Raw genomic sequence first — 71,772 nt, 5'->3', positions numbered from 1 at the left:
AAGGACAGCATCTATTTTTAGCTTCTTTTGTATCTCCCTGCCTTATAGCACCTGCTCTACAAATAAATTCTCAGAAAACAATCACTTCTTACCCCATCTGGAAGACTGATAATCCATAAGTGTACAGTTCTAAGTAATGGAAATGGAAAGCTCTAGATTTGAGTGGTGGGCACCATTATTATAACTAACATTTTTAAACATCTATTAATCTAGCATTTCACTTCATCGTCATGGAACAATCCTATGAAGTAGGTACTGTTATTATCCCCAGTAACCAATGAAAAAATTGCAACACCATAAAGTTCAGTAATTTGTCCAAGGTCATGGCGGAGCCCTAACTGAGGGGAGTCCCAAACACTGCAAAATGATCTGGTAGAAGAAGGGGAAGAGTTGTATGGGGGCGCGGGTTTGCTTCTCAGCAAGACTATCAAGTAAGGCCTCTTAGCTATTTTGGTAGTTCAAACATATATTCACAAATTCTTTGATAATTCTCCCTTCAAGAAGTGAAGTGAAGCCAAATTACCTCCCCTTGAGTGTGGGCTGGCTTGCTTATAGGATAGCATGTGGCAGGAGTAACAATGTTTGACTCCTGAGACTAAGTTATAAAAGGCACTGTGGCTTCCTCCTTGCTTTCTATCCTGGTCACTCACTCAGGGCGAAGCCAACTGCCATGTTGTGAGGATACTCACTCAAGCAGCCCAGTGGAGCGGTCCATGTAGCAAGGAATGGAGGCCTCCTGCCAACAGCCAAGAAGGAGCTGAGGCCTTCTGCCAACAGCCATGTGAGCAAACCATCTTGGAAGCAGATTCTCCAGCCCTAGTCGACCCTTCGGATGATAGCAACCCCAGCTGACTTCTTTTTTTTTTTAGCTGGAGTTTAAAATTTATTTACAGGCTTTTCTCTTTTTTTTTTTTTTTTTACATCTTTATTGGAGTATAATTGCTTTACAATGGTGTGTTAGTTTCTGCTTTATAACAAAGTCAATCAGTTATACATATACATATGTTCCCATATCTCTTCCCTCTTGCGTCTCCCTCCCTATCCCACCCCTCTAGGTGGTCACAAAGCACCGAGCTGATCTCCCTGTGTTATGCGGCTGCTTCCCACTAGCTATCTGTTTTACATTTGGTAGTGTATATATGTCCATGACACTCTCTCACTTTGTCACAGCTTACCCTTCCCCCTCCCCATATCCTCAAGTCCATTCTCTAGTAGGTCTGAGTCTTTATTCCTGTCTTACCCCTAGGTTCTTCATGACATTTTTTTTTTCCTTCTTAAGTTCCATATATATGTGTTAGCATACAGTATTTGTCTTTCTCTTTCTGACTTACTTCACTCTGTATGACAGACTCTAGGTCCATCCACCTCATTACAAATAGCTCAATTTCGTTCCTTTTTATGGCTGAGTAATATTCCATTGTATATATGTGCCACATCTTCTTTATCCATTCATCCGATGATGGACACTTAGGTTGTTTACATCTCCTGGCTATTGTAAATAGAGCTGCAATGAACATTTTGGTACATGACTCTTTTTGAATTATGGTTTTCTCAGGGTATATGCCCAGTAGTGAGATTGCTGAGTCATATGGTAGTTCTATTTGTAGTTTTTTTGTTTTGTTTTTTTTGCGGTATGCAGGCCTCTCACTGTGTGGCCTCTCCCGTTGTGGAGCACAGGCTCCAGACACGCAGGCTCAGCAGCCATGGCTCACGGGCCTAGCCGCTCCGCAGCATGTGGGATCTTCCCAGACCGGGGCACGAACCCGTGTCCCCTGCATCAGCAGGTGGACTCTCAACCACTATGCCACAGGGAAGCCCTATTTGTAGTTTCTTAAGGATCCTCCATACTGTTCTCCATAGTGGCTGTACCAATTCACATTTCCACCAGCAGTGCAAGAGTGTTCCCTTTTCTCCACACCCTCTCCAGCATTTATTGTTTCTAAATTTTTTGATGATGGCTATTCTTACTGGTGTGAGATGATATCTCATTGTAGTTTTGATTTGTATTTCTCTAGTGATTAATGATGTTGAGCATTCTTTCATGTGTTTGTTGGCAGTCTGTATATATTCTTTGGAGACATGTCTATTTAGGTCTTCTGCCCAGTTTTGGATTGCGTTGTTTGTTTTTTTGTTATTGAGCTGCATGAGCTCTTGTAAATTTTGGAGATTAATCCTCTGTCAGTTGCTTCATTTGCAAATATTTTCTCCCATTCTGAGGGTTGTCTTTTAGTCTTGTTTATGGTTTCCTTTGCTGTGCAAAAGCTTTGAAGTTTCATTAGGTCCCATTTGTTTACTTTTGTTTTTATTTCCATTTCTCTAGGAGGTGGGTCAAAAAGGATCTTGCTGTGATTTATGTCATAGAGTGTTCTGCCTATGTTTTCCTCTAAGTGTTTGATAGTTTCTGGCCTTACATTTAGGTCTTTAATCCATTTTGAGCTTATTTTTGTGTATGGTGTTAGGGAGTGATCTAATCTCATGCTTTTACATGTACCTGTCCAGTTTTCCCAGCACCACTTATTGAAGAGGCTGTCCTTTCTCCACTGTACATTCCTGCCTCCTTTATCAAAGATAAGGTGACCATATGTGTGTGGGTTTAACTCTGGGCTTTCTATACTGTTCCATTGATCTATATTTCTGTTTTTGCACCAGTACCATACTGTCTTGATTACTGTAGCTTTGTAGTATAGTCTGAAGTCAGGGAGCCTGATTCGTCCAGCTCCATTTTTCGTTCTCAAGATTGCTTTGGCTATTCGGGGTCTTTTGTGTTTCCATACAAATTGTGAAATTTTTTGTTCTAGTTCTGTCAAAAATGCCAGTGGTAGTTTGATAGGGATTGCATTGAATCTGTAGATTGCTTTGGGTAGTAGAGTCATTCTCACAATGTTGATCCTTCCAATCCAAGAACATGGTATATCTCTCCATCTGTTTGTTTCATCTTTAATTTCTTTCATCAGTGTCTTATAATTTTCTGCATACAGGTCTTTTGTCTCCTTAGGTAGGTTGATTCCTAGATATTTTATTCTTTTTGTTGCAGTGGTAAATGGGAGTGTTTTCTTGATTTCACTTTCAGATTTTTCATCATTAGTGTACAGGAATGCCAGAGATTTCTGTGCATTAATTTTGTATCCTGCTACTTTACCAAATTCATTGATTAACTCTAGCAGTTTTCTGGTAGCATCTTTAGGATTCTCTATGTATAGTATCATGTCATCTGCAAACAGTGAGAGCTTTATTTCTTCTTTTCCGATTTGGATTCCTTTTATTTCCTTTTCTTCTCTGATTGCTGTGGCTAAAACTTCCAAAACTGTGTTGAATAAGAGTGGTGAGAGTAGGCAACCTTGTCTTGTTCCTGATCTTAGTGGAAATAGTTTCAGTTTTTCACCATTGAGGACGATGTTGGCTGTGGGTTTGTCATATATGGGCTTTATTATGTTGAGGAAAGTTCCCTGTATGCCTACTTTCTGGAGGGTTTTTATCATAAATGGGTGTTGAATTTTGTTGAAAGCTTTCTCTGCATCTATTGAGATGACCATATGGTTTTTCTCCTTCAATTTGTTAATATGCTCTATCACATTGATTGATTTGCATATATTGAAGAATCCTTGCATTCCCGGAATAAACCCCACTTGATCGTGATGTATGACCCTTTTAATGTGCTGTTGGATTCTGTTTGCTAGTATTTTGTTGAGGATTTTTGCATCTATGTTCATCAGTGATATTGGCCTGTAGTTTTCTTTTTTTTGTGACATCCTTGTCTGGTTTTGGTATCAGGGTGATGGTGACCTCATAGAATGAGTTTCCTCCCTCTGCCCAGCTGATTTCTTGACTGCAATGTCACAAGAGACCCTGAGCCAAGTCACTTGGCTAAACCACTGCTCAATTCCTTACCCATTCAACCTGTGAGATAATAAATGTCAGCTGTATTACACTGCTAAGTTTGGGGTAATTTGTTATACACCAATAGATAACCAATGCAACTAAGTTAAACTCTAAGCAGTTCTTCACATGTGGTGAAGTATCAGGAACCCCTTTAAGAATCCCATAAGAGCTATGAACCCTCTTAGAAAAATGCACGACACAAAAACATGTAGCTCACAGTTTCTCGAGGATCATGTATTCTGATAAAGCCCATTCATGGATCTCAGGTTTAAAATGCCTTCTCTAAAACTAGAATAGTCCAAGTATAAATTGTTTCCCACAGAATCCTTTTCCTGTGGATGACTAATTTAAAGCATTTAAAAAAAATTCTTTCCCTCAGTTTATTTTTCTTTGAGATAGAAGAATCTGTTAAAGAAGAACTCTCCCTGCCCCACACCTCTACCCCTCGCCCCCACCCAGTTCCCCCAGGCTCTTTCCACCCAGCACATTTCAAAGAGCAAAGGGGTCAAACTCACTTTTCTCATGGTTCTATTTTTGTGACTCCATTCTTTTGGAAGAGAGAGGGTAACTCGTGGGACTTCCAGAAAAGTCAAACAGTAATTACTAGAAATACAGGAAGGAAGTATGTTCTTGAAAGATTAAAGCTCCAGAGTTCAGAGCTAAATGAGTTGGCCTGGTTTGTATTCTCGGGAAACATTGGCGCTTTGGGGGAAATCCTACTGAGCTCGCTTTTCATCCACTTGAGCCCCCCAGACCATGTTTTCACATATACCCATCTCCAGGCTGACATCACTGGTGCAAAGGAGAAGCATAGTTATTCCTCTCCATTTTCTACTTGGGAAGATAAAGATGTCAAAAGGGACACAGACACAGGAGGAAAAGCAATGAAACTTCCTCTCTGAGGTCAGTATCTTCTGAATCCCTGGAGGCCATGATTTCTGATCAAACAGTAATTGCAGCTCTGAGTTACTTCTGCTTTAGGGACCCAGCATGGTTTTCAGTTCTATTCATGGGCACTCCCCAGTTTCTCTGGGCTGTAGAAATGTATGTAATGCAATGCAGGAAATGTAACCCGGGAAGAGAGAGAGAGAGAGAGCTTTGGGGGCACCATGTTGTGTTAATTTGGGGCAAATTAAGACATCCTATAGGGTTTGGATATATGTGACTGGAATTCTGGAGAGGTCTGGGTTGGGAGATTTTGGGTAGTTAAAACACGAGGATAAAAGAGCTTGCTCGCAGAGAATGGAACCCTGAAAGCTTGTGGGTAGAGGAGGAAGAGAAGCCCATTGAAGTGTGGGAGGAATGGTCGGGAAGCTGGTGAGAAGAACTAAGAGAGAGAAGGATGTGAGAGAAATCAATGGCCAAGGGAGTTTAAAGATGGAGAGAAAGTAGTTTCAAATGTGGGCAGATGGATTAGGGAAGTGACAGTTGAAGCATGTCGATTGTATTTAGCATGAGTAAGGTTCACTGATGGTCTTGGAAAGAGCATATATCAGTGGCATAGAGGAGACAGAAGCCAATTCGAGCAGGCTGAGGAGTGAATGAGCTGAGGAAGTGGCTTACAGGAATATGGCTAAACAGAGTCACCCAAGATTTGAAACCAGATGAGGTAGAGACTTCTCTCAACCATATCGTGGGCAGGAGTGTAAGAGGCAGCTGGAAGGCTGTGGCGAAAGGACCATACTCACTTTGCTGTTTGTTCATAACCTACTTTGGCTGAATGAATAAAATCATATCTTTAATAAACTGAGGGAGCTCTCTAGAGATATAAACTTTGGTATGGAGAAGATGCAGCTAAGTGAGCAAAAGCCATCCGCCCAAATTAGAACTATCAGAAGAAAAAAGTCTTGCCAGGCACAGTGACACATAAGAAGCTGATCAGGAATCAAAGAACTAAAGGGTAAAATGTGGTGAGGGAGGTGCAAGTAATCCAAAGGTCAGGGAGGGAGATAAGATGGTCTCTGCTGCCTTGTCTAAATGCAATAACCTCTGAGACACTTGGCCTCTGAATAATCAGCACCGGCCTTAGATGATCTAGAGAGCAAAGAGGAGATGAACAAATTGCAACAGACAATCCTAGGACTTAGATTCAGAACACAGAGAACATGGGACTTGTAGTATTATTTTATTTCAAATACATTGATTTTCTGTGTGCTTTAACAAATATCAATAATTTTATAATCTTTCTGTTTTAAAAATTGAGTACAGACAACATTTTCTAAGAAGTTTTCCCAGACCGCTGGTAGGGGCTGCTACCCTACACAGCAGAAACTCTTGCTGTGTTTCTCTGTGTTCCCTGAAGGCCTATCCCTCCCTCTGTGACAGTGTTACTATGACAACGTGTCCAGTGGTTCGTCCCTTGGAGACACTGGTTGCATGTGATCCCCAGCCCTTCGGCAGAGCCCAGTCTGCAGGTCCTCCGGGCCACACTCTCGGCCTGCGTTCAGGTTTAGGTAACAATCCTAGGGCCTCAGGCCCCACAGGACTTGCTGGCCTAGGTCGGGACCCTGTTCCTACTGCAGACACCCCTGCCGCTGCTCCCAAGCTTGTTCCTGCACCCACTGCTGCTCCTGAGCTGGTGTCTCCTGTTGGGACACCAGCTGTGTTATGCAGGCTAGAAAGATCGAATGTGAGGGCCAGCACCAACTTGCAGGAAGTAAGGCTGGAAGCCCACAACTTTTTTGTGATGTGCTCAGCCTCACAAAACCTCAGCTGACTGCCTGCTGTATCCACAGAAAGCTCCACCACCTCCATTAAAATACAAGAAGGGAAGTAATCAAAGAAAATTTTCCTGTCGAACATTTGGTGACGACGAGGTATAAGAAGAGGAACAATAAAATATGAAAATGATGACGACCGTTATGCTCCCAGATGCCCTTCCTGTCGAAAAAGTCCAGCTTGGAGGGTGGAGTGGGGAACTTGGTCACACAGCTGTGAGCGCAGGACAGTCCCAGGGGCAGCTCTCTTGCTTGGGGGTCCAGAAGAGCAGAGCCAGCCTCCGGGTTGATTTCTGGGAGCGTTGGCTTCTTTGATGTCACAATAAAGCAAATGTTGGACTTTGTCAAAAATTAGAAAGCAGGCCTGACTCACTTTGCTGAACTTAAAGCCATGTGGCTTCTTTGGGGACTGGGTCTGACTGTGGAAAGTCCTTAATGCCTGTAGTGGCATTTGCCGTTGAGGAGTTTTCTGCCACAGTGGCTGTGAAACCAGACCCCCAGTTGGGAAGGGGCCTCCTAACAACCCGGTCACCTTGTGTCGGCTGTCACAGGACCCTGAGATCCTATCTCCTGCCTTCTAGACCCACCACCTCCTGGGACCTGAAGTGGAGCCCCACCCCTAATGCCTACCAAGAAAGTTTTTGGGAAAATAATGTGAAACAATGATTGTATTGTTTTTGTTTAAAATAACATATTTATTATAAAAGTTCAAGTAATATAGAAAAGTACAGTAAAAAGAGTAAAAAAAACAACTCACTATGAATCCTACTGCCCAGAGACAAACATTCCCAACATTTATAAAGCATCATTAGAGACTCTGTTGGTATGTGAATAAATATAATGAAAAAATTTTATAAAAATAGGATTATACTCTGCACACCATTTTAGATGAAAAAAAATTTAATATTGTTTTACTTGAATTTAATGTCAGAAGAATTGAAGCAAAACTTAGAAATGACTAAATTGGTTGTTTCTTTCTTTCTTTTTTTTTTTTTTTTTTGCAGTACGCGGGCCTCTCACTGTTGTGTCCTCTCCCGTTGCGGAGCACAGGCTCCGGACGTGCAGGCTCAGCGGCCATGGCTCACGGGCCCAGCCGCTCTGCGGCATGTGGGATCTTCCCGGACCGGGGCACGAACCTGTGTCCGCTGCATCAGCAGGCAGACCCCCAACCACTGCGCCACCAGGAAAGCCCTAAATTGGTTGTTTCTTTACCACAAGTTCTTAAAAGAGTCTTTTAGAATTAAAAAAAAGAATGAAAAATATTAGAAGATTGAATTTTCTATGCTTTAAAAAAAAAGACAATTTTCAATTTTAAGTAATATTTATTGATCTTCTGCTGTAAATGATGAGGAATTACCCACTCTTACATTTTATCCCATGCCCAACTCTGTCTCTTGACTTTTATTATATTCCACTGTTACTGTTTCTCTCACTTCATTTTGTTCTCTGACTGTACTTCTTTCTGTTGTTTAGTTTTAGCTCTGTATTTAATGAACTCAATGCTCACCCCTTCATGTTACCTCAGTGTTACAGGTTCAATTGTATTCTCCCCCAAAAAAGTATGTTGGAGTTCTAACTCCCAAGTACCTCAGCATGGCCTTATTTGAAAATAGTGTGTTTACAAGGGTGATCAAGTTAAAATGACATCATTAGAGTGGGCCCTAATCCAGTATGACTGGTGTTCTTATAAAAGGGGAAATTTGGACACAGATATGCACAGAGGGAAGACCATATATAATAGAGACATAGGGAGACCACCAGGTGAAGATTGGAGTTATGCTGCCACAAACCAAAGAACGTCTGGGGCTACAAAAGCTGGAAGAGGCAAGGAAGGATCCTTCCTTAGCTCCTTCAGAGGGAGCATGGACTTGCCCTCACCTTGATTTCAGAATTCTAGACTCCAGAAACGTGATACAATATTTTTCTAAGCCATCCAATTTGTGGTGCTTTGTTATGGCAGCCCTAGGAAACTAATGCACCTAGGTTCTCTATTCTAGAAGTTATTTTGACTCCTTCCTTGGTTGGATAGATTTCATTCAAAAGTTGTTTTTTGATAAGGCTCCTGGATGCTTTATTCCCTAAGGCTGTGCATGCCTGAGAATGTTTGTCTTTATACTTGAAGGATAACTTGGCATGTACACAACCCTTGAATTTACTTTCCTTCAGACCTTTTTAGATGTTGGTCCTCTGTCTTTTGGCATTGAGAAGAAGCCTGAAGAAACTTGATTTTTCTCTCTTTATATGGTTTATTAACTATCTGACTATCCATGTGAGATTTTCTTTATCCTTGATGTTTTATAACTTCAGTAGGATATATTCTGACATTGAAGAGTCTATATCAGTTTTTCTTGGAATGTATATGTCCTTTGTGATTTGTAGGTTCAAGTCATCTTTGTTTGGTTTTTTTTTTTTTTTGCGGTACGCGAGCCTCTCTCCGTTGTGGCCTCTCCCGTTGCAGAGCACAGGCTCCGGACGCGCAGGCTCAGTGGCCACGGCTCACGGGCCCAGCTGCTCCGCGGCATGTGGGATCTTCCCAGACCGGGGCACGAACCCGTGTCCCCTGCATCGGCAGGCGGACTCTCAATCACTGCGCCACCAGGGAAGCCCTCAAGTCATCTTTGTTTTAAGAAAGTTCTCTTCAATTTTATTTTTGAAAATAATTTATACTTAATTCCTTGTATTCTCCTTCTTCAGAAATGCATATGCTCCTTCAGAAATGCCAAGGATCCCATTGGTCTTCTATAACAATGGCAGTTTTCTCTGGAAACATTAACAAATCTTGGTTTTGTTGTTGCTGTTCATTTTGTGTGATTTCCCAGATTCTTTCCACTATGGTTCAAACTACAGTCAGTTATTTGTATCCTATTTTCTGTTGCATCTAATGTAGATTCCATCTTTATCAAGGTTTGCTCTTCCATTTTTATCCTGAATATACTAGCTTGCTTTTTATCTTTTTCTTTCATTTTTAAAATCACTTCTTTGAATTCTTATGTCTTTTCTTTAGGGTCTTTTTCTAGAAAGATAGTGTTATCTGAAATTTCTTTGAGAATATAGAAAATTTATCTGAACATCTTTTCTGTTTCCTTGGGTAATTCTCCTTGTGATATTTATTTTTAAAGCAGCTTTTGTGTATATTCCCTTTCTCTACAATTTCTATGTGTAAATCCCATTATGGTTTCTTTTTGATTATTACTTATCATTGAATGAGGTCTACTACTGGCTGAATAATAGTATGGCAAGTAGAGAAGTTGGTGGAGGAATTAAAGTCCTTCAACTTTAACAGGTCTTATTGTCTCACACACCCTTTCAGTTATTTCCTTTTCCTTGGGGACCATCTCCTCTTAGCTCTTAGTGTTCTGGAAAGCCGTGTGACTTAGTCTCATAAGCTTCCTGTGGTGCAATCCAGTGGTCCCTGCCTCACTTGCGCCATCCCCTTGCATCACCCCACGCACTGTTGTCACACGTCTCTCTCTCTGGAGGCGAGGTCAGCAAGGTGATTCCTGCAGCCTACCTCCCCTGCCACTCTGCAGGATGAATCCCACTCTCTACAGGACATTCCCCAGTCTCTGGAGGCAGCCTGTGCTACCACATCTCAAAGATGGAATAAAGATGTCATCAGCCAACCTTCCACCGTGGACCTTTGGAAAGATATGGGTCCTGCCGTGGGTCCAAGGAGGCACCTGGCATCTCTCTTCCCTATTCCAATTCTGATCCCACAGTAATCAGCAGGTTTACTCATGGTTTTTCATTGACAGTTTTGGTCCTTCCTTGTCTCATTGAAAACAGAGGCCTCCTCCCTTTATTTTTCATTTCTTTTGCTTTGTTCATTTGGTTTCATAAGAGGAGAGTGGAATAAATATTTTACAGGAAGCTTCTGGTCTTGAAATGCTAATTGATAATAGAATCTATAGCTTGGGAAGATTTATCTGTATTATATCTATATGTGAATATATTATAAATAGGAACATGATCTATTTTTCCATTTGTTTATATTCTTCTGCTATCTTAGTTTTAAAAGTGTCCTTGTTTATATCATGAATAGCACTCCTTAGATTCTCTGTTTGTTTTCAAAATGAAGATATCTTTATGACTTTTTATTTAAAAAATAGCACATGCTCATTGTAAAAATATTAAACAATACTAAAAAGAAAAATCATCGCTTCTCGGCCTTTTGGCTAAGATCAAGTGTAAAAAGAAAAATCACAGTGAAAATCACCTAAAATCCCACCATCTATACATAACTACTGTAAAACTTGTGTAATCTTTTGGGACATTTTCTAAGTGTACATAAATGTTTCTTAATTTGACAAGATGAGGTCATAAATGCTGTTTTGTAAAGTTTTAAGATTTTAAAAGTTCTGTGTTAATACATTATCAATGGAAGAAATTCAAAGGAAGCAGAAAGCCCCTCCTTACTCTCTCCATCCTCTTCGCCTCTCTTGGGAAAAGCACTTGTCTTAGACTTCAGGCCTCTCTCTGTTATTCACTTACATACATTTATAAACACATGAAACATACATGATTTTTGAAAACATGAATTAGATTATACTGAATATGACTGAAATTCTAAATTCGGTATTTTCTTCTTTGTTATTATTGTGAATAGGATCTCATTTTTAATTAATATTTCTAATCAGTTCAAAGGAATTAAGCTGTGTTTTGAATATACACTGAATCTTATATTCATCCACTTTACTCAACTGTTTTATTCATATAAAGCCTCCGCATGGCTACAGTGGCCAGACGATCATTTTAGGTGGCTGGGGTGAAGGTGGGACTCATAGGGCTTCCGGTTTTGCTACTATTTTAAATAACAATGTCTGCTTTGCATTAAAGATAAAACAAGCTCTGTTTTAAATAGTTCTGTATTATGTTATTGTAATATATTTCTATTCCTCTTTTTTAAAATGAAAAGTGACTATTGAATTTTATCAAGTGCTGTTTCAGCATCTGTTGAAATCATCACATTTTCATTATTTAATCCAGTGAATTGGATGATATTTTATTGTTATTATTAATAATAGTTGCCTTTGTGTCAAACCCTTCAGTCATTCTTGGGAGCCTCTTTGGCCATAAATAAATATTAATGAAATTTGTGTATATTTTAATGTGAGATTTGTGGGTGGCTTTGATCTATAGGTGAAGATTCCCTAGACTGTGCTTCTTCCTCTTTTTATCACTATTATCCCCCTAATAAGAATTTCTTTCCTTAATTGTCCCCCATGTAATTTCAATTCCACAGATACACTGTCTATCTGTATACTGTTTGTATATCTGCACTTCCTACATAAAAGAGAGTAAGATTCTTTAGCCCCTTCAAGAACCAAATTGCTCCATTGGAATGCATGGAGCTGTCACCCCATTGTGAATGCATGGCCTATAGTATTCTTTGTTTGTATATTACCTTTATTAGATTTCAGGATCAGGCCCTGTGTATCTTCCCATCTCGGAATGAACTATGCAATAGGTCACACTTTTCAAGGTTCAGAAACAATGTATGGAATAGTAAGAGCTGCTTTAAGTAAAGACCAAGTCTGTTCATCAGCTCCTCTCTGACATCCTAATAAAAACAGACCAAGAAATACATTTGACCTTTGTCATCACTAACAAAGTCAGCCCCAGGGCCTTCCAATTCCAGTTCAGTCCGTTCCTAGAGAGACTTTGCCAGGCAAGACTTTGTAAATTGTAGCCCACAAGCTCTTTTCTTCACAGCATCAATCTCAGGCCCTTCAGCATGTGGATCAGAGTATTTGCAATACTTAGTGGATAAGACAGGTTATAGGACAGGAGAGGAAACCAAGGGGTGAGGGCCTAGAATGTCATTAGACCCCTAAAGCTGTATGCATTGCTTAGCAGGAGAACATGGCAGCCATGGAGAACAAGACTCCATTGGGGCAGCTGCTTGTAAAGCCAAGAAGTGAAGCCAAGGATTGACAGTACAGTAGCTGGGTTTGAACCCAGAGAGAAGAAGTGGAGGGCAGAGGTTGGAGTCACCAGCTGAGCTGTAGATTGGGATGTTGCAATAGGTATTAAAGTACACAAGGGTGAGAGCCCCAGGCTCTGTTCTCAAAGGCTTATATTGCCTGTAGCACATGCCTCTTTTGGAGCTTCTGTCCTGTCTTAAAGGGCTAGAACTCCTTGATTTCCATTTTTCAAGGGAGGTAATTAGTCTGGGAAAGTTTGGGAGGATTTAGTATTCACCCATATTGTGGTGGACACACCCTAAGGTGACCTCCAATAAATAACACTCCTGTATAATAATCCCCTCCCGTTAGATGTAAGTGGAACCTTGTGACTTGCTTCTAACTAGTGTATCATGGTAAAGGTGATGGGGTGTCACTCCTTAATTACATATGATAGATACAGATATAGCTAGCTAGCTAGCTAGACAGACAGACAGACTGGAGAGATTCTCCTGTTGACCTTGAAGAAGCAAAATGCCATGTTGTGAACTGCCTATGGGGAGGGTCACATGGCAAGGAGCTGCAGGTGGCCTTAGGACCTGAGGATAGCCAACAGTTAGTAAGAAGCTGGGGCCTTAGGCAAACAGCCATAAGGAAATGGATTCTGCCAACAGCCAATAAGCTTGGAAGCAGATTTTTCCCATCAAGGCACCAGATAAGAACACTGTATAGTTAACACCTTGATTACCACCTGTGAAACTCTGAGCCAGGAATCCAGCTAAGCTGTACCTGGGACTTCTGAGCCAGCAAAACTGTAAGATAATAAATACGTATTATTTTAAGCTGCTGGATTTGTGGTAATTTGTTATACAGCAACAGAACACTGTTGCCATATATGTGTGTGTGTGTGTGTGTGTGTGTGTGTGTATATATATATATATATATATATATATGATCGATCTATATCTATATACCTGGACACTTCTGGTTGAGTAGCTTTCTAAATTTCTTTCTCCCTCCAAGTTATTGTTCTTTTCACTCATATGTTCAAATCTTATTAGCAAATGCTTTTGTGTTCTATTCTTATTTTTAAATTTTATATATTGGTTGGTATCTCCTTTCTCAATTCAGATTTTATTGAAATGCCTTTACTTTTCAAATACTTAGCTTTTGGTTTTATTTACTGCGTCCAGAGAAATTATTTTTTACTTTCAAAATGATTTCCTTCTGCTTTTATGGTTGTATTTTCTTCTTCCTCTTTAGTCTGGCTTGTCTTTTCCTTCCTTTTCTCATATTGTCAATTGAATTCTTTCTAAAATATTCCCTTTTATCAACCACCAAAAAAGAGAAAATTTTAAATCATAAAATTTCCTAAAAGTACTGCTTTGACTACATTCCACAGAGATTACTGTGGCATGTTTTAACGAGCATTGTTTTCTGAATAAACTCCTTTTGTGTTCTTTATTTCCTTTCCAATTCAACTGTTGACTCAGTAAGTATTTTTACATTTCCAAGTAGTTGGTTTATTTTTATTTGTTTTGGTTGTTACTTTATATTTCATTCTATTTTGGCCAGAGAACATAGCACATTTCATTTCTGTTCTTTTGGAACTAGTAGAGATTATGTCTGTGGTCTAGCATGTGGTGTATGACACCATATGGGCAATTGCCATGGACAGTTGGAAATTATACATAGTACAAGATATCCATTAATTCTGTCTCTAAGTGATTTTTTTCTCAAGGGCTGGGACAGTCTCAGGAACTAAAGCGAGAGTTGAGGAATATCTAAAACTGTATTAGCAGGGGGACTCTGGTTCCAGGCTGAGCTGGGAAGGGCACCACTCAAGGAGCCTAGGAGTGTGTTGCTGAAATAGAGGGGGAATAGTTAAGAGAATAGCTGGTGCGACAGGCCAGAGAGGTGGAGAAATAAGGTGTCACATGCACAGTGAGGCAGGTCCAACAGTAGACAAGCAAAGACGTCAAAGAGGAGATAAGGAGTGAGCGGTGGATCTCTCTGGCATATTTTGGGGTGGCATTTTCTGCTACCCTTCAAGGTCAAGAACAGCACACTGTAGGAGAGCCTGAAGTTAGGAGGAGCCGGAACACTTGTTAACTTCCACAACCTCTGCACTGGCCCTGGAGGCCTGCCAGACTTTACCTTACTTAGGAAAAATACTCCATTTGATTAATCTGCCATATTTGCATTTCTATTATTATGCAGTTGAATTCAAGCCTCACTGAGGATAGGACAGTAAAATCTCTTACTATAATTGTTTTTCTAAAATGAAATTTTCTTGTATTTATGCCCATTTTTGCTTTCTGCATTTTAGAACTATATTTTAGGGTCATATATATTCAATGTTCTTAATATTTTATTATTAAATATGTCTTTTCTATTATATGATGATCTTTTCATTCTTTTGAATACTTTTTCCTTTTATTTGGTAGGCAGTGAAAAGCAAAAAAAATTTTTCTCATAGAAGAGAGTTAAAAGTTCTGATTGTCGTTAGTTAGGACCAAATGTAGAAAAGGAAATGTTTATTGTTTGTTTTAAGTTAATTGCCCATTACTGCTAAAAAAAAAAAAGAAATATGACTTACCACACATACTTACTTGCAAGATACAAATAAGCAAAAGACATAATGGAAAAGAGATAAGGAAATATAAAAATTAAAATAAAATATGAACCCAGGAAATGACTAAACATGATAGTAAGTGAATACAGTCAAAATTCTTCTACTGTATACAAAGCACCCCAGTTCAGATCGAAAAACAAAATCCGTTAGTAAATTATGAGGTACACTCAAAGGTTTCTTAAAAGAAAATACCTGGAAAGTTAGATGACTATTTCTATCAAAATCAAACAGAAAGAAGGGAAAGGAGGATTTCTAGAATCATGAGTGGCCTCTGAGGGCCCCTCATCTCCTCAATCCGGTTCTCCCACGGAGAGGGGGCCACTGCCCCGAAATGCCTCGGCTCTAAGGTGTGCTGTCAGGGGTCCCTGGAGGCTCCCCTTGTAGTGCGTACAAACCTCAGTCCACCAACTCAGGTGAAGGAGAAACAGAAGCTTCTCTGTTTTCCTTGATGCAGCTGAACTTCTAGTATAGTCTCCCAGGCCATCAAGGTGTCCCGATTCATCCCAGCCATATACGGTCCACCCCCTTTTCCTCTGGGTGTCTAGTTCTGGTGGACTTCCTGTGGCATGAGGATTGCACAGCAGGTGCTCCTTGGTTGCTATGGGGACGCAGCGTCCCTGGGGACTGGGCGCCCCTCCACTGCTGTGCTGCTCTTGAGTGCATGCCAGGCTCTGTCTGCCTTGACACACTGCACACCCCTTCCCTTCTATGGGGTCTTGGCACCTCTCTGAATGGGATTCTATGTGGAAAATGAGGCACAGGCCCCCTGGTCTCAGATCCTACATGTTCATTCAGGATTTTGCTCTCTCCCTGGGGCTCTACTCAGGACACAGGTCCCCGAACCCTCTTGTCCATGATCCACTAACATCTAAGATGGGGGTAGCAAACAGTCTAGATCCAGTTCAGGAGGTTTTTATCTGGCTCAGACAGTATTTAAAGATTCTTTTGAAAAGATTATGAACATCTTTTAAAATGAGAGTTTTGGCTTTTAGATCCAGCTACCAATTACAGGAAATGCAGAAGACAGAGGAAGTATGTTAAATGACACCAACAAAATCCAGACTGTGGAACACTCTACATGATAAAGGACCTGGCTTCATTAACAGATACGTCGCAAGAGTCCAAAGGGTGGGGAGCAAACCTAGAGATGAAAGGAAACTTAAAAACATCAGTCACTTGCACTGTGTGGACTTTGGGTCCTATTTCAAACAAACTATAAAAATAAAATAATATAAAGTAAACACTTATGACCACCACGAGAAAACTGTAAATTTTAACACTGACAGGCTATTTGATTGGAAGTTATTGGAGTTTATTTAGTGATGATGTTGTGTTATGGTTTAAAAAAACATGAGTTCTTATCTTTACAGAGAAAATGATGAGTCTGGGATTTACTTCAAAATCATTCAGGACTGGGAAAGGGTGGGGTTATAGAAGAAACGAAATTAGCCATGAGTTGACAGTTGTTGAAACTCAGTCATGGGTACAAGGAAGTTCATTATACTAGTTTGCCTAATTTTACATATGTTTTGAGATTTGCCATAGTGACTTTCTTTTTTCTTTTTTTTGAAGGAGACCTTCCACATAAAAATTCTGATTTTGGATTCTTTTGGAAAAATGGAAATACCTGGTAACACTAGCCCAGACCTCCACCGTGTAACAACCAGCCAAATTGAGAAGTGTTACAGGAACATGCCGTCCAGGGAACCACAGACCCCACCACTCCCTGGTGCCCTTAAAGCCCACTTCCTGTATCTGTGCTTCCGCCTCAACATCAGCCTCTGGTTTGCAATCCATAAGAACTTTCCTTTCCTTCCTTCTGGGCCTTCACTCTCCTTCACTGGGCCCAGCCATCACGGGTCAGGTCGGGCTGGGCCAAAGTGGGTGCTTGACTTTCCCTTCCTTTTCATGATGTTTTTCTACCAAATCATTTTTCTGTGCTCTGAAACCTTTTTGGTCCCCCAAGAGTGGAGGATTTTGAAACTCAAAAGCCAGAAGGAGACACTTCTCCCTCCTCCATCCCCTCCGGGGCAGTGCTTCATATCACATCCCTTCCCTGAGGGAGTGCGAAAGAACAGCCTGAGGCTTTAAAAGGGGAAACAGCAGACCAGGATGGGAAGGAAACCAGGGGGGAAATTTGGTTAAGAAGGAGATATGGCTCTTAGACATATCAGATTTGCAAATATTAAAAAGTTGGATGATATCAAGTGCCACCAAAGGTGAAGGAAAGCAGAATATCTCATAGGAATGTTAACTAATCTTTCTGGGAAGCAGATTGAAAGTGTTAAGTGATGTGGAATATGGGCCACTCCTACAACCCAGTACTTGGGGACGCTGAGCCCAGAGACATTCTTGCCCGAGCCCCCAAAGAAACATGTGTGGATTTGTTCTTGTAGAATTGTTTGTAATAATGAAGATTTGGAAACACCTAGAAGTTTATTCATAGGAAAGTAGTTACATAAAAGGTTATATGAAAATGCTGAGTACCATTCAGCAGATGAAAGGAATGCTCTGGTCCATATTTACTTATATTAACTTGGAGCCATCTCAAAATCTCATAGTCTTGACTGGAAAAAAGTGAGAAAAGAATGACATGTTTACCAAAGACTACTTAAGCATATTTTTAAAAATATGCACAAAATAATACCAATATTGGGCCTAGATACACATAGAAATATAGATTGGCCAGACACAAAGAATCACAAGGACGTAAGAGGAGAAAAATGAGATTGGGGATGGGGTGAAGGGGTCAAGAAAATAAAGTAAAATAAAAGTGAGCCCTGCATATGCTAATAAAGATGGTATGCATGTGGCTAATTGATCCTGAGCAAAGGAGGTCTCGGCAAACAGAAAACTACAGCAAAACAAAACATCAGTTAATGTTTAAAATATTAACCTGATGCCTGTGGAAAGAGAACTCTGTGAATAACCGGAGGTCTGATGAGTGCCCAGAGGTGACCGAGCAGTCCTGCAGTCCCTGTGATTCCCTCCGACTGATCTCCTGCTGGGGTCACTCCATAGCTTGGCCTTGAGTTGCTTTTATCCACAGACTTTCAGCCTCCCAGCACCGCTGACTACTCTCAGGAAAACTGTTGGATCACGAGATTTTCCCACAGAGATCGTCACCATGGGGTATTTTCAACCTGTTATTAACCTCAAGTTCCTCCAGCAAAGTCAGGATATCCCGGGAACAAGTACTCCTCCAGCCCCTGAAGCCTCCTTTTTAATGCGCCTTCAGTACCCAAAACTTTCTCAGACAGAGTGTTATATGAGGTCCAGCTTTTTTTGCTTGGGGTGTGGAGGACAGAGGTGAGCGGTTCTGGCCAGCAGCTCTGTTTCCCCTTGAAGCCCCACTCTTGGGGAGCGAAAGGGAGAAAGAGAGACAAGGAGCTATTTGCTGTCTCCCTAATCCATCCTTCTCTCTCTTCCTCTTCCCCTCCCTCCTTTCCTTAGAAACATATATTCAGTGCTGAGTGTGCACAAGGCACGTGGCAGCCCCCATTGAATCTGGCATTGTCCCCTGCCCTCAAGGAGAGTCAAGTCCGGGGGGGGCAAGCGGTGAGTGTGGTCAAGCATGGTAGGGATTTGTGAGGGGCGAGGGAGCTATGAGACCACAGAGGCGGGCAGCTATATCACATGGGAGGCTTCTTGGAGGTGGTCCTCCTTGAGCTGAGTCTGAAAGGGTAAATAGAGGTAACAAGAAGGAGAATAATGGGGGAAAGGTATTCTATTGCAATGGCTGGGAGGCATGAAACAGCAGGACACAGAGGGAGCTGTCAGCAGTTCATCATGTCTGGATTTGGGGCTCTGGAAGAGCCTTGGGTGCTAGGACTTCGCTCATGTTCTATCTCCTCCCTGAAGCCTGCAGAACTGCCCCAGTCCTGCCAGATCCCCCTCCTCTGAAATCTTGGACCAACCTTTTATAATTGCATGTTCCCCTACTGTTGTGTGTGTGTGTGTGTGTGTGTGTGTGTGTGTGTGTGTGTGTGAGAGAGAGAGAGAGTGAGTGTGAAGGTTTTGTTTCCCAGTCTCAGCTTGGAGAGGGGCCCACAAGCCCAGGGTTTCTCCCACCCAGTGCCTTGCATCCAGCCTTCACCCCACCGAGAGGGTGGCTCACCCAGTTCCGAGTGGATGTACTGTTCAGTGGGGAAGCAGACTGAGGCGGTGGTAGCAGCACCAAATCCCACATCGTGCGTTGGGTTTTCAGCCTGAGCGGCTTCTGTAGGGATATGTCTGACCGGGCTGTCATCTGGGCCAATGCCCAGGTGAATGTTCTTCTCAGAGGGAGACCTGAAAGCCCTGGTGTTCAGCCTCTCAGATGGTGCCCAGTGAGCCCCACCTCCCGGTTTTCATGGTCTTGTGCAGTCTCCTCCCACATTGTGTCAGGATTGATCGGTATGACCAACAAAATACAGCAGATTGATGGCATATGCCTTTGAGGCTAGCTCAATAAAAGACACTATGACTTCTGTATTAGTTTCTGTCTTGGACTGCTCACTCTGGAAGAAGCCAGCTGCCATGTTGTCAGGACACACAAGCAGCCCTATCAAAGGTCCATGTGGTACAGAACCAAGGCCTCCTGCCAACAGCCATGAGAGGAGCCATCTTGCATGTGGACCCCCAGCTCCAATCAAGCCTTCAGATGACAGCAGCCCCGTTCAACATCTTGAGACCTTGAGCCAGAACAACCCAGCTCAGGTGCTTCCAAATTCCTGACTCTTAGACTGTTAGAGATGATAAGTGTTTATCATTTAAGTCATGAAATTTGGGGTAATTTGTTACATAGTGATAGATAACTAACACAAAGCACTCGGCAATACTGTGTGGCTTTTCCTGCTATGGGTTTGGGGGTTTCCTGGCTGGGGTTTTGCCTCCTCTGACAGCAGAAATATGAGGGCTCCCAAAGGTCACAGCCACTCACCCCATTCCTTCCTTCCACAGGTGCTTCCCTTGATGGGACCAATAGCCCAGCAGCAGATGCAGAAGAACTCTCCTCTGAACTTTCCTTATCTGCCTGGCACAGAACATGGAGAATCAGCAGCCACCACCCCACCTCCACCCTCCAGCTGGTCTCCAGTCAGGGAGGCACCGACCTTGGGCATCAGGACATTCCCAAAGAAATTGTGTAAACAAGCCTCGTCAGAGCCTTCCATCCTTTGAAGCCCTCCCCCTCCCCCACCCGCTTTTGTTAAGTTGGTATATGAACCTTTGCCTCTGGTTCCTCAGTGAGTTACTCATTACACAGTGCTCCTGCACTCAGTGTGTGCATAAACTTTGTCTTTTCTCCTGTTAATCTAGCCCCTACCCCCAACCCTCGAACCTAAATTGGTAGAGAAAAAAGTTTTTCCTCCCGATACTCTGTAATCAAAGGAATCCCCAGGGGAAGCTCTGGAGCCCTTTGCACTGAGTTTGCTCTCTGGTCACGTGAACTTTCCTTAAGAACAGCCACCTCTGCAGGGCAGCTGCCCCAGGGAGTCTCAACCCCACACCCCAGCACAGGTGGCCAGGGGCCCCCAGAAACACAACTGCTGGACCTGAGGTCACAGCAAGGGCAAACTCTGACTTACAGAAGCTGCATCTCCTGGTCTGTAGCAGCTTCTTTTCAGATTTTGGCTTATTTAGCAAACACTTAGTGCTTGCTCTGTGCTAGGCTCTGTTTTAAGTACATTAAGTCATTTAATCCTCATAACAACCCTATGAGGTCAATGCTATTGTCTTCATTTTACAGATAAGAATCCTAAGGCACAGAGACGTTAAGCAATTTGCTCAAGGTCACACAGCGAGTAGTAGCAGCATAGGAATTCACACATGGGCAGCCTGGCTGTGCACTCTGTCCTGAGGTAAGAATTGTCCATTCGGTGATCATTCTGTGCCACTGGGGCACTGTTTCTCGGCCAGGGCTCCTGGGGCTGGACAGGGTTATGTGTTTGAGTTCTGGCTATAGGGAATCCAGAGGTCCACCTCCCAGCTGGGCATGGCCTCCTGAGGAAGCCAGGCTACATCCTTACTAGGGAAAACCACAGGGGTTTACCTTCTGAGGTCAACCTCTGTACTCAGTCCTGAGGGTCTGCCTGAGGCCTGCCTGGGGCAGGAGGATATCCTCTCTGACCACGCTCATTCTTGCCTTCTCCCCTTAGCTCAGCCAGGCACCTGCGGAGAGACCCTCACACTTCCCCGTCTGCCTACACCAGTGGTTCTCAACCAAGAGCAATTTTGCCCCCCGAAGGACATGTGGTGATGTCTAGAGACGTTTTTGATTGTTGTGACCGGAAGGCTGCTACTGGCACCTAGTAAGTAGAGGCCAAAAATGGTGCTAAACGTTCTGAAATGCACAGGATGAGGCCTCACAACAAAGGGATTACCTGGTCCAAAAGGTCAGCAATGCCGAGGTTGAGAAACTGACCGGGGCCCATCTCACAGCCTCCTTGAGGCTGAGGACCCTCCACCACACACACATACACACACACGATCTGATTTCTGTTACAGTGGTGGTCCAGGGTCCTGGGGGTGGGGGCAACATGCATCCTCACCTCAGCATCTCTTAGAGGCCACCTCAGAACATGAAAGACTCAGTTTGCACTGCAGCTACAAGTTTTTGGAAATAAGAATTTTGAGGCACTGACAAATGTAGCTGATGTTCTTTTGTATCAGGCTCTGTGCTAAGTAAGCATTTCACATATTTTATCTTAGGAAATCTTCATAAACCAGTCTTAGATGCTATTATTATCCCTATTTCAAAGATTGGGAAACTGAGGCTGAAAAAGGTTAAGGAACTCACCCAAGGTCACACAGCTAATAGGTGACAGGGCCAGGTTTCCAGCTGACCCATGCAGACCGATGGCACAGATGTACATACCCAGGCAAAGTAAAGATAGCAAGTTTCCAGGGAGAGCCCACCTGATGCCCACCCTGGGCCTGCCGGAGGCCAGGGGTTTGGTGCCCTCCCCTGGGACGGAGGGATCCAGCACCACTCCACTGCACAGCTGCAACCAAGACTCTCCGAGCTGGGCAGAGAGCAGCTTGACCTGCCATGGTTCTTAAAGAGGGAGGAGTGGAGAGAAGGCAGAGGTGGGTTTGTTTTGTACAGGGACAGTAAAGACAGAAAACCCACAGGGAAGAGATGGGCGAAGAAGCCAGGCTTGGGAGCTCTTTATTATTTACTGTAGCAGGGGAAAGAATGGGAAGCTTCTTTCTAAGCCATAAATGCCGTCCTTTGATCCCTGTGCCTATCAGAGATAAATGAGTCACTTAGGCCTCAGAAATTAATGATTGTTCTAATTATTACCTTAAGTGACCTTCCAGCAGTAGTAATTCTCACCACTCCCTGCAAAGTAGCTGTGTCGGGGTTTGACCAGGGTTGGGGAAGAGGCTGGACCGAAGTGGGGAGAGTTCCTTTGGTGACTGGGCTCAGTTTGCAAAGAGGAAATCAGCCTCAGCTCTTCAGGCCAGAGAACAGTTCGACCCAGACCCCAGCTTCTGGGCTCTGCCTTCTTCTTTGCCTTCAGGGCCCTGTTGAACCCTGACCCCACTGAGAGGGTTGGACCAGAAGTGTGTGCAGAGCTCCAGGGCCACCTGAAAGCAAGAGGTCGTTTGGTGCAAAGTTAACACGACCTTCCGCAGGCCCCTTCCCATTCAGATTCAAGGAAGAGCTTTGAAGTTTCCTTTGTGTGCATGTTTTCATAGCCCTGATCCTGCTGTACTGGAATTAGCCTGCAGCCCTGCCCATCCCTGGAGATTTATTCCCCAGCTACAAAAATCTTAGAAAAATACTGCAAGCTCCACCCAGCATCCCCAAGCCACTGGCTGCTTTTTCCTCAGGCTAAAATACAAAGGAGACCTCAGAACCGCCACCAGGAGACATTTTGTACGTGTTTATAGTTTCTCTAGAGTCATTCCGATGACCCCCTAGAACCGGATCTCGGGGCAAAAGCTTCCAAGATGTGCGTGCTGGGAGGTGGGGCGAACGTGGTAAGAGGAAGGGTGAGAGAACAGATTGTCCCTGAAGCTGCCAAGGGCCAGGGCAGTACCAGCAGGGTCCAAAGAGAAGAAAAAGCAGGTGGACTGAGCCTTTCCAGTCGTACCCCATGAGCCAACCACCGCACTTTGTGTAGACAAACATCAGTCTCAGGAATCTGTGTTGCTCTGAGCGTCACAAAAGGGCCTCTGCTATCATATTGCCCAACCCCACCAGAAGGTCTGTAAGTTGGTATTGAAGAAGGGGGGTGGGGCAGAGGGAGGGGGAGTGGTGGAAGAAGAAAGACTGAAACAGATAGACGGACAGACAGGGAGGGAGGGAAGCCCGGAATCCCAAAGCAGCCTTAGATTTTGCTTACCTGATTTGCTTTTCAGAGTAAAGACTCTGAGCAATGGTGCCATCTTGTGGTCATGAGGAGGAATTACAACCAGTCTCTCCCTCCCCGCACATCCCTCCCTCCCTCCTTCCCGTCATCCCTTTATCCCCCCCCACCTCTGTCTCTCTCTACTGGGTACATAAATAGATCACATAATGGGAAGTACTAATAAGTGTAAGGAAGAGAAATCTGGCAGGCGAATTGTAAGGCCATTTCAGGTAGTAATTGACCAGGCACAACTATTATTAAGCGGCTGACATTTGCTCAGAGGCCTGAAGGGGGCGACGGAGCAGGCCGAGTGCATATCCGAGGGAAGAAGGAATCGCCAAGTGTAAAGGATGCAAAGGCCTGAAGCCTCTGTGTGGATCTCCTCAGGGCTGTGGTTCTAGCAGAAGCAGCTTTAGGAGATGACGCACGAAATGACCTAGGGGTCTAGAGTCTAGGGGCTAAGAATAGATCTGACATGTATCCCTTCTCTGGCCAGCCCTGTTGTCAGCATCCAAAGATACCTTTAGAGAAATCCACCTGCCCAGGGCCCACAGAGCACGTGGGGTGGCCATGCTCTAGGTCCACAGTCAGGATCTTTTCTGGCTCCCATCCTTCCAAATCCAGAAGCTGACTTTCTCCCGCCAGATGGAGAAGCTTAATTAACATACAACAAGAAAATTACAATTTCTAGAGCCTCAAATAAAAGATGCCCCTAAAACTCCATAAAAATGGAACTGACCCCATTTCTTAGGGCTTCAGTTCTGCTTCCTTTTTTTTTTTAGAAACATTTAATTTTTTAAAAACAAAGTAATATATATTCATAGTTTAAAAGTCAATAGTATTACGATGTTCATAATAAAAAAGAGCATCCTTTCTACCTCCCAGTCCCCTACTCCAGAGGCAAGCACGTCTAGTCTTCCCCTATTTGAGAAGCTGACTTTTGATGTGAGAAATCCAACACGCTTCACTGTCTGGGCCGGTGTTTTCTTTCCCCAAATTGTTGGACTCCCTTATGTGGCCAATGGTGATCCCACGACTCTGCCTTTGCTTATATCAAACAGTCCAGATCTCCAGCTGAATGACATGTCCACTAAGAACGCAAAGGTGAAATAAAAAAAGAGCAGCTCTTTCTGAGAGAGAGAACGCCCAAGTGTTCGAGACCTGCCTACTGGCCAGTTCATGTTCCGGGCTGGCCTGCTCTGCCCCTTGCTCATTTCACAAATGGTGCACAGTGTCCAGGTGTGTTTTGCTCCATTTCCAGGTTAATAGAGCACAGTTTGCAGCTGTGCTTACAAAATATCACCTGGAACATTATTTGGGGGTAGGGCGTGGGTTGCTAAGCTTTTTTCTTTATTTCTGTAGGTTTATATTCTCTGTAGGCAGGGAGCCAGCTGCTTACAAGTAAAACTGCTCCAAACTAGATTGCTATCAGAGCCCATTTGGTTTTGCTTTTCCAGCATATGAGTCAACAAGGATGAGTCAGATGCTTCCTGAGTGGCCTCTGGGTAGATGAGGTGACTGTTTCATCAGGTTACTAGACTCAGAAGGTCAGAAATGCCCACAACAAGAAACCCTAGGACTTGATAGCTTTTTTTCAGTGTTTGCATTCACAGTCCTGTGCAGGGGCCCCAGTCTTTTCCCTGAGAGCCTTCGGTAGCCTGGGTGGCCAGGTCAAATGACTGCTACCAAAATAAAAAAACAAAACAAAACAAGACCCACGGGAATGTTACAAAACAGTGAATTTAGTCTTTTCATTTTTGTGGTTTTGGTGACTGCTTTATTTGGGTATGTTCTTGATGGTTGATGGTTTCAGAGGATTCTATCCAAGTGGAAGTCCTCTGATGAGAAAGTGTAAGTTGTTCCTTGTAACATTCCCCATGTTAGGGAACTTGGGCTGACTGCAGCTCCAAGCTCTTGCTCTGGGCTCTTCAGGGTCAGTGTCTTCTGCTCAGGTAAGTTTGGCAGATTTGCTTTGCTTTTAATAAGTTTGTTTAATAAGTTTGTTCAGGTAATACTGTCTTGTTACAGAGCTACCCAGGGGGCATCTGACTGGGTCTGGGGAAAGGCCCTGGGAGACGCTTCCTCTCTGAGCCTGTACCTCGGCCTGTGCGTAGGGAAGGCAGGTTGGTCACTGCTGCCTCGAAGCTAACCCAGCCTTACCTGGATCAGAAGCTATAATAGACTCACTTAGAGTAAAATCACTGGCTACCAGGGCAAAGCAGGACTTAGCTGTCTTCTCCCTGCCACAAGAAACAGGCCTGCCACTGCTACCTCTCCAGTGGGAGTGAGGGTGACGTTTGCCTCTGTGTGGTTTTCAGTTTTAGGAAGATGGAGGTTGGGAGCTGGGGGCACGGGGAGGCCTGGCAATTTTCACAAGGGCTTAGAGCAGGATTCTTGGGTGCTGCCCACAGGACTAAACCATGGCAACATTTCATGAGGCCACTTTGCCGAACGTATTATGCCCAGGTCCGTCCTGGCTTATTGTTAGTTATCAGTTACTGTTAAATTTTAAGATTACCCTTTTTCATTCTTAAAAATGTCCTGCTTTGAAGGATAAATGACGTGGCCACCCAATATTTGGGGTACCTTTGGGGAATGTATCCTAAGAATGTGTACAAAGATGTAGCTTCCAGAGATGTTTATCACAGGGCTACTAGGCACGAAGAAAAGTTAGAGATACATTATGTATCTACAATAAAGAGATACATTATGTATCTACAATAAAGAGATACATTATGTATCTACAATAATCCTACAATAAAGGATTAACTAAATTAGTTAAATAAATTATAGTACATCCACATAGTGGAATGCTAGGCAGCCATTAAAAAATGAAATGTAACAAAATAGTAAATAGCATAGAAATACATGCATACTATTAAGGAAAATTACTAAACACTATATATGTCTATATAAACATATATGGTATTATTCAAACCTAGTTTACAAAGAAAAGGAAACATATGCACTTAAAAGGACTAGATACACAACACTGTAAAGCAATTATACTCCAATAATGATGTTAAAAAATAAAAATAAAATAAAATAAGGACTGGATGAATACACAATAAATTGGTGGTGGTTATCTCTGGGAAGTGGGGTTAGAAGTGGCTTCTATATTCTCCCTTATGCTTTTCCTGTGCTTCTAAATTTTCTACAATGAGCATATATGTTGTCGCAGAATGATGACCAGAGATGTCTACATCCTAATGCTCGGAGTCTGTGACTACGTTAGGTTACATGACAAAAGGGAATTAAGTTTGCATATGGAACTCTCACTGCTAATCAGCTGACCTGGAGAAGGTGAGAGCAGCTGGGATAACCCAGGTGGGCCCAATGTCATCACAGGGATCTTTACATGTGGAAGAGGGAGGCAGAACACTGATGCCCTGGGAGAAAGTCTCCACCAGCTATTGAAGACGGGAGGGAGCCAGAAGCCCAGAAAAGCCGGTGACCCCCAGAAGCTGGAAAAGGCAAGAGAACCGGTTCTCTCCTAGAGCCTCCAGAAAAGGAACTTGGCCCTGCTGACACCTTGCTTTGAGCCCAGTGAGTCTTATTTTGGACTTCTGACACCCAAAACTTTAAGATGATAAACTTGTGTTGTTTTAATCTGCTAGGTTTTTGTGGAAGTTGGTTACAGCAGCAATAGGATTTTAATAAAACAAATTTCTCTTTTAGTCAGAAAAAAAGAGATGATGATAATAAAAGTCATTTTAGAAGAAAGGATTAGAAATCGCTCCTTGTAATTTAACCCAACAGCCATCCGAGGAGGAGCTAGGAGGAGGCCTGGCACAGTCTTCTTCCTACAAAAAATCTGCAGGAGGTGCCCATAGGCACAGCTGGCTGTTGTTTTGTTATTAGTAGAAAATAATAATGCGAGGGTTATAACTAGATAACCCAAATGGCCAGCAGCCTGGGAATTGTCCTACAGCAGGGCACAGTGAATTGCACAAAATCAGGCAAGAGCAACAAGTACTAGGGGTCCAGAGAGGGAGAACTCTGGGACTAAGCAAGGAAACCAGACTTGAAAGGAACCCCTTTTCAAGTGAGTGGAAACTGCCAGGTGGTTCTGCTGGTGTGTGCTGGCAAATCCCATCCTGGCACCAAGGGACAGAAGAGACGTGATGGGCACGGCTCATGGGGAGGTTTTCCAGCCCCACCCAGGGGCGCGTGTGTGCAGTCTTGCCCATTCTGGACTGTTCACTGAAGCACGCTCACGGTGGGGAGTTGCAGAGGATTCTCTCTTAGATAAAATCCTTCCCTGTTTGCTTTAAAGGAACTTTTAAGGAAACGCCCAGACCCTTAGTAAAGGCTGCAGTGAAGAAGGCATCTGTAAATGGAAACGGCATTTTGTTTTTCTTTGTTAGTGGGTCCAAAACCACCTCCCTTTCTGGAACAGATAGGACTCTGTGGAGGTGGGTGCCAAGCTGGGCTCACACGCTCCACAGGACACTGCCTCAGCCCTGGACATGGGACGTGGTACTTCCTCTCCGAGTCGGGCCCCCAGGCCTTCCTCACCTGCCCTTCGCTGTCCAGGAGGCTCGGTCAGCCAGCACAAGTGCTGAACATTCATGATCCACTTGGTCAGTGGGGCTTCATTTTATTTGCTCAAGCCATACCTGCCACAAATTCCAGAAGGTGACGCCTTTTCCTAGTATTTCAGAATTTGATGAGCAAGTGGTTTATTTTATTCATGCTATTCACTATTTCATATATATGTTAAAAAAACCTTAATATATCATACATGCAAAATGATACATGTTACGTATATATAACCACACTTGAATACCCACCCCCACCCCCACCCCCGACCTCTTAGGAAACTTACTGGTACCTTTGAAGTCCCCTGTGGTCCCCTCTCTCCCAGAGGTAGCCCCGGGGATCACAGTCTTGAATTTCAGTGTGTCATTCTTTGGTTTTCTTTACAGTGTTACCACCTTAGTATGCGTGCCTATACAACATGCTATTTGCTTTTGCTAGTTTTAAAAAATCATGTAAATGGAATGCACTGTATTCTCCTTCTGTGATGCTTTCTTTTCACTCAGTATTGTGTTTTTGGTACGCAGCCCTGCTGTGGTGTGTCGTCTTACCTCTCAGGCAGTCCCTCCTTAGCCTTCATCTTTCCCGTGACCCTGCAGCCTGAAGGGCCGTGGGCTTTGGGTTTGTCTTTGCCTGGTAGTCCCGTTGGAGACCCCCCTTTCTTTCTAATTATGCTCCTCTTGCTTCCTCCTTGCCACCTTCGACCGTAACCTCCTTCAAGTGCAAAGACCATCCCCACCACACACCCAGGCATGTGCACCCACGCACAGGGTTTTTGTGCCTTTGTGACAAATAACACAGCCATAACGCTCACGTGGAGGGGGTTTAATGATTGTGACTCTTTTACTTTGCTGAAGTCTGGACCCTGGCAACAGAAATGTGTTTTTCTTCCTATTTTAGGAAAGTGAAGCTTGCTTGTACTGCTCTTGGACTAGGCAGGCCATGCTTTGCAAATGTTAGTGAGCACAAGAATTACCTGGGGGTAGGGATGGGAGCTTGTTAACAAGGAGTATTTCTGGACCCAGTTCCCTAGAGGTTCAGAGCCCAATTGTCTGGGGTGGGGCCCAGGAATCTGCATGTTAGTAAACATGCCTCTCTCTGCCCAGCAATTCTGATGCAGACTATCTTTGGCCACTCCTTTGGCAAACACTGGCCCCTGTGCCAGCCAGAATCAGGGGCGCTTGACTAGCCCTGCGCGGGGCGTTCTGTGGGCCTGGGGCCTGCTGGGAGCAGCCTGAGATGGACCCACGGAGAGGCAGGCAGGTGTTCGTGAGCCAGGCCTTTCACGCCACGCCAAGGGAGGGTTTAGCAGCGTGTGCCCTGGTCCTGCACCTTGGGAAGATCATCTAGTTGCTGTGTGGAGGGGTTAGGGCTGGAATCAGGGCACCAGTTAGGAACCTGTCCGGAAAATGACCTTGAAGTCATGACTGACAAGTCAGACAAAGCTGAGGGAGACACCAGGGTTCAATGGGGCAGCATTTTAGTGTCTATAAGGATGTATGGTCCTGAGAACCTGGAGAAATATGTTAAGAATGACACTCAAAGTTCTAGAGATAGGAGAAGACATTTATCCTATCTAGAGAGCCAGGGAAATGCAAAGTCCAATCCAGTGACAAAGCCCACTGGATGTACTCTAACTTGAAATCCTAAGCAGCGGTGACACACCTCTAAGGCAGGAAGGCCACCTCTCCTAGCTTACAGTGACCCTGCAGAGGAAGATACATAGGGTTGAGGTGTCCTTTCAGTTACTCACAAGAATCTAGGCAGAGCCTGGCCAAAATCTGGTCTATAGATGTCTGAGAAGCAATTTTTCCCTAAGTAAAGTGTTTCCAAACTTCTAAGATAAACCTGGGGCTTTTATGATCATGCAGATTACCTAGTCTTCTCCATGGAAATGCAGATTCATTGGATCTGGGTTGGAGCCTAGGAATCTGTATATTTAAGAAATGCCCCACATGGTTCTCATTTTCTGGGAAGTCTGGAAAATCCCACCATCTGGGAAAACTTCTTTCAGCCCAGGAAGATTTATAACCAAGTATAGAAATGATTTAAAGGTAAACCTATAGTATTGATTCTTTTGTTCTAAGAATACCCTATGCACATCTGGCATTTTTAAGTACTTGTAATGTCAAAGAGAATTTGCTCTATTAGGGGAAGGGTGAGACTTATAATTCAGATTTTAAAGTGTAATTGAGTAAATGAGTTAGACTTATGATTTTGAGTTGAAAGTTTAATAAATTTATGTGTGGTGTTGAAAGTTAGGAAAACCTAAATTGTTACTATATTTATCCATTTAACTTACTAGATTTATATGTTTTTCAAAAGTTCTTGGTAAGATTTTGTTTGCGCAGACAATTGAGGAACTTAAGAAAAAATTGCATATGTTAAATTTATAAATGTTTGAATGTGTTAAATTAATGATGCTTATAAAGTAGACCAAATATTAACCAAGTAACTACTAGCCAAAGAAATCCTTAAAGATGTTTGTTATAGTTTTGTTTACTAAATTTATAAATAGGGAAAAATATTTTAAGAACTTAAAAGCTAAAGGAAGATTTTTAACAGATGAATGGATAAACAATGTAATAAACATAGGAGTGCACAGATATTTTCAAATCAGTGTTTTCGTTTTCTTCAGATAAAAACCAAGGAGTAGGGCTTCCCTGGTGGCGCAGTGGTTGAGAGTCTGCCTGCTGATGCTAGGGGACATGGGTTCATGCCCCGGTCTGGGAAGATCCCACATGCCGCGGAGCGGCTGGGCCCGTGAGTCATGGTCGCTGAGCCTGTGCGACCGGAGCCTGTGCTCCGCAACGGGAGAGGCCACAACGGTGAGAGGCCCATGTACCGCAAAAAAAAAAAAACCCAAAGAGTGGCATTGCCAGGTCATATGGTAGTTCTATTTTTAGTTTTTTGAGAAACCTCCATGCTGTCTTCCCACCAACAGTGCACGAGAGTTCTCGTTTCTCCATGACCTCGACAACACTTGGTTATATTTTTGATGCTAGCCATTCTGACAGGTGTGAGGTCATGTCTCATTGTGGTTTGGGTTTGCACTTTCCTGATGAGCATCTCTTCATGTGCCTGTTAGCCATCTGTATGTCTTCTTTGGAAAGAATGCCTATTCTCCTCAGGAGTTCTTGATTTCCATTCTCCCAGTATTGATCACATCCCAGCTGTGCTGAGGCATCCTGCCCTTCATTGGATGATGCAGAACAGGTGCCTTATTGGTGAATCAGCCCTCAGGCCAGGGCTGCCCTAAAGGAGGCATCAGTGGAGGCTTTGTCTGGCCTCAGACCTCTGCTACTTGGAAAGGGAAGGCAGCCCCGGTCGGAACGGGCCTCCACACGGCCATTCTTCCTCTTGGTTTCCCTCTCTTGCTTGATGGCTGGAATAGAAGCTCCTCAGAGGCCAGGCCCCAGCCCTTGTCCACAATCAGGTCTCAGGTCCAACTCCACGTCTGGCCTGGCTCCCAGGCCCTGGGACAGGGTGGTGAGTGTGTAGGGACTGTCCAGCTCCTCGTGCAGGGAGAACAGGGCCTGCCACCCTCTTGCTGTCAGGGAGCCCCAGGTTAAGGGGTCCACCCAGGAGTGGGTGGCACATGGCTGTACCCCTGTGGGGATGGGGCCGGCCTCATCCCCACACATTGCACACCAGCATCTTGTTCAGAGCCCTTTGGGGGCCCCCGGACAAGGAAATGAAGCAGGGGGTTAGGTTCCTGGGGCCAGTTGCTAGATGAATAAGCGGGGAAGGTGAGGAGGAAGTAAGGGGGTGAGAAAGGCCTCTGGAAAACAGGTGCTTCCTGTTCCTACCAGGAAGCACATCTCCTGCTGGATTCAGGCCCCTGGATGGTAGAGAGTGACACTTGTGACATCTACTGCCTGCTGTTGCTGCAGGCTGCCCCTGTGCCTTTAATCATGTTGAAGTCTTGAAAGAGCCCTGCAGGGGGGAAGAACACCCTTCCTCTTCCAACATTTCTGCCAAAACATCAATGCCTCAGAGACCCTGCATGGTTACGACCCTGCACGGTAAGGCTTAGCTGCTGACCTCAGGACACCTGTCATCTGTGAGGGAGGCTAGGCCATCACCTCAGGCAGAGAAACAATAGTGACCCAGGTGGAAAAACTCTCATAGAAGAGGTGGGTGACACAAGTCAGGTAGGTTCCCAGAATGGGTATAAAGTCTCCTTCGTCATCAACATTTGGGAACTTTGGTCTTCGAGGAAATGAGCGAGGTGGCCATCAAATCGTGACCCTTAAGACCAGGACGAATCCTTTTTTTCTGGTATCTACCTCTGTCTTTACTCCCAAACTCCAGAAAATCAAGAGGAAATAAGATCAGAGTCAGCCCTGGGGCCAAGTCTGCCCGCAAACAGCTGATGCTGGTTGATCCTTCCCTGAAGGAGCTGCCACCAGCCTCTACACAGTGTTGCCTGTAACCAAACACTGGCTTTAGAGTTAGGGCCGCGGGATGGCTCGTGACCTTAGGAACTCAAAGCTGACACCATTTGGTATAGCAGTAAAATCCTGAGGTCAGGCCTGGGAGAAGCCCATTGGCCTCTGGTATTTGATCCCTGCTTAAGGGTTCCTTGTCCCTGTATGGAGTCATTTCTCAGAGCTGAGCAACACGGGACTGCCAAGCACCAGGGCCATGAGAGGGCCCAAGTGAATGATCCAAGTAAAACAGAGAACTCGCCATGTCGGCACTGACATTCCTGAGTTAGGAGAGAGTACAGCAGCTTTTCTCAGTTTTGGCTGAAATATGGGAATTACCTGGGCAGCTTAAAAAATATCAAGACCCAGGTCCCACCCCCAGAGATTCTAAGTTGGTTTTGAGTTGGGCCAGGTGACTCTAATATGCCGCCATCAGCACTGAGAGCCACGTTAACACCTGGCTGGCCAACTGGCATCTCTGTCGGGGTTGAAGCCCATCCGCACGGCTTCTGGTGCACGCTCTGTCTTTGACGTCTGTTGTGTTGGTCCGAGGAGAAAGGACAAAGGAGAATGCTGCTCTTGGTATGTTTCTGGGTGGTGTATTTCTGGCAGGCCGGAATTTAGAAGCTTTGGGTGAAGAATGAATTTTCTGCTGCCTTCTTCTGTCTCCAGCTGTTTCGGGGGGTCTTAATGACCCAGGATGAGGTCATGTCCTGGTGGTCACTAGATACCCCTAAAGATCGCCCAGTGGGTGGTGAGTTCCCGAGGCTGGGGGTCATCTCCAGGTGGTAGGGGCACATGGCGGGCCCTGTGGACTCTTGTTCCTGCCATAGTTCTGAGCCCTTAAAGTGGATACTCACAACTTGGACTTGCTCTTCGTCTTCTGGTCTGAGATGAGGTGAAACAAGCCTGTGGAGTGACTAGGAAAACTAGTGATTAGAAGGATGATCTAGAGTCTAAACTGTGGGAGCAGTTCCACAGGTATGAAGAAGGGGGAGGGCATCGGGGACCCGTGCAGTCACGGAAGGCTCCGCAGAGGAGGTGAGACTTGAGTCTGGAAGAACTTAGTTATGAGGATCAGGGGAGGGGAACTTTTAGCAAAGGTGAGTGAAGATGTTGAAAGAGGAGATGACAAAATTATAAACAAAGATCGGCTATTAGGATCCATGTGGTATAAGGAGGGGCAAGCAGGTTGGCTTTCTTCAAATAAGTCTCACCCTGGGATTCTTTGGTCAGAAATGAAAAAGATTTTCCTTTTTTTTTTTTATAGTTCTCAAAATGAGATCCCCAGACCAGAATCATCAGCATCACCTGAGTGCTTATTAGATATGCAAACTCTCAGGCCCCAACCTACTGAATCAGACTCTGGAGGTGGGGTCCAATAACCTCTCCCTTTCCAAGCCCTCCTGAAGCTCACTTGTTTGAAGGCCACTGTCCTACTCTGTACCCTTATCTGCTAAGTGGACTCTGGTTATTATTGTCAGAGACAAGGGACCCGTTTATTCTGGGATATGTCACTGCCCTCCCACTGGTCGATGGTCATATTGTTACTGACCTTTTGTCCTGTCCAAGTGACACAGAGTCAAATAGTCGACAGACTCTTATTCACATAACTCAGCCAGCCTTTATGGAACAGATGCCATTTGCTAGGTGCTATTCTATGCTAAGCCCTGGGAATGCAACAGTGCACAAATCAAAGTGTGTTCTTCCATGCAGCTTATGTTCTAGTCAGGGGATGATCCATCAATTAAACATAAAAATATCTACAAGTTCTAGATTTGGAGAAGAAAAATATAAGTGATGGGGAGGGGTGTTTTCTCGACTGTGGTTGGAGAATATTTATCTGAGGTGATATTCGAGCAGAAACCTGGTTGAAATGAGGGAGAAACCACATGAATTTGAGGGAGAGCGCCCAGGCACGGGGAACAGAAGTGCCGAGTCCCTGAGGTAGGAACAGAATGTTCTAAGATGAGAGAGGAAGTCAGTACAAGGTGGAGAGAGACAGGCCCGGGAGGCAATGGCTAGACCACGAAAGAAACTTAGTGATCCTGTTCAGGTGACTTCCCTGTAAGTGAGGGCAGGCTACTGGAGGGTGTTGAGGGTGTGAATGATGTGGTATCTCTCTGAACAAAACTCACGCTGAAGAATGGACCATTCCATAAGAGTAGAAGCAGGGAGGTGAGTTAGGAAGGCTAGAATAATCCAAGTGAGAGATGTGGTATAGAGATGGGAATGAAAAGTAGTTGGAGTCTAGGTATTTTGAAGGAGGAGCCCAAAGTCCATGCGGATGTATTCCTTTGGGGCAGAGAAGACTGGACAGTGGCTTCTGGGTTTAGGCGACTGGACCTGCCTTTTTCTCTGGTCTAAAGGCCCCTGAGGATTTCCCTGGCGGTCCAGTGGTTAGGACTCTGCGCTTTCACTGCGATGGGCCCAGATTTGTGTTCTGGTCGGGAAACTAAGATCCCACAAGACACGTGGTGTGGCCCAAAAAAGTAAATAAATAAAATAAAATCCTATTAACAAAATAAAGGCCTCTGTCTTCCCACAGTTCTACACCCGCAGGAGGGATGGGGACAACCTGGAGGCATTCAGAGGATCTCTCCCTTCCTCTAAACTCTGCACTGGCCATCGGAGGGTGCCTCGTAAGCTTTTTTTTCCTTATAAATGTCATTCTTTTCCCATAACTGAACTGTGTTCTCAAGGGCTATAGCTAAGCTTCCCTGAATCTCCCCACCCCATCCATTCCCAATAGAATAAAAACAGTTGTGAGAGCATAGAAAAGCATGCTATGGATTAAACGTTGGCTAGAACCCTTTGAAGTAGAAATGGCAGTCTTAAAGACAAGAAAACTGAGATTCAGGGAGTAAAGCTACTAGCCTGATAACAGCTACCCATTAAGAGAGCTTCCTTCCTGCTAGGGAGGTTTGGATGGTTTTGTGTGTGTGTGTGTGTGTGTGTGTGTGTGTGTGTGTGTGTGTGTGTTTTCCCACCACCACCAAGCAATTATCCAACACCAGCTAGGTGTCCTACAATTCAACTCAGTTCTGAAACTACCTAGAGATAGCATCAGATTCCACTGGTTAAGGGCTCAGTCCCACAGGTCTGCCCTCACTTCAGATGCCGGTCACAAGTCCAGGTTGTTACTTGTGCCTCTGACTCACTGGCTGTAAATCGGAGGTTCCCATGACCCCCTCCTCAGGTGTGATTAATTTGCTGGAGTGACTTTCAGAACTCAGAAGAACAGTTTACTTATTAGATTGCTGGTTATATGTAACTCAGGAACAGCCAGAAGGGAGACATGCACAGGGCAAGGTATGGGGAAGGGGCACAAGCTTGCAGCTCTGAGGGTACCACTCTCCCAGCACCTCCATGTGTTCCCCACCTGGAAGCTCTCTGCATCCCGTCCTTCTGAGTGCTTCTTTACGTAGGCATGAATGATTCAGTCACTGGCCATTGGTGACTGAACTCAATTTCCAACCCCCTTTTTCCTCCCCAGAGGTCCTGTGGAGGGACTGAAATTTCCAACCTTCTAATCACCTGGTTGTTTCCCCTAGAAACCAGCCCTCATCCTTAGGTGAACTAGGTGCTTTCCAAAAGTCACCTCATTAACATAAAAGACACATGTATCAGCCTGTATCAGTCACCTCACTTAGGAAATGCCAGGGTTTTAGGAGCTCTGAGCCAGGAGCGGCAAAGACCAAATATACAATTATAAATCACAGTATCACAGGTGGCAAATGGCTGAGCTAGGTGTGGGCCTTACAACTTCTCAGGTCGTCTTCATGCTGAGCATCACTGTCCCCTGTCCCCACCCATCTAGTCTCAGCAGGTGCCAGAGCTGCCTTTGCAATGTCTTCTATGAAGATGCTTTTCCTCCGTGAGTGACTTCACCCCTCGTCTCCCCACGTCCCTCCCCTTTGAGGAAATCAGTCTTAAATGCCAGCTGAGGGGAACACTCCATCTCCTACAAGTTGGATGTGATGTGTTTTTGCTCTTATTTCTTAAACAAGCTCTCCCCACACCTTCCCCTCAACAGCTTGAAGGCGCTAGTCTCCTGGGCCAGGCACAGGAAAGGCGTGAAAAAAAATATGAGCTTTGCTTTTTAGAGCCCTCATCTGAACAGGGTTTCTTCCCAAAGCCTCTACCCGGTTCTTCTTCTCCTGCAGGACTCAGACCTTCTTGGACAGAAATCTACATCCTCATGAAACGCCGTGTCATCCTGAAAGGCAAGATGGGTGAATTCTCCATCCCGATGATGCAGTCAGTTTCCTCAGAACTTCTGGTGTAGCTGGACCATCCTGGCTGGCCCCCAAAGCCATGCTGTTGTCTATGTCAGTGTGTTTAAGGTCATAGGAAATGATGACTGTGGGCCAAACCCTGACAAGACTGTGTTCCAGGGGGTCTCCCCTGTGGCAGAAAGCAGTATGGTCCATGCCTATTGAAAGGAAAGGGTGCACGTTTATGCCACCCAAGCTCTGGCTGTGCAAGTGGTCCTGCTATCTCAGAACTATGCTCGAGGTGGGAGATACAGGCCTTTCAGGGGGAAGTGTTATGTCTTCCGAGATCCCAGAGCAGATTCAGGAGAAAAGATCATGAAGCCCCAGGTTACACAGGCTCCCATCTAATTTCAAAGACCTTTCTCCAAACCCACTGCTAGCACCACTGGGCCAAAGACTCAAGCAGAGAAGAAACTTGGGGTCTCTGGAACTTCTATGCCCCATCTGGTTCAGCCAGCCTTCCTCATGTTCCTCACCAAGCCTGCAGCAGACGGCAGCCTGGCCACTAAATCCGGAAATAAGTGGGAAGGATCTTTGAAAAATAGCCTCTTCTCCAGCCCCAGGGGAACAGCAGTCTCTGATCCCAAGTGGCCAGAGATCCCAGAAAAAAGTATCTTTGCCGGGCCCTCAGCCAGTGGAGAAGCCCCTTCCAGTGCTGTGATTCCTGTAACAAGCTCTGTGGCAGCCACTCACCGGCAGCTTGGTCCCCACCTGTAGAATGGGGAAGGCTGGAGGGCACTTTAGAGGATGTGCCAGCCACGAGGCCCACACCTGTGGACTCGCTGAGATCAGCCAACCGCTCATATTTGGGATTATGGGAAAGGACTGCACCCCAGGAAGGGGAGCTGCTTTCTCCCATTCTTTCTCAGGTGGTGGAGAGCATTCCTGGAGGAGGCCAGCAAACGCCTGTCCAGACAAGAGTCTTGCCTGGTGAAACACCATGCTGCTATGGGATGAAGGGCAGGCTTGGCCTCTGAGGCCAAGCTGTCCCTGGAAGGCAGGCTGTATCCTTTCCCTGTCATCACACAGCTTTCTCACATCTCCAAGTCCTTTTTCCTTGTGTCGTGAGGCAGGGGTCACCTTGGTGGCTTCACCTCTGGGTGGTGAAGTGTTGTCACCACCTACTCTCTCCGTGGCCTTCAAGTGGCTCCCTCCGAGGCAGAGTCATAGCTTGTCCCTTGGATGGGCTTGTCCTCAGCACTTCCAGAGCCAGGACAGAGAGCCTGCCCCAGAGTGTGACCTCTGAGTGCGTCTCCTCATGGTATCATGGGCATCTTCCAGAAAGAGACCCAATATACACTTCCTGGAGTCCAGAGGGGCTGGCCACAGAGCCACTGGGGAGCCTGGCCAGAGTGACGCTGACAATGGCCTCCCGCTGAGTTCCTCAGCCACCGCTTCCCCTGAGTATGCTCCCCAACCCTCACTGGTATTCCCGCCCTCGCCTACCACAGAGGTCCTGGGATACCAGAGGGGGGCCACAGGGACGTCTACACCACCTTCATGGCTGGTGTCAGGTTTACAGTTGCCTTCGGGTGCCCTGTCTGAGACTGGAGGGCAGGTCTCAGACAGTGATACCTCCCCCTCAGCTCCCTAAGGCCAGCCATGCCCCAGGGCTTGTCCAGTCAAGGAAGGAACACAGTGGCTGCTGGCCTCTCTGCTGTGCTCCCTGGGAGCTGCAATTCAAGCTTTCTGTGATTAACACTTTCCTTCTGCAGAGCTCACTGGTTTTTCCAGTTCCCTCTCCAAGTCTGGCCTGAGCAGAGATGGCATCTAGAAGTTTAGTGAGTGCTTCCATGGCCTGAGCCCAAGGAAGCAGTTCCTAGTGGGGCAATGGCTTATCCTCACTATTTGAGGAGTGGGAACTTGCTTCCAATGACATCCTCGAAGAGAGAGCACCGAAGTAGCAGGACTGCTTAAAGGAAGAACACTAGATGGTGCTGTGTGTCCTTTTGCTTCTGAGTTAATTTCCTGGTTTTGTTGCATGGCAAACTGCTCCAAAATTTAGTGGCTTAAAGAAACAGCCATTTTTTTCATCTTTTTTTTGTGGGTCAGAAATTTAGGCAGGTCTCAGCAGAGTGATTCTCCCATTCCACGTGGGATTGACTGGAGTTTCTTGCCGGTATTTAGCTGAAACTTGGGCTGGTCTGGAGGGTCCAGGATGGCTTTGCTCATAGGCGTTCATAATACGAATGTTGTTGGGGACAGCTGGAAGGCTGGGCACTGTGTGTCCCTCTTTATATAGTTTTGAGAACTCTTTAGTCACATTTCTACAAGGTGGCTGGATTTCCCCGGAACAACTTTCCAAGAAACCAAGATAGAAGCTGAATGGTCTTGACGGTGCCTCGGGTGTCATGCAGTGTGACTTCTGCTGTGGCCTATGGATCAAGCCAGTGCAGACTCAAGGGGAGATGAGCAAGACTTTCCCTTTCAGTGGGTGGAGTAGCAGAGTTTTTATGGCCACCTTTAATTACTGCTTTGTGCATCTTGGACTTGTGGATGCATGTTTTTTATCCATTTGAGAAAACTTGCAGGCATTTCTTCCTCAGGTATTTTCTTTAACTCAATTTTCCACTCATTTCTTCTGGGACTCCAATTATAAAGCTAAGACTTTCTTATTCAATCCTCCAAATCTCTTCTCTCATAGTTTCATCTCCTTGTCTCTGTGCTGCATTCATGGGGGATTTATTTGGTTCATGAAGGTTTTCTTTTCTTCTGACATTTATTATAAATATTCAAACATGACCAAGTTAAAAGACCTTTACAATAAATGTCCATATACCTACTACCTATATTCTACTCTTGACATTTTATTCAGTTTATCATATCTGTTTGTCTATCCATCTGTTCATCTTATTTTTATTTTATTTTTTTTGCAGTACGCGGGCCTCTCACTGTTGTGGCCTCTCTCGTTGCGGAGCACAGGCTCCGGACGCACAGGCTCAGCAGCCATGGCTCACGGGCCTAGCCACTCTGCGGCATGTGGGATCTTCCCGGACTGGGGCATGAACCCGTGTCCCCTGCATCGGCAGGCGGACTCTCAACCACTGCGCCACCAGGGAAGCCCCATCTTATTTTTTGATATCTGCAATTTACTTGAAATGTATCAGTAGCCACGGAGTTTTATTTCAATTCTTCATTTCTAGAAGTTCGCTTATTTTCTAATCTGCCCATTTATTCCTAATAGTGTCTTTTTGCTTTATGTTATTTCTTTTACCATTTTCCCACACAACTATGCTTATCTGACAATTCCAGTAATTCTTTGGGTGTCAATTGGCTTTTGTTGTCTTTTGCTAAAAGTACTTGATCTTAATCTATGTTGCATTATCTAATATGGTAACTGCTAGCCACGTGTGGCTACCTAAATTAAAGTTAATTAAAATGTGAAGTTAGAAATTTAGTTCCTCAGTCACACGAGCCACATTTCATGTTCTCAATAGCCCCTGCTGTCCAAGCCTTCGGGTTTGAAGGGCAAGAGTGCAGAACACAAGGTTGTCACCTGGCCGCGGCCTGCTCAGTAGGTTCACGGCTAATCGCTCAGCAGGTACTGCTGGAGACCATACCCTTGTCCCACCCAGAGCTCCACAAAGGCCAGGACACAAGGCACAAACCCACAGGCTTCCTCCCCTGCCAGAGTGAAGAACTTGACCATCGATGGCTTGTCCATCTCAGCCTTGGGTGTGGACAGAGGCCGGTGGGGAGGACGGGCCACAAGGGGCTGGCATCCTGTGCACATACACGTGGGAGGGTGACCCGGGGACCAACACCTCGAGCTGTGGCGTGGTTTTAAGTGCCGTCCTGCAGCGAGGCAGGCCTAAGAGAACTGGGCCTGAGGTTCGTCCTGTTGGTCAAAACTTACCTGTCCTCTGTCCCTCACCAAGTCCAGCTTCCCAGATCACCTGCCTTCTGTCACTGGCTATAGCTCCTTACTTGTCCAACTCCTTTTCATCCTCTAGGTCTCAGCTCAGATGCCATCAACAGTTACTGTCACGTCACCCCATTCAGTTCTTCCAGAGCACTTATTGCTGTCGGCAGTTTTCTTGTGTACCGTCTGCCTCTCTCACTGGAATGCCAGTGTCACGAAGGCACGTCCCCTGACTTGTTCACTCGTGTATCCCCAGGGCCCAGCAAGCTCTTGGCACATAGCTTATAACTGGTGGATGAATGCTACCTCTCCTTTCAGTATCTGTTTAGGAACCTCAGGAACTACAATGATAAACTCAATGCTTTTAGACTTTATGGAATCCTAATGAGGGAGGGCTTTGAGTGAGGGGAAGGGTCTTAATGAATGCTCTAGAGGCATTTTCTCAGTTCTGGGGGGCCTTGTTTATTTACATCAATGGGGATCCAGTGAGTTGAATGAGTACCAGTTATTCCTTCTCAAATACCTTACAGGAAAATAGATGGTATTTATTCCATCTTTTGAATCCCCTCTACCCAACTCTTCCAAATCGTTAGGTTTTAGAATCCTATCAGATTTAAGTTACACTTCCTTCCCCCGAAGCCCACGGTCTGAAGTTGGTGGGTTCCTGGTGCCGAGCCCGGGAAGCTGATTCTACTCTAAAAGAGCAAGTGCTGGGTACCCTGGGCCCCCCCGAGTACAGGGGGCATAGGCGGGTTCCCTCCAGTGAAGTGATTGTGTAGCATATGGAAAGGAAGCCCGGCAACTGCCCGACAGCCCTATGACTTGGACATTCTGGGTCTGCTGGGTGCTCTGCAGAGTGTCACTTCCCCATGACTCACAGAGCAAAAAACAAAACTGCAGCAACTTGTTAACCTTTAAGATAAGACAGCACCGTTCATTTCCCGTCGGGACCTGTCGGGAACAGTGACTGCACATCTGTGGCTAGAGGTGCTTGTTCCAGGAGGCTGTTTATGGAATTTCATTCCCCGCGTCTGCTCTGCCTGGAATGAACCAGTTTCACCAAGCAGAGGGCCGTTCCTAGGGAGACATTGAACTGAACTACAGGGCTGCACAAAAATCTCAGTTTGTTCTTGATGATATCTTTCTCCCTCCCTTCAACTGCTCTTCCCCGCTCTGGGCTCACGGGGCGGGTGGCGCCCTGCACCTCTGAAGGTAGAGGGCAGTGGCTCACTGAGGGTAGTCATAGACTGGATTCTTGCTACAGCTGCTGGAATAGCTGTTGTCTAAGACCTCGGGAGGAGGTCTTCCTGCTGGTTTCTCAGTAACTGCTGGGCTTCTATGGCATTTTCATTTCAAATAAAGCCGTTAAGCCCAATCAGAAAAAAAGAGGGAAGAAAAAGGGTTGGGATGGTGTCAGCTCTTAGGCAATGCCAGGTGGTGTGAGAAGGATCTAGGAAATGTTGAGGGGGAAACTCCATTCTTTTCAGGAATTTAACAATGGAGTTGTATCAGTCGGAGTACACGAAGTTACACTGCGGTAACAAACGCCACCACCATCCCAGTGGCTTAGAAACAAAGGAAGACTTTTTTTTCTCTCTCAGGCTACAGTCCATCCCATTTGGCAGGTGGGCTCTGCTCACAGGAGGCCCTGGGGTACCCAGCTGGTGGTCTTTGGATGCCTCGCTAGAGGGGAAGAGCTCCGCAGGGTCTGTCTTTGCACTGGCAGTTGAATGCTGTGGCCCAGCAGTGAACTCATAGGCTGGGAGTAGTCACACAAGCATGCCCCAAAACAAGAGGGTCAGGAAGGATAATCCTACAGTGTCTGGAGGGGGAAGAGCTGGAAACAGGGAGCTGCCCCAAAGTCAGTAACAGGAGTTGACTGAGTTGGCCTTTCAGGCTTCAGAATAGTTCACACTGCGGAGCTCCAAGACTTTGACTCGAGATTGTTTTAACCATTTAGTGGGCTTGAGGGCCACAAAAACTTGGTCTCATGGCCTTGTTCTCCTGCCCTGGCCTTGAGAGCTATCACAGTGTTTATTTTCTCGCCGCTTTGTAGTCAGTATGAAGAGGCCGCTTTGGAGGATGGAAGGTAATTGGGATTAGGAGATGAGATCTGGTATCACAGGTGTGGCTATTTTTTTTGTGGTATGCGGGCCTCTCACTGTTGTGGCCTCTCCCGCTGCGGAGCACAGGCTTCGGACGCGCAGGCTCAGCGGCCATGGCTCACAGGCCCAGCCGCTCCGCGGCATGTGGGATCTTCCCGGACCGGGGCACGAACCCGCATCCCTTGCATTGGCAGGCAGACTCTCAACCACTGTGCCACCAGGGAAGCCCCTAAACAATACATTTTTTTAAAGTATATTTTAGTATTTATAATATATATTTTAAAAATATATTTAGTATATTTAGCATAATGTCTAAGGTTTTGTTTAACAGGCTTAACCTGAATAGCAACATCACCCAGGGCCATTGTCTCAGAATCCATTCCCAAGTCTAGTGTAAACTCAAACATCAATGCAAGCAATGAGAATGTGCTTTATGTCAGTTCGGGGGGTAAAAGTCCCAAAGGGGCTTGTGAGGTTGAAGCATTGTCGGTATGTTTTGTTGATATGTTCCCTCCCTCCCCACTCAGGCAGATGTCTTGGTTAAGGTGATGGTTAAGTCAGAGCACCTGAAAGAGCCTTTGAGTGGGGACTCTTCCAACGTATTAAAATCTGTGGGGAGAGAAATTAAGCCGGAGGTAAGCTGAGGATTGAACTAAGTGGCTGTGTGCCCGTCGACCCTTCTTATTCTGGTGACAAGGTCAACAGTCCCTGGTAGGAATCTCCACCCCCTGCACATTCTCATTTTCTCCCTCTCCCCGCCACTTTACTCCCCCCTTCTCCCCTACTCCTGGCTTTTGGCTCTTACCCAGGTGGGAAACCTTCTCCTACATCCTGACTTGCTGGCCCACCTTCTGGCTGGGATCAGGGAACACAACTGAGGGGCACCAGGCATGACGGGGAGGTGTCAGACCGTTTAGGTGATTAGGCTCTAGTCCCAGATGAGTCCCTCCTAGGTTTTTGGACAAAGTGTCCATTCCAAATCTGCTTTCTTAGCTCTGTGAAATCCACATGTGAGTTTAACAAAGATTCTAGTTCTAAATGTTACTCACTTGCTGAGACCTAATTGACTAGGAATACTACTACTACCTGCATTATTGCCAAATCTCTGAGCTGGTTTGGGGAAGGACCATAGCTACTTAGACGGTACAAAGGACCCGCCCCCACCCATCCCACACTCCTTATCTCCTCACAGTTCAGGTGGATACAGTCTTTTGCTGTAACAGACATCAGTGATTGTGGCAACTCTGGTGCCCCTCATTGTTCACCTTCAGTTGACAAAACTTATGCTTCCTCAAACGAATTTTCCTCCTGTAAAAAGATCTGGCATAGCTTCTGTGCCTCAGTTTCCTCTTCTATAAAATGGGAACAATAATAGCACCTACCTCATAAGATTGTTATAAAGATTAAATGAGTTTCTATGAAGAGCTTAGAACAGGGCATGGCATGTAATACATGTTACAGAGTGTTAGTGGTTATAAGACATTACTTATAGGGCTATAAATTGCCATGTACCTTCTGGAAAACAGGGTAACAGACATATCAAGAACCCAAAACAAATGGCTCTCAAACCCACATATCCAACTTCTAGAAATCTCAGAAAGATATTACTTGTTAAACTCATATACCAACATATTTCTCACAGGATTATTATAATAAAAGAAATATGAATGTTGAAATCGTATGGGTCAAATAAATCATGGTACCCTGTACATGATGGACTCCTTTATAGCTGCTAAAAGACTATAGCAATACAAGTTTAAAAAAATCTACAAACCTGTGTGCACATAAGTATAGTGGTGAACACTCCATGTGAAAAATGGGTGCACACACAGGAGCGTGTGGGCCGTGGCCTTGTGAGTTTTCCTTTTTTCTTTCATAACTAAAGAGGAGATCTGCAGCACATGCTAAAAGTAGTCAAATCAAACCAAAAGTGGGAACAGAAGACAATGAGTTTTTTTACTTTTTTTCAGGAAGACTTGACTTTAATGATAATTGTCACTTAGCAGTTCTTCCTGAAACTAGTTGCCTTTCATTTTTATTTTTGAAGAAAGTTTGTTCAGAAAAGGACAATCCTGTTAGAGATAAGCAACAGCTATCTACCTAACGCTGCGGTGCACCGGGTCATTTTTGGGGGCATCATTCCATTATGTTCCGGAGCTGAAGGCAGCCTCCATAATCATAGGAATGTGTTGAGTCTTGACCAGCTGTAATAAAGAGTAAAGGTGGTCTCACACAATCTCTACTTTTGTTTACAGCTCTTAGGAAGAAAAGACTCTATTCAGCCCCAAATGAAGGCAGGCTGACTGGAATGGAACAGTACATGTTCTGTAAGTGTAGTTGTTTTATTCAAGATATGTTAATGTGTGGTTACTCCATTTGCAAGGGAAAAAGCCTAATTCATTTCTATTATGTCCAAGTGCCCAAATTAAAGGGAAAAACCCCATCAAGGGTTAAAACCAGAGTGTCAACCGAGATCTTCACGAAGCTTTCCCTTCCCTTGTAGTAAACGGGAGAACAACCTGGTAAAACACAATGAACTGTGGCCAGAACCACTGATATCACTCATGTCCCAGGAAGAGTGTGGTTAAAAACCACCTCCTTGTGCTAAATTTTCATGAGAGAGAGGAATTTTCATATAGACATGAACCAAGACTTCTTACTTGATGGAAAAGATGTGAGTTTAAATAAGAAACTAAATGAATTCAACAGTCTACAATATAGTTTCATAACTAAATTGTTTAGCCTTAGACTCTTTAAAAGCTAACATTTCTCTACCAAGAGGTATTTAGGTTGTGTTTTTTTTCTCCCTTCTAAAATATTCCTAGAAGAGATGCTGTGAATGTCACATAGGTTTTCTGGCGACACTTACAGTCTCAGACGGTAGGTGTGACTAATTTCCTGTCTTACCAGCTAAGGACCCTCATCCAGGATGCTCTAGGAACCCATGAGGCAGAGAAAAGATGGCCCTTCCTCAAAGGTATGGATGGGTCTTTTGGCTATTGGTGGCAGTCGGTACTTACTGTGCTTGGAGGATTAGGCGTGCTTCAGCCAGAATCAAGTGAATTGCAAGTCCCTAGTGCTAGTCTATGTCATTTACTGTGGAGAGCAGGCCCCCTCTCAGTCTTCATCATGGAAAAGTTATGCTTGTACCCAAGCCCAAGGAAGAGTTGGCTATGAATTCATCCATTTATGTCATATATTTTATCACATTCCCTCTGTGGATCAGGCATTGTCCTGGGTCCCGGGGATTCAGTAGTGAACCTAAAAGACTAATCCCTTTCCTTATGGACTTTACAGTCTAGCCAGGAGACAGACAAAACTATGGACTTTATAAGTTCCATGGAGAAAAATCAGGGAAAGGAGGATAGAAAAGGGGTGGTGTTATTAGGGTCTTTAAAAGGTGGTAAGGGAAAGCCTCATTGAGAGGAGTGAGCCATGAAGCTAGCCATCGGGGTAAGAGGATTCCAGATGGCGTTGAGGTCCTGAGGCAGAGTTGTGCTTGATGCGTTCAGAGAGCAGCATGGAGACCAGCAAGAGAGGGAAGGACAGAGGAAGAGTCATTGGAATAGTCTGGAAGATAGTGTGGCAAAAGGGACTAGATAGTGAGGCTAACCAGAGCAGTCTATTTCTCCTGGTTTTTGATGTGAACGAGTGTAAAACTGGCATGGAGCTCTGTGGTGATGGAGCAGATGTGTCAACAGAGTTGGTTGGCACTTACAGAATAATATTTCATCGTGTATACCACATTTTCATTCACTGTTGAACTTCTCAGTTATTTCCAGGTTTTGGCTATTATCAGTAATGCAGCTGTGAACATTCATGTCCATGTCTTTGGATATGAATGTTCATTTTTCCTGGGCAGATTTCTGGGAGTGGAATTGCTGGGTCAACTGGTAATTTGATTTCTGGGAGTGGAATTGCTGGGTCAACTGGTAATTTATGTCTAACTTTTTAAGAAACTGGCAAGCTATTTTCCAAAGTGGTTACATCATTTTACAATCCCATCAGTAACACATGAGGATTCCAGTTTTTCCACATCCTTGCCAAAGCTTATTATTGTCTCTCCCATCATAGCTCTCCTACCATCATAGCAGTGGTATCTCACCATGGTTTTAATGATCCCTGCCCTCCCTAATGCTAATGATCTTGAGCATCTTCCATGTGCTTATTGGTTATATATTGCACCACAGAAGATTAATGACTTTTTGGCTGTTGCTTTTCCAAATCCCAAGAGAGGGAGATTATAAACATTTCTAGGGGTGGAAGTGGATTTTCTGTCCTGCTCATTAACTGCTTTATCCCAAGCACCCAGCACAAGAGTTTGAGAGGAGAAGGTCATGTATTCGTTTCTGATGGCTGCTGTAACCAATTACCACAAACGTGGTGGCTTAAAAACAACACACATTTATTCTCTTACAGTTCTGGAGACCAGAAATCTGCCATCAGTTTCATGGAGCCAAAATCGAAGTGTCAGCAGAGCCTCCGGGGGAGAATCCATTTCCTTGTCTTTTCCAGTTTTTAGAGCTGCCTTTTTTGCATTCTGTGGTCCATGACTCCATCTTCAAAATGAGCTGAGTACCATCTTAAATCTCTCTCTCTGCTTCCTTTGTAATATGGTTTTCTTTTTCTGCTGTAGTAAAATCTCCTTCTCCCTCCTTAAAGGATGCTTGTGATAACATTTAAGACCCACCTGAGGAATCCAGGGTACTCTCCCCATCTCAACAACCTTAACTTAATCACACCTGTCAAGTCCCTTTTGCTTTATAAGGTAACATTCACAGGTTCCAGGGATTAGGACCTGATTATCTTTGGCAGCCATTATGCAGCCCACCAGTCAGTAACCATCTGTTAAACCAACGCGGCTTCACTAGCTCTGGACTTGGAATTGGCTGGTCCGGGGAAGACCCTAACGCGGGAAGCTTTTTGGAGGCACAGGTAGGCCCTGGAGGGATACTAGCGCCATTTATACTGCATATCTCTTACCTTTTCCTCCTTGCTTATATCCTAAAACACGAGGAGTTGATGGCATCTGAGAGCTGGGAGGGGCTGCCAGCCCTGTTACTGGATGATGGTGTGGGGGGCAGGACTAGAACTCAGGGCCTCTGCCCGCGTCCCTGCCTTTCCCTCCCCTCCCCTCCAGGCCCCCTGCCCCCAGGCAGGGTCCTCCCCCGCTCAGCACCTCCCGAGGTGACTCATTGTCACAGTCTCGGCGGCAGCCACGCTGCGTCCCCGCGCGCGGCCAGCAGGGGTCAGCATCCTCCGCGCAAAAGGCTGCCTCCGAGGGGTGGGACTCCTCGCCGCCTTTCTTCTAGCCGCCGTCAGTTTTGTTTCTGTTGCTGCGTCACCGTCTTAGCCAGAAGGCTTCTTGCGTCTTTATAATTTATTACCCTAACGGGCCTCTCCCGGCCCGCTCGGCGTCTCACGCTAGACCAGGCAGACAACCGCCTGGTTGTCTCATCAGACAGCAGCCAGTGAGTGGGCTGGTGGAGGGCTGGGGGGAGGGGGCTTCCTCCTCCCCTGGGCCTGGAGGAAAAGCGGCCTTGTCCCCAAAGGCAAGAGGAAGGAGTGTGTGCTGGGTGTGGTCGTGCTGTGAGGAATAATGCGCGCAAGGATGGGAGGCAGCAGTTTCTCTGTGCGCTGAAAGCGCAGGGGAGGACTTCTTGTTAGCAATGAACCGCAGACGGTTCTCACTGATGTAGGATGGTGCAACTTAGGATGTTTTGACCTTATAATGGTGCGGAAGTGATCAGTAGAAACTGGACCTTGCATTTTGACTTTGGGCCTTTTCCCCGGACTAGGGATGTGCCGGTATTCCTTTGTGATGCTGGGCACGGGCAGTGCAGCCCCAGCTTGCTGTCAGCTGCCCCATCATGGAGGGTGAACAACCCATCAGTTTTACAAATCATTCTGGACCCGGATAACCATTTGCTTTTCACCTTTAATACAATATTCAATACATTACATGATATAATTAACATTTTGTTATAAAATAGGCTTCATAGTAGATGATTTTGGCCAACTGCAGGCTAAGGTAAGTGTAAGGCAAGGTAGTCTAGGCTAAGCTGTGATGTTGGGTAGGTTAGGTGTATTAAATGCATTTTCCACTTAAGATATTTTCAACTTAGGACGGGTTTATCAGGACCTAACCCCATCGTAAGTGGAGGAAGATCTGTATTAGATTTGGAATGAGTTTCTCACTAAGCTCATCAGAGCTTCCCAACCAGATTATTGACCAAAATTAATCTGATTAGGAAGTCCCCATGGTTCCCAGTGGGAGAGTGCCCATCTCCAGAAGATGGGGGTGGAGATGTGCTGCGGGGACGCAGAGGGCTGGGCTAGCCCAGTGGGAATTTCTTAGCCCTGGGGCAGAGTAGGGACCTGCTGCTGGCTTTGCTATAGGCTCAGAACCAGGACTGTGATTAAAGCCTTCCTCCAATTGGCTGCTCCCCCTCTTGTTTGTGGCCTGACCTGAGGGGTTGCTGCCAGCAGCCTCTGGTCCCACCACTGCTTTGCCACTGAACCCGGAAGTGGCTATTCTATTGCAAAGGAGCTAAGACCTTATTTTCTTGCACCAGCATTTCCCCCCGGCTTATTTCTCTAACTTCTGAGAAGACAGAGATTAGAGCTTAGCTCTGGTGTCAGAAAAAGGTCTGGATGTCAGATCTGATTTTGCCCCTTACTAGCTGGAGATGATGGGGAAGTTTCTTTACCCCTTTATGTTTTCCATCTTCTGGCCTGTTACGTGAGGGCTGCTAACAGAACCTACTACGTAGGGCTATTACGAGGAATTACCCAGTACTTGTGAAGGTTAGAGCTCCAGGCTTTTAAAACCCCGTCTCTTGGTGTGGGCATCCCAGGAGGGCACTAAGGCCAGCTGATGGGTGAGGCCGTTCCTGTGTGTGGAGGCCGGGTGACACACACACTGCAGGGCAGGAAATACAGCCTGGCCAAGCTGGCAGAGCAGTACTCTGCAGTGTATACCCTCTTGGGAGGAGGCCTTCATACTCCCCTTCGGTGCAGCTCGGAGATCATCCTCAGTGGTTCATTCCGCCTGTGAGGCGGCAACTGTAGCGACTACGGGAATTGGACCACGTGAGTTCAATCCCAGCCCAAGACTCACCAGCTGTGTGGCCTTGAGCTAGTTACTTCTCCTTTGTGGGGATTGGTTTTCTCATCCGCAAAATCCGTATAACATAACCCACTGTCTCGTTACATCATGAAGATCAAGAGGTAATGCACATGATGCTGCTGAGCTGGGCACCTGCCCCTCAGCACCCTGGCACTGAGGACCCAGATGGTGAACACATGGATTTTGATACTAAAGACAGAAGAATATTTTGAGTAGAAAACCAAAGAGAAGTTGGGCCTTCTGGAGAGGCTCTTGCAACTGCTCGTCCACTTGCTTGTTTCTACAGGAAACCCAGGCCAGGGCAGTGCTTTAGGGTTCCTGGACATTTGTGAGCATGACAGCTGACCCCAGAAGCACCTTCAGACACTCTGCCAATATGTATTCCCATAGACAGTTCGAAGAAAAACTTAATTCTGGTTTTGAAGTAAATTAGCTTCAGTTTTTAAAGAGGATTTACAATCTGTTATGAATAAAGCTGCTATGAACGTTCATGTACAACTTCACTTCTCTTGGGCGAATATTTAGAAGTACGATTTGGGGGTCATGTGGTTTCTATGCTTGTAGAACTTCTGATTGAAAATTGTGAGATAGTTGGAGAATTGCTGCCCTCGTGGGAGAGATTTCAATCAGATGTGACAGTAGGGAGAATACCACAGATATTATCGGGAGTCAGTGGGTTGTTTTTGTGAATAACAAGCAGCATGTGTGTGCGCACGCGTGTGCGTGTGTGTGCACATGCGCTTGCCAGGGGCAGCCGGGATGTTGCCTTCTACGCTGTCTCGGGGAAGCCAGGGCATACCTGCTTTTAGGGCTTCTACTGAAGCTGCAGAGAGGAAGGGCCTTGGCCTGGTCCCTCAGTGGTCCATTCTTGTATGTCACTGAAATCTGCCTTCATTTGGGCTTAAGGGGCTGTTTCTTTGGAATTTCTTTATTGTCAGCTTGGTTCAAGGCAAAGTCACTCAGAATTAAGAGACTTTCTACTGAAGGCTGGCCCTCGGCCCCAGGCACATGGCGCTTATGCAGCGCCATGCTTCTGCTTCCTGGCCAAGTTTCTTGACCAAGTCCCTATGTGGAGCACCCACATTCTCCTCTAGTTCATTTTCCAGCCTGTCACAGCAAGAGACTTCTGTAAAGGAGTCAAAACCGGGCAAAGACTTTTCATTTCCATAAACAGTGCCCAAACTGCCTTACACACTAACTTAACTTACAGAACAAACTGTGCTGCTTAATTGACTTTTCATGTGTTCCTAACCAGAGGGGAAAAGAGGACATTCACAATCAGCCCAAATGTCATTGTAGCATTATAAAAAGTATTGTATTGCTATAAACATTTTTGAGTACTACATTTTTCTCAGGCCGTGATGAAATGGGTTTCCTTAAGTAAGCAAGCAATAAGGACAAATCATAAAACCAAAAAAATGCTAAAAATAGGCGGGGGCATGGAACTCACGTCCCATTCAGTTACAGGAATAGCTGCAGAGCACATGTGTTTTCTATACTAGAATGCAGACCATTACACGTTATTTAGCCAGGCCAAGGTACTATTGGCCCTGGTCTCAGGAAAAGCATCTACTAGTCCTGCTGTGATCTTATTTAATCCTTGTAAACAAACCTGTGTGTAGAAATGATTGTTGTACACATGTGACAAAATTGAGGCTCCATGAAGTAGACTAGCTGTCCTTCCTCCCTTTGCTGCAATTTAGTGGTTGAGCTGATCATGGGGAACCATCGGGCAGGATACCCCTGGAGTGTGACTCAGTCATTGAGCTTTAGGGTTTCTTTCTGCCACACTGTTCCCACATTTTTGTCATAAATGTCTCTGGGCCATTGGTTACTCTTACAAACCGCTTACCCCACTTTTTTAAAAAAAAATAAGAGATTTCACCTTCACATCCCCTCTTCTGGAAGTTGGTTATCAGGCCTGGGTATCCCACCTGAGTCCTAGACCACATCAGCATCTTCTTTCATTTTCATCCACTTTCCACAGAAGTAGTTGCTCAGAGCCTATCAGACAGACCCCAAAGCAACTATTGTCCCAAAGGTTGCTTTTTTATTTTTTTTTTGCGGTACGCGGGCCTCTCACTGTTGTGGCCTCTCCCGTTGCGGAGCACAGGCTCCGGATGTGCAGGCTCAGCGGCCATGGCTCACGGGCCCAGCCGCTCCGCGGCACGTGGGATCTTCCCAGACCAGGGCATGAACCCGTGTCCCCTGCATCGGCAGGCAGACTCTCAACCACTGCGCCACCAGGGAAGCCCTCAAAGGTTGCATTTTTTTTTTTCAGTTATTTCCGTGAATAGTGCTTTCTCTGAGGAGAAATAGTTCTTTTAGTATGGGCTGCAGATGCCTCCTCCACAGCCCTGTCGACTCCAGGCACTACCATTAACCTGGAGAACTTAGTGTCCCAAACCTCCCTTACCGGGGCCACCTCAGACCCAGATGTGAAATAGGTTTTGCCCTTCCACCAGTATTCCTGCACCAAGGATCCTAACTGTCTCCGTGTCTTTTGTGGGATAAATATGAGTCCATAGAGTCAAGAGGAACTCTCTCATTTTTAGGCCGTGCTTCCAACATAATTGCTAGCTGTGCGTGCAGTTCTTGTGGGCTTGTGTGTCTTCCTGGGAAAAATTCCTTCCCCGTTTATCGTCCTTTTTGGTTTTATAAGGTAGAATACCATTCACTCAATGTGAAGCTCAGAAAAAAAAATAGATGCTAAGTATTGTCACTTGCCATTCCTACTTTGTGCAGTTCATCTTTGGGGCTCCTGTAGATACCCCTAATATAAATTATGAATAGTTATTATTGCCAGGAAATGTAGCATATTCTTTGCAAAACGGTTATTTTAATAAACTCTGTCACCTATAATGTTAGATCAATGATTGATCTAATATAATAACAAACCACAGTAATTTCTTCATTTTTTGAACTGGAAGACTAACCCCCTTGTCTCATTCAATTCTATTTTCAATTTGATGAACACCTGCTATGTGCCAGACTCCCAGGAAACAAAAATGGGACAATGCCTACTTTCAGCTGGGGTAGGAGATGAGCATTAAAATGGTTAACAAAGTTGTAGAAGAAAAAGCAGGTGATTTTGGCTGGGGGGCTGGGGACAGCTTTATGGCATAAGGAAGCTTTGAAGATGGAGCTTTTGATGATGCATACAGAGTGGGCAAATTGAGATTCAAAGGTATAAACTGGTGAGTGTGGATTTTCCACTGAGGAACTGGGTCCTGGGGTCTCCGGCCAGCCCCTTGGGCTCCTGTTAGGTCTCATCAACATGTTGATCTCCCGGAATTTGGGAAAACACAAAGTGCTTCCAGGACTGGGCCCTGAACTCTGCTCTCTGGCATACAAATATGTTCAAATGAGCTTTGGCCTGATAAGGATCTGAAGTGGCTAGGCCAGCCCGGGGAATGGGGGATGGAGGTCAGAGTGACCTCAGGGTCCTGAGCAGACAGCATGGAGGTTCCGTGGCTCCACTTCAGCTCCGCCAAGCGTGACTGCTGGCTCCCTGTAGGCAGGCATCTTGCTTGGCCACTTCTGCTGGGCCACCCCACACCAATAGGCAGGGGCATCTGGAAGATAGTGGCCTTCCCTCTATGTGGCCCAAAGAAATTTGGCTTTTTCAGGGAAATGCTGTGAAGGACCCCAGAGATGACCAAGTCCACTGTTGGTCAAAGTGTGGTCCAGGATTGAGGATGGCCCAGGGCCACCTGAGAGCACCGGTTAGCCAGGCATGTCCCTGAATCTCCTTCCAGGCCCCCGGCACCCCATCTCTGGGGTGGGTCTGGGATCTACCAGGTCACAAGGTCTCTGGGTGATTCAGACTGTAAACCTCTGAGCCAGCCCTCATTTTGCATCCAGTGAGTGGACTGGGGTCTGATGGGCGAAGGGATTTGTCCTTAGTACTAGGACGAGAGTCCAAGGCCGCGTCTAGTCCAGTGCTGGTCACCGCACTCAGCACGCCTGTTCTTCACTTCCACCTTCCTCTCACTGGGCAAACCTGGAGTTCAGGTCCTGAGCATTCAGCCTTGGCTGCCAGATCAGAGGGCTGACGGTTGCCGTAGGAGCAGAGAAGCCAGGAGCTGGAAACTGAAGCCTGAAACTGGCCCCCGAAGGCTGATTCTCAGTGTTTTCAGCCTGTGGTTTCCTTATGAACAGTCCCCTCCTCTATCCAGCCCCCAGTCCTCCCACACGCCCAGCTACCTGCCCTCAGCCCTGGTCCTACATGCATGCACATCTTCATAAACCCCCGCATCACACTCAAGCCCCTCCACTGTGTGCCCCCTGCATCAGAAAGTGAGCAAATATGAATGTGCCCTGAAATCAGCATTGAAGGACCCAAGTTGCAGCCCCATGCCACCTTGAGCACGTCACCAGCCCTCGCTGGCCCATGCAGGATGTCACTCAGTTTGTTTGTCACTTTGGCTTTTCCTTCTGGCTTAGATCACCCCACCCACGACCTGAGAAGACAAGTCAGACAAAACCAACCCCTCTCCAATGTGCCAAGGGGACCCCTGGTTTTGCTCACAGTTTTCTTCCCCATAGTCAGCACGCTGCTGCCACATAAAGGTGCTCAATAAGTATTTGTGGAACTACAGGTACATGTGAATGTAGAGGCGCAGAGATGCTAGTAATCAGCGGGAGAACTTCAGTAGAAAAGCCTCTTCCAGGCTGTACTTCCTGCCAATGAGTTCAGTAAACTCCTCCTCTGAATCCTTTCAGTAAGCCCCACTTTGCTCTTGAGGATCTGATTATAATCAATAATGCCCTGAAACAATGGCTTTGGCCATGTCATCTGCAAAATGATGGGCTGGGTAAGATGGTCCCTCTTCCTCCCTCTGCCTTTTCTTTCGAACTTTCTCCCACCTCCACCCACTGGTCAGCCTCTGGCTCACACACCCCTGCTGGTGTCTGCTCTCCTGAGTCCCCTGCCCACCATTCTCCCCTGGTTCACAGACTTGGGTGTATCTGTGGCCATAATACCTTGTGGGCTAGCGGAAAGGAAAGAAGCTGGACTTTCTTTTGGTTCCACCCTCTCCCCTTGTCATGCGTGACCTCTTCAATCCTCCAGGACCACTCAGTCCACAAATGCTGGACACCAGGCCCTGCCCTGAGCATCTGGGGCAATTAGATAGGAGATCCAGTTCCTGCCCTCCAGAAACCAACTGTGTGTCTGGGGGAGGAGACCATGTGGAAGATGAGGTGACTACAAGAGGTGCCACCCACCAGCATGTGGTTCACTCCCTGGGGAGGAGAATAAAGAGCTTAGCATCAGAGGCAGTGCTTTGGTGCCCGAGTTCTAACTTACTAGCATTAGGACCTTGGGCTACATCACAGATCTGAGACACAGTGTCCTCGTCTATAAAGTGGGGAAAACAGGGACCCTCGTGAAATACAAAATCACCTTTAGGCCTGTATCACAGTAATAACTACTGCAGGCAAGATCCACGGATGGTTCCAAACTCAGTGGGCCGAAGTTGGAAGGGAAACAGGATATTGTAGAATCTCAAAGTGTCTCCCCCAAGGTACTTACAAATTATGAAGAGAAAAAGTAACTTTACTGTGGGGAAACCTGGCAGACTCTATCTTAAGTGATCAAGGTTAACATGACAAATTTACAAAAATAGGACAAATTAACATCATGTGCTCCTGGTACGATGCACTGAGAAGGGCATCACATCTCTTCGGTGGTCTTCTTGCCAAAAGTACATAATCTCAATCTAATCATGAGAAAAACGTCAGACAAACGCAGATTGAGAGACTTTCTACAAAGCAACTCGTCAGCACTCATCAAAAGAGTCAAAATCATGAAAGACAAAAGAACTGTTCACAGACTGGAGGAGAATAAGGAGACACAACAACTCAAATGTGGGATCCTTGACCAGAAAAAGGACATTTGAGAGAAAAAGATAATTGTACTGTGCTTGTATAAGATGTTAACATTAGGGGAAGCAGGGTGAGAGGTACACAGAGCTCTCTGTACTGTTTTTGCAACTTCTCTGTAACCTAAACCTAAAGTGTTGTCCCTTTTTTTTTTTTTTTAAGTGACTTAGGGTTTTGTGGGGAGTAAATGAGATGATGCATATGAGGCGCTTAGCACTGCTGGCACAGTAAGTGCTCAAGAAGGTTTACCCTCTACTAGTGTTGTTAAAGTGGTCTGACAGATCCTGAGGATGGCAGGTAGAGAGAAGGGCAATCCATTCTTCGAAGCAGGAGAATTAGCCTGAGCAGAGACCTCAAGGTACATTGTGGGGATATAAGCAGACCAGACTGACTAAAGCAGAAGGCTTGTTTTTGTTTTTGTTTTTTGCGGTAAGAGGGCCTCTCACTGTTGTGGCCTCTCCCATTGCGGAGCACAGGCTCCGGACACGCAGGCCCAGCGGCCATGGCCCACGGGCCCAACTGCTCCGCGGCATGTGGGATCCTCCTGGACCGGGGCACGAACCCGTGTCCCCTGCATTAGCAGGTGGATTTTTAACCACTGCGCCACCAGGGAAGTCCCTGTTTTTGTTTTTAATAGGGAAGTAATGGGAAATGAGACAGGAAAGGCCTCCAATGCCAAACTGGAGAACCAACTTCAGCTCCAGAAAGGCAGTAGGAAGTACCTATGTGAGAAAGTGGCAACATCACCTAAGTAGTTCCTTAATTTCCGAAAGGTCCACACTGCCTTGCAGAGCTGGTTAGTTACTGACAAAGGACAAAGGGTTGGATGGGGAGGGAACGTTCTGAGAAGTTTGCCAGGAGTGTGGAATGCAAACGGCTGCACCAGTGTCGGGGAGACAGCAGGGAAATCCGGCATGTATCAATATCGAGGATCACGGAGGGTGACGTTGCAGTTGGGGACGTGCTGCAGCAGTTGGTGTTCTGGGCTGAGGGGGCAGGGAAAGCAGGTGGAAACTCTCAGGGGCCCCAGCAAGCTGAGCATCCTGTGTGGAAATCCAAACTGAGCCTGTTTGCTCCTTCCTGGTCCCAGACGCTGAAATGCAACTGGGAAAAGGATGCTGGGAAGCAGTCCAGGAACGTTCAGTGTCTGCTGGGAGGTCAACCCAAATGCAATAGGAATGTGACTCACTGTGTTCTGAGAGGTGGGAGGCCTGACAGCACCTGGCCACGTGAGGAGACTGAAATTGAGGCTCAAGTTCAGGTTCACTGTGTGGGTGAGAGGGAATGGTCCTGCCCTGAGCTTCCTGATGCACCTGGAGGAGCAGCCTGCACCCTCCCTGAGCTTGTGCTGAGCTCCCTCCCCTGGAGGCCTTGGGGAGCAGCCAATTTGAGGGGCCACCATAACCAGGGGGTGGGGCAGACTGGACTGACTAGAGGACCCGGGTGAAGGCCTAGCAGGGACCCCCTGCTCCAAGTGCAGCTCCCATCATTCCCCTCTGAGAGGAAGGGCTCCTGCAGCAGGAAGTTAGAGCAAATGGGACCAGAGTGTGACTTGCTGTGTCTGGTGGAAGGTGCAGACGGCCCAGCCGCTCAGGTGCGTGTGGGGACCAGGGAGAGTGTCTAGCCCAGGGTTCTCAATCCTGGCTGCACAGCAGGATCACCTGGGGACTCCTTTGTGAAAACCTCAGTGCCAGGGCCCCTGCCCCTAGACGTTCCAGTTTAATAGGTTCCAGGTGACACCCAGGCACAGCTAGTTTTAGAGTATCAGTAGTTTTGGTTTCTTAACTTTTTATTCTAAAAAACAAGAGTGAACAGAACAATACTTCCTCCCCCGGTCCATTTGTCCATCATCCCACTTAAACAATTTTCAACTCTTGGCCAGTCTGGTGGCAGCACTTCCTCCACAGCTCCCCACACCTGCCCCCTGGATTACTTTGAAGATCAGGAGCTCGTGATGCTCACCTGTGGACTGGGGCATCCACAGGCGGTTCCCACGTGCAGACACGGTTGAGGTCTGCAGATCTGGTGCAATCTCTTCTTCACACAGATATGCAAACTGTGGCCCAGAGAAGAGAAAGGAGTTGTGAAAATCGCACAAAATGTCCCTTCCTACTTTAACATTCTATGAACTTGGAAGCACCATAGAGACTTCCGGAGTATCTTTGTCAAGCACTTCTGGGAAGCCTCACCCTGGTGCCAAGCCAAGGTCTCTGGAGGCAGAGTGGGCCTCAGCCCAGGTGCCAGTGGAGGGTTTCTTTTCTTCTGGTTCCTGGCAGAGCTCTATCCTGCTTTGTTCTGCTTAGGCTCGTTGCAGGACCGCCCACTAGTGGCCCTGTTTGAATCCTCTCAAGCTCTCAGGCCCTTTGGTTGAAATTCAGTGGTTTGTTTTTCTGGCTGCAGGACCAGCTGGGGCTGTGATGACTCAGGGCTGGGACAGCCAGGAGTCTGTGGTCTGCGGAGCTCCTCCAAGCTCCAGAGGCATGGAGGCACATGTTCACAGAGGTTCGCACTCTCTGAGGGCCAGGTGGCAGGTCCCATCGGTGGGTGAGCTTCCCCAGGGGCTTGCCTGCTGGCCTCTCACACACGATGTCTGTCTGCTTTCTTTTCTAGTCAGAGTGCAGGTCCTCACCATGCAACAGGTGCTGTTGAATCCTCGGCACCCTCAGTGTGATGGTCGCGTGGGTCTGGATCCTAAGGCTGGGGGTCCCCAGTGGTATGGCAGCCCCGGAGCTGGGGGGAGCCCGGGCTTGGAGCGGCTGTGGTCAATGTGCAGAGGCTGGAGTTGTTTCCTCTCCTGCTTTTACAGTTCCCTTCCGTTTCATCCCCGGCTGGGGTGGGCCCTAATCCTGGCGGTCTTCCACACCGCTCTGTGGAAGCAGCCAGCACTACCTCCTTCCTGCTCTACCAAAGAGTCTATTGTGGGACCAGGGCTGTGCATGGGGTGAGGAGGTGAGGGGTATAGTCAGCACACTGCTTCACTGGCCCACACCGCAGAATGAAAGGATCAGGGACTCCACATCTTCATCTGATCTTTAGCCTGAAGTCCTAGGGACAGTCATATTCCTCACCTTAAAAAAGCAGTAGCTGCCAGGAGAGTTACAACTGGGGCCCTGACTCGAGCTGTTGCTGGGTTCGTCTCCTGTGCCTGGAATCTCCAGACCGCTGGAGAGAACTAGTGTGTATGTGGGTGTTGGGGAGGAGTGGGGCTGTCACAGTGGAAACTGGGTCTTCATCACAGACACACCTCTGAAACACGGGCAAGAGGGAGAGTAAGACCCCTCACTGCCAGAACCGTATGGTCCAGCTAATAGAGCAGAGCAGGCACATGGGAGAGCCCCAAAGATGCTTGGATTCTGTGTGGCAGCAGGTCTGAGCTCAAAGATGGGTGTTCACGGAGTATCTCTGCTGCAGAAGTGAGTAAAGGAGCCTTCAGGGGTTGTGGGGAGACTCGCTAGAGGCGGTGAGGAGAGCTTGACAGAGCTGAGTGTTGCCTTTGGAACGGGGAGGGTAACCTATGAGCCCCACACCCCATCACCGAATGAGCACGATGGGGTCAGCTCAGTTCTATGTCACGTCAGGCCCAGCCATGGCAGGCAGCCACCTCTTTTACCTTCTGTCAGGGCGTCCCCAGAGGGCCAAGCTGAACACCACCTTTATTTTTCCAGAAAATGTGCAAATGCACTTTATGTTATTTCAGGCACACATGTAATTTTTATTTTGTATAAAGTTATATGCTATCTATGCAACTCTTAGTATACATGAATGTACTTCCCTAAAATGGCTAGTGGCATATTCCAGCCTCAGGTTAAACCTGGTAGAAGTGGTTGGGCTAAGCTCTTCCCTCAAAACGGGCCCAGGGTGGTGTGATGTGGTGAGCATGGCTGGGAGGTCACCTGGCCCTGTCCCATGTGTCGTCTGGGGGAAGTATGAACTTCACTAAGACCTTTATCTTCATTTTCAAACTGTATGGGCTAATTTAGCTTCTTGCCACTGTCATTTTCAGTTAATTCTTTTTTTTTTTAATTGAAGTACAGTTGATTTACAATGTTATGTTAATTTCTGCTGTATAGCAAAGTGATTCAGTTGTACACGTATATACATTCTTTTTTTAATATATTCTTTTCCATTATGGCTTATCATTGGACATTGAATATAGTTCTTTGTGCTGTATGGTAGGACCTTGTTGTTTGTCCATTCTATATACAATAGCTTACATCCGCTAACCCCAACCTCCCACTCCATCCCTCCCCCAACCCCCTCCCCCTTGGCAACCACAAGTCTGTTCTTTATGTCTGTGAGTTTGTTTTTGTTTCATAGATAAGTTCATTTGGGTCATATTTTAGATTCCACGTATAAGTGATATCATATGGTACATCTTTCTGGCTTACTTCACTTAGTATGATAATCTCTAGTTGCATCCATGTTGCTGCAAATGGCATTATTTCATTCTTTTTTTGTGGCTGAGTAGTATTCCATTGTATATATGTATCACATCTTATTTGTCCATTCATCTGTCAATGGACACTTAGGTTGTTTCCATGGCTTGGCTATTGTGAATAGTGCTGCTATGAACATAGGGGTGTATGTATCGTTTTGAATTCGAATTTTTTCTGGATATATGCCCAGGAGTGGCATTGCTGGATCATATGGTAATTCTTTTTTTTTTTTTTTTTTTAACATCTTTATTGGGGTATAATTGCTTTACAATGGTGTGTTAGTTTCTGCTTTATAACAAAGTGAATCAGTTATACATATACATATGTTCCCATATGTCTTCCCTCTTGTGTCTCCCTCCCTCCCACTCTCCCTATCCCACCCCTCCAGGCTGTGGTAATTCTATTTTTAGTTTTCTGAGGAACCTCCATACTGTTTTCCACAGTGGCTGTACCAACTTATATTCCCACCAACAGTGTAGGAGGGTTCCCTTTTCTCCACACCCTCTCCAGCATTTGTTATTTGTAGACTTTTTAATGATGGCCATTCTGACTGGTGTGAGGTGGTACCTCATTGTAGCTTTGATTTGCATTTCTCTAATAATTAACAATACTGAGCATCTTTTCGTGTGCCTGTTGGCCATTTGTATTTCTTATCTGGAGAAATGTCTGTTCTGCCCATTTTTCGATTGAGTTGTTTGTTTTTTTTGTTGTTGAATTGTATGAGCTTTTTGGAAATTAAGCCCTTGTTGATCACATCGTTTGCAAATATTTTCTCCCATTCTGTAGGTTATCTTTTCATTTTGTTTATAGTTTCCTTAGTTAATTCTTTTTATCCCCCCCCTTTTTTCTGTTTTTTAAATTAAAAATCCAGAGGGGGACTTCCCTGGCGGTCCAGTGGCTAAGACTCCCTGCTTTGACTGCAGGGGGTGCGGGTTCAATCCCTGGTCAGGGAACTAAGATCTTGCATGCCACGCGGCCAAAAATAAAGAAATTAAAAATAAAAGTTTTATTTTTTTAATTAAAAAAATTAAAATTAAAAATCCATTGATTTGCTCTGAAAAATGGAAACATTCAATGGTGTTACCAAGTTAGGATTTCTTCTCCTCGCTTTCAGAGTTCTTTCTAAGGAATTTTATTTCAAGAAAACAGAAATGAAAATAAGGGTGAGAGTTACTCCTTCTGCCTGTTGCCTGCTGCCAGGTGATGGCAGGCAAATAGCATCTGGAGAACATCCGGCTGTTTTGCCGAGTACAGCCTGTGAGGTCAGGGAAGGAGGCAGCACATTCCTGGCTCCTGAGCGGGAAAGTGTGCAAGGAGGCCCAGGTGGCTCTTCTGTTGGCTGGAGCTTTGTGGTGTTCGGGAAGAGGCTGTGTCTGGTGCCCCAGAAGCAGGCCGTCTCCTGGCCGTCACCGCCCGGCCAGCCTGGGTCCTGCGGACTGGCTGCCAGTTTGTCTTAAGTTGTCCTGTCTCTCTCCCTTCCCCTGCCCTTGAGGAAGCCCATCCCCACCCTAGTCGTAGGACCTCCACCTTCGTATCCTGACGTCCTCCTGGCCTTGAATACTCCTCCAGAGGGTGTCCTCTCCTTTCCCTGGCCCCTGAAAGCAAGGTCACCTCTGAGGCCAGCGAGCTGCTCCTTCCTTCAGGTCTTCAAGCTCTGGGAAGATAGCCCGACAGTTGGCTTGTTTCCCTTTGGCATGATTAGGCCTCATTAGTCAGCTTCCCCCAGGGCGCTGACCACCTCTGCCTGTCTGTGCGTCTCTGTGTGTGTTGGGGGGCACCTTTTCTCTCTCTATTCTGAGCACTTCCCTCCCTGCTCCTTCACCCCCAGGATTGAATTCCAAGGCCCTGAGGCTTCTCTCCCAACTCACCAGATACTGTAGCCAGCTCTGGAGAGAGGTTTAAATGGACATTTAAATTGCCACAGAGACAGCAGACAAATCCTCAATAAGGTTCTGACTTGAATCCTGAGATCTAAACGTTCCCATGCAGAGTCCTCACTTCCTGCTTCCTAAATTCCCCTGCCTGGTACATCTGTCCTTACAGAACAAACGCCCACAGGTAGACTTTGGACTGTGGCATTTCAGGTGAGGCTGTGTCTATGGATGAACTCCTTCACGGGCACAGCAGCTTTTGGCTGGCTGACAACCAGACCTAACCTTCTTGGCCAGAGGCCTAGGCACCCAGGGTCCTTGGTGACTTCCCTGTGGCCAGCTCACCGTTGGGGGCTGGGTCCGCTTGAGCTCCCAGCACAGTTCTACCGGCTCCCTCCTCACACTGCATCCTCCTGACAAGACCACAGTCATTCTTAAGAAGCAGCCTGAGAAGTTTCCTCTGGAGGAAAAGTCGGCTTTCTTTGTTATCTCCTGTTCCCCACAAATGGTTCATGGGCAAAAAAAAGAAATCAGGGTAACTTGATTTTCTTTGAGGAAGAAGACTGCAACCAAGACCCCTATTTAAGTAAGGGTCTCCCACCCTAAGGGCTTCTCACCTGGGCCTGTCCTGAGAATAGGGCCTTTCCTGAGAATAGGGCCTGTCCTGAGAATAGGGCCTTTGGAGCAAGCAAAGTCTATTTGCCACAGGGAGGAGCATGTCTCCTTCTGGAGGCTGAAAGCTGCTGATTCTCAAGAGGAGGCCACACTGAGGTGAGTGTGAGACCAGAGCACTGGGGAAGAAACTCAGCCTCTCAAGATGCAGGGATGGCCTGGGGTCCCAAGCGGAGCAACCCCCTGACCTTGGGCCAGCCCAGGAGCAATCAGCAAGTTATCAGCTTTACTGGGGACTTAATGTCTGCAAAGGAGTGGCTGGAAAGCTGTGGGTAGAGGAGCTGAAGTGTCTGGTCCCCTCCCAGGAAGCTTAGAGTTGAGTTGGGGAAATAAGACCAACTTATTGAGCACTTAAGAGCTACCAACTGACCGAGTGACCATGGACAATGCTCTTAACCTCTTAGGGGCTCAGTTACCTCATCTGTAAGTTGGGGATAATATTAACGAAAGCCAAGGCTGGACCAACCAGGTGATGTTCAAAGGAGTTCAAAAAAGGCAGTGGGCTTCAGTGGTCAGAGAAGACTTCCTAGATTGGAAGCTCCCTGCAGGTAGGGCCTGTGAGTTTCATCTTTGTATCCTCATCCCTAGTCCACTCCCTGGAGTTCAGCAGGTTCTCAATAAATGCATTCTGAAAGAATAGATACAAGAGAGGAAGGAGCTAGGGCTGAGTGTTGAAAGGTAGTAGGATTGACAGGTACCTAGGAGAATAGAGGGCCTTTTAGGCAAGGGACAGTCTGAGCCCGGCTGCCCAGGCAGGAATATGGTGTGCATGGCAGGTGGGGGCCCGTCTTGCTGTTTGCTGACAATTGCTGCACAGCAAAGCATTTCACGTCTGGACTCTTCTCCAAGGGCTGCTGACTGCAGTAAGGCTGTGGTGTTTCAGCCCATCTGGCAGAGGGACTCTTGGCCCCATTAACATGCCTTTATCCCTACTGGAGCAGAGCAAGAACTCAGACACAGAGCGGAGGACCCTGGCTGGAAGGGAGGACTGGCCCGCAGCCCCAGGAGCGGCAATGCTAAAATAGAACTTGGTGGGGTTTCATCCTCCGCAGCAGGTAGCTGAGAGTGTGGGTGGGAATACAGATATTTTGTTCAGAGAAGTAGGAGGAATTTAGAGTTCTTTATGGAAAATAGGATAGGTTAGCTCACTTATTACTCAGCCAGTCTTGCAACACAGACTTAATGCTGATCTAAAAGCATTTTCCAGCAAAGGCTCTAAAATGCCAGAAGGACCCTAGAGATGCCACAAACAGCTCCCTTTCCAGTAAAATAAGGGTGGCCATGGAGAACCACAGCAGAGCCAGGGAACTTTCCCTATAGCCTGGAATTATAGCTCCTTCATTGCCTGTGTCTATTTTATTACTGCAGGCTTTAGGCTCAGCATTATTTCGCTACACTGCTGAGGAAATCAAGCCAAGGGAGAGAGGATATCTATTTATTGCCTCTGGCTGGCATCTCCCCTGTGTGCCTCCCAATAAAGGTATTCGAGCTTACTCCAAACCTCAAGAAGTGGACAGAGGCTAGGGCTGTATGTCCTATGGGTTATTTGGTAAACCCAACTTACCAAATCCAAGGCAGGTGTATTTGCCAATCCGCCTGTTCCAGACCCAGATGGCCAAAGTCAAGGGGGTCCCTCCAGTGTTACTTCTGGTATTATGGACGTTAGGCAGTGGGGGGTGGAAGATTGCTTTTGGGTTCTCCCAGGTGCTAATGTGTCCCTCAGCCAGTGCCTAGAACTATGTTAGGCATAGTTGGGAGATAAAGAAAATGCACATGACGGAATTGCTTCCCTCAAGAAAGCACACAGAGGTTTAGGAGATCAAGACTAACACATTCAAAGCAATTACAAATAGACTATATCAGGGTGGCAGTTAAAGACAACCTTTTAGAACTTGGCCCTGGCTGGCCTCTTGGGGAGGTAAAGTATGATACAGAAGGAAACCAAGGAGCGGCTGGGGTAAAAAGTTCCTATAGAGGTCAGAACTGCCTCTAACAATAAGAGCCAAACCCAGGGCTTCCCTGGTGGCACAGTGGTTGGGAGTCCGCCTGCCGATGCTGGGGACGCGGGTTCATGCCCCGGTCCGGGAAGATCTCACATGCCGCGGAGCGGCTGGGCCCGTGAGCCATGGCCGCTGAGCCTGCGCGTCCGCAGCCTGTGCTCTGCAACGGGAGAGGCCACAACAGTGAGAGGCCCACATACCGCAAAAAAAAAAAAAAAGAAGAACCAAACCCAGAGATGGGAAAAGTTCAGGGAATAGGACTCATACAAATCAGGTGGCCTCTCTCCCTTCTATTCAAAGAATGTTAAATAATAATAACCAGCATTTCTTATGTCTCAGACACCATTCTGCTTTAACAAAAGTAGGTCACTTGATCCTCCCAATAATGCAGTGAAGTGGGTACTATTATTATCCCTATTTTATAGATGAGGAAACTTAAGGCACCGGGAGGAGCTAGCCACACGGCCAGAACGTGGGTAGCTGACTCCAGAGTCTGGCTCTTGATCATGTGCTCTGCTGCTCCCTGTGGGGCTGAGCTGAGGATCTGGCCAAGATTTGGGAGTTGAGAACATAGTGGGATGGCAGCAGATGTGGTAGATAGCCTGTGGCCCTGGACATTCTGGGGGGATGCCCAACACAGAGAACTCACACCCAGGGCCTCACAGCAGCAGAGCCAGCACAATGCTCCCCCGCCCTCACCCCCAACTTCTTTCTTACTGATTATACATCATGGCAAACAGGTTGGCACACCATTACCACTCAGGTTTTCACATAGTTCCAGGAATACCGGGACTGATGGTCGGGGGTGGGGAGTAGTGGAGGCGGGGCAGAGAATATGTTAGCAAAGAAAATGTTGGCAGAACGAATTACCTGGTTATTTCCAGGAGGGATTACAAAGGGATGCTGGGCAGTGTGATATGGACTCTGCTTCCCTTGGAAACTTCCAGAAGAGAGAGAGGCAGGTAGGACTTCCTGGAGGAGCATATGCTTGAGTTGACCATTGCAGAAGGAGTAGAAGTAAGGGGGCAGGGTAGGAGCCTCCCAGACAAGTGATGGGCAGGATCCTGGCAGGTGCCCAGGGCTGTGCAGGGACCTGGGGTGGCTACACTGAGGATAGGAGGGGGCAGTGTGGGGGGATGGGGAGGCCTTCATTGTCAGCTTTGGGACGGCCTGCCTGTCAGGCTTTGAGAGTCCTCCAAGAGCCCAAGTAGAGAGCTGCAGTGCTCTCCACAAATCCTCATTCACTCTCTCCATGTAAAACTGAAGCAGAGAGAGAGAGAGAGAGAGAAAATTTTGATTTTCCTTCCATAAGAGACAAAACTTCCAAAATAGCTACTTTTTGCAATCCAGCTCCTTTGATAGGAATTGTGTGCACAGGGATATTTAAATGAGCTCTATATCTGTGGTGAGAATAGCTCCATTCCTCTGTGATGCTTGCAGCCATGGTGTTCTGTATCCACAGGCTTGCAAATGCTCTCCCAAAGCTCAGCCTACAACCTGCTTGCCCACCCACTCTGAAGCTGCTTCCCTCTCTAGAACAAACAACACTGTGTCTCTCTACAGGCCATGAAAGCATGGTAACATTTCTACATAAAATATTAGGGACCTTAGTTGAATTAAACAGGAGGCAGCAAATTTGGGAACTGGATACTGAGCGCCTACTGCATGGCAGATACTGGGAAATACAGGCATGAATAACTCCACTCCTTTCTTCAAGAGGCCCAGGGGCCCAGGAAGCCACATGGTAAAAGACAGCCCATGGCACCCTCAGAGCTAGTGGTGGGGGGGTACTGACTTTTCCAGTTTTAGCACCCAAAGTCCCATATCCCAGGAAAACCCACACCCCAACCCCACTCGAATAGGGCTGTGGTTCACCCTAGCGGGGGGCTGTGACTGTTGGAATTCACTTCCTCCTCAACTCATTCCTTGCCTCCATCCTCACCTCTACAAACAGCCTTTTGAGATAAGCTAGCATTGCACTTAACATAATTGAAAATGAAAACAACAATAATTTATCCTTTACTAGTAGTTCCTGAAGGCGATCAGGATATGCCACCCCCAAAGATGCCATTTGGGAATAAGGATTATTTTAAGTTGAAGGCAATTGAGAAGCAATAGTTGCAAGAAGAGTTCTCTGCCCTCTCCATATCTACCTAAAAGTGGGGCATAAATTTCTCTTTTGAAGAGATACCCGTTCCCATACCAGGAAGAGGAGAGCAACTCTTATCGCCAAGAGTCCTCAGTGAGATGAGTCTGCATAAGCAAACCTTACTAAAATTACCCTTAACTTCCACTGGTTTTCCACATATATTTCCTTGTCACTTCCCCATAATTTATTGTCCCTTGAAGCCCAAACCCTCTTTCCTTTGTTAGGAAGGGCATATAAGCTCCCAAATCTAACCACTTCTTTAAGTGTCACTTCTTTTATGTGAGCTCCTGTGCATGCAAAATATTAAGAAGTTTGTATGCCTTTTCTCCCGTTAATCAGTATTTGTCAGTTAAATTTGCAGCCCCTCAATACAGAACCTAGGAGGGTAGAGGAGACGTTTTTCCTCCCTGACATTCTCAACCTTGGCTGCTCATTAGAATCCCTTGAGGAGCTTTTAAAACAGATCAGCACCCAGGTCTCTCCCCAGAATAATAAATCAGACTCTCCCCAGGTGCTTTCAATGTATAGCTAGGGTGAGGAACGCTGTCCAGGATTTAGGATGCCAGAGGCAAGCAGTGGGCAGGGGCCACCAAACCCTGATATATTTCCTGGAGTGGTTTCAGCTTCAGACCCAGATCAGGGGTTACTCGTGGATGATGGGGACAGACTCCGCAGGTCCTCATGCTGATGCTCACTCCACAGGGACTTTACAGTTTCTGTCGTGGGCCACTTTGGTGGGAAGTTGAACAGCAGGAGAGGCATGCCCGCACGGTGGGGCTCACTGCGTCTTCTTGGAGAGACAGCTAAGCACACCAGGTCCTCTTTGGCAGGCCTGGGAACCCAAGGTGGTCCTCCCCCTGACCCACCGCCTCCTGCTTTGATTCAAGAAGCCGTTCTGAGGCTGTTTTCCAGGCCGCTACTCCCTGGCTTTCTGGTTTTCCCATTTGTCACCTCCGTGAAAGAAATTAACAGTTTTGCCAGACCCCGTGTAAACAGGAAGGCAAGCTGTGAACAAGAGCCTCCTGCCCACTGCCAAGCCCCAGCGCGCGCGTTCCCGTCCTCAGGCCCTGTCGGTTGTGAGGAGGAGAAAGGCGAAGAACGGGCCCCGTCCGGGTGCTCTGTAGGCTCTCTTGTGGCCACTTGAATGCCAGTGTCGGGGTTCGCTGACAGCTGGGTCTGCAGCTGGCTGGTTTTGTCTGCTTTTTGAGGGACAGCCAGGGACCGCCACTGATTAAACTGGGAACAAAGCAAGACTGCAGGCCTGGCTGTGCACACCAGCACCGCCGAACAGCAGAGAACAATTAATTGCCGTGTCGGGGAACGTGTGGATGGGGGCAGGGAGGCAGCTGGGAAATATAAAAACGTGCAGGAAAATGTCAAGCGGGGCTCGTGTTCATTAGGAGCCGAGAGAGAGCCAGCTGTCCACGTGTTCTCAGGACCTACCACAGCGTGGGAGCCCTAGTCCCTGCCTGCACGTCCCCCCGCCTTCCCAATTGGGGTGGTCTGACACGCCGGGGTGCAGCAAACAGGGACACTCTGCTAAGCAGGATTGGGAGCCCCTTGGCCCTTGGGATGGCAGTTTTAGCTATTTACGTGAGTCTGTGGTACAAATTCTATGTGTGTCGTGACAGGAAAAAGGTCTCCCTTCAGGTTTGCTGTAGCGATTATGCAAGCCAGGCTCTGTGTTTGTGCCCTAGAAGTTTGCAGTCTAACTTTTATCCCAGAACCAAAGGAGGAGGACATTGGGAGGGAGCAAGAGTCCCCCATGCTGCCACCACCAGTGAAAAAGATTGCTGCTGGCTCTTCAGGGAAACTGAGTCAGGAGGACAGCAGAGAGAAGGGACTATAGTGTGTGTGTGTGTGTGTGTGTGTGTGTGGGGAGAGAGAGAGAGAGACAGAGAGACAGAGGGAGAGAGGGAGAGAGGGAGAGAGGGAGAGATTTAAGCCAGAGAAGCTAAATGCATTCATGCAATAAAAGAGATGGAAAAGAAGAGCAAGAGTGGCATGCAAAGGGGTCTGGAGTAGCTGTGAGATGATTTGGGGCCCGGACAGGGGGAATTTAGAAAGTGCTGACTCCTCTTTATAAATACTGAAGGTTCAAATTCCTTTTATTGCATGATGCCATTATTGTTTGCTGGACTTCCTGCCAAGACTGAGCCTCTTGTGGCCCTGGGGTTTGTTGAGATTACACAGAAATGTTATGTTTCCTCTCCTGGGTCCCTCCCTCTAGAAGGCTGAGCCCAAGATAAGAGATTGTGTGTGCAGGTAGTTTATATGGGACGTGATCCCAGGGAGCAGAAGCGAGGCACTGGGGAAAGGGAGGGAAGGGGGAAAAAAGCCAATATAGGTGTGTTATCAAGGTCATCGCTCTGTAAGTGGAGCTTAATCCCACTGGGATTGTCTCTCAGGATGGTCCACCTGATGATCAGCCAGAGAGGCATTCATCATCCACTCCCGTTGCCCGTTGTTTGAGGGTTCTTTTGGAGGCATTAGCTCCCCTGCGTGTCAAGGCTGTGCATATACGGGTTCAAGGGGGCTCCCACTAGTGTCCGCAGCGTCACAGAAATCGTCAAATAGAGGAAGCAAGAGACACGGGCCTGCTCTTGAGACAAGATGCTATCAGGGTGAGGCCAGCACAGACTGTGGTTAGAATCAGAGATGAGGTCAAGGACTGGGGTCAGGAAGCCAGAGGCATCTGACCTACCATCACAGGAGACATGGGCCACGCCCCTGACATAACCCATGAAATGACTGAGATGCAAAGCAGGAAGGATATGTGGCTTTAAGCCATGCTGTGGCAGAGGGAAGTTCAGGGCCCTTCTACATTCCTTAATGTGCCCTCTTCCACCTTGATGGGCCCCCTGACTGACAGCCCCACACACCACCGGAGCAGTGCAAGGCATTTGTGCTGTGGCAGCTCCTGGAACTCCCTCTCATCGCCCCCTGTCTCAGAGCTCCCGTGCCCTATTGCCTGGACCCTATATCCTCACCCTGCAAAGCCCCATCAGCCTTCCCCACTCCTGGCTGGAAACATCTCTACTTACTGTTACAAGGCAAAAAGATGATTAAGCTCTCTCATATGGTGTGACTTGGGTCCACGCTAAATGACACGAGTGGTAAATTTCAGGTGGGCGCATCTAAACAAGAGAGATTTGAAGACAGAGTTGGGAGGAACGTTGAGAAGCCAATGAGCTTCCCTATCCTGAGAGATGCCTTGATGGAGATCCAAAGTGAAATCACTTTTTCCTAAATCCACCTCAGGTGTTCATGTGACGGGATGGGAATACTTCCTTTCTTAGCCAGTGTTGCCTGTTATGAGTTCCCTGCAGAGCAGAGAAGGGAGCAGCATGTACTGCTTTGTTGCTTCCTGTATAGAGAGAGCAGGGATGAGGAAGTCCAGAGAACACTGTCCTGGCAGCTGCCACTGGGGACCCAGCCAAGTCTCCAAGTGCAGAAAGGTACATGGCAAGAAATTCACATGGTGCATATACACGGGTGTCATGGATACCCGCATTCATTGGTCTTAAGCTTATATGTAACTGTAGACAGAAGAGAATTCCCGCTTGATTTAAGTAATCGAACTCACCCCCTTGGCCCTACACTCCATTGCCTCTTGCATGGGCTTTGCTACTGACCTCGGGCAAGTACGAGCCAATGCAGGATCAATAACAAAGGGTGCTGGTCCCATTTATTTCATTTACTGTACATCTGGCGGGGTGTGGGGGGGGTCAGAATGTGGTTGTTGCTATGGTAGTTTTTTTTTCTAGCTCTCTCTCTTTTTTTAATTAGTATTTTGAAGTGTACCTTAACGGTTAGCTCTAGTTTTATCCTAATTTGTGCTGCTTTTGAAACAATTTCCAAAGATTCTTCTTTCCTTTAAGCTCCAAATGGACATTATGGGGAGTTTATAAAAAAAAATAGGTTCTGCTATCATCAATCAGGGTCCAATGAGAGGGGCAGAACCACTTAGAGATGTGTGTGTGTGTGTGTGTGTGTGTGTGTGTGTGTGTGTGAGAGAGAGAGGGAGAGAGAGAGAGAATTTGACCTTATACAGTTATGCAGGCTGGTTAAAGAGTTTCTGTAAGGCTATTTTTTTTCATGTCTGATGCTTGAGTTTGGTCTTCAGAGATGATAGTTGGGAAGGGAAGGTGGGTGTGAAGTAGAAAACAAGGACAAGCTGAAACCCACAAACATGAGGTGGAGCCCAAGAAGGATTGAAACCCATGTCAGTCCTCACTGCCTCTGACTTGACGGTATGAGTATCCTGCAGGAGAGGATGGTGCACTTTGTCTCAGAACCAAACACACACCTGGCCCAAGAGTCAGAGAAGCTGACGAAGGTTCCAGGGGAAGGTGGAACTGTTGTAGGCTTGACAAAGTGAGCCAGCAGATTAAGTGACAATGTGTGTGAGCTACAAAATGGCTGCTACCTCATTTCTACCTTGTGAATCTCTCTTGCAGCTCAGTCTAACCAGAGACACACGGGAAAGGGAATTCTGGAAGATGTAGTTCAGACTGGCCAAGCTGACAGATTTTCTATCCCCTTTTCACAGATGAGGAAACCAAGTGTGAGAAGTTGCAGTGAGCACATTTTTATGGACCATACAGTACACAAGACTCTTCTTTCCTGTGAGGAACTCATCCTGTGCAGTTTGGGTTTGGGTTTACAATCCACCCTTAGGCAAAGGGACGAGCATGTGACCCAGACCTGATCAATCAGAGAGCCCCATCCTCTTGGGCAGTGACTGACCCATAAATGGGCATTGGCCCAGAATGGACCAATCAGAACCTTTCCTTGGAATTTTCTATTAGGGAAGATGTGATCTTTTTCTCTTGGGGGTTTGTTAGATTAAGTGTGGGGCTTGGCTTCTGGTAGTCATCTCACCATATAGAACAAGCTTATCTGAGGATGGAGAGAAAGATATCATTTGGGTCTCTACATTC

General features: G+C 46.4%; 1 long non-coding RNA gene across 1 annotated transcript; it reads left to right on the top strand.

Moving 5' to 3' along the window:
* The first annotated feature begins 20,986 nt into the window (after positions 1 to 20,986).
* LOC149747740 (uncharacterized) lies at positions 20,987 to 61,350 on the top strand. Its single transcript, XR_016395295.1, has 4 exons — positions 20,987 to 21,424; positions 26,822 to 45,013; positions 45,597 to 45,663; positions 47,106 to 61,350. It is a non-coding gene; the product is annotated as an uncharacterized LOC149747740 (long non-coding RNA).
* Positions 61,351 to 71,772: the final 10,422 nt, after the last annotated feature.

Source organism: Delphinapterus leucas, chromosome 13 (genome assembly GCF_059928025.1).
Source record: "Delphinapterus leucas isolate spDelLeu-1000000601 "Yukka" chromosome 13, BTC_Dleu_Yukka2, whole genome shotgun sequence".
NCBI classification, from domain to species: Eukaryota; Metazoa; Chordata; class Mammalia; order Artiodactyla; family Monodontidae; genus Delphinapterus; species Delphinapterus leucas.
Note: the sequence above shows the minus strand (reverse complement) of the source record. Positions and strands in the feature narration are given on the sequence as shown.